The sequence below is a fragment of the Mus caroli genome, unplaced genomic scaffold (assembly GCF_978045245.1).
Source record: "Mus caroli unplaced genomic scaffold, Mus_caroli_1 scaffold_1, whole genome shotgun sequence".
Classification (NCBI taxonomy): Eukaryota; Metazoa; Chordata; class Mammalia; order Rodentia; family Muridae; genus Mus; species Mus caroli.
The window spans coordinates 69,890,241-69,961,360 of record NW_028227256.1 but is presented as its reverse complement, the minus strand read 5'-3'; the positions used below and the strand labels follow the sequence as shown (position 1 = coordinate 69,961,360).

General features: G+C 48.3%; 2 protein-coding genes across 2 annotated transcripts in view; one reads left to right on the top strand and one right to left on the bottom strand.

Moving 5' to 3' along the window:
* Positions 1-6,848, top strand: part of Igfbp5 (insulin like growth factor binding protein 5) — a 16,574-nt gene extending 9,726 nt beyond the window's left edge. The window contains exons 2-4 of the mRNA XM_021163392.2: positions 714-943; positions 1,544-1,663; positions 2,290-6,848. Coding sequence (XP_021019051.1) covers positions 714-943; positions 1,544-1,663; positions 2,290-2,421 — 482 coding nt within the window. The 3' untranslated portion in view covers positions 2,422-6,848. The remainder of the gene's footprint in view (positions 1-713; positions 944-1,543; positions 1,664-2,289) is intronic.
* A 5,815-nt stretch (positions 6,849-12,663) lies between these two features.
* Positions 12,664-40,688, bottom strand: Igfbp2 (insulin like growth factor binding protein 2). The gene is made up of 4 exons (XM_021166129.3): positions 40,194-40,688; positions 15,841-16,067; positions 15,449-15,589; positions 12,664-13,139 (listed from the first exon to the last, which is right to left on the bottom strand). The coding sequence occupies exons 1-4, from the start codon at positions 40,576-40,578 to the stop codon at positions 12,975-12,977; spliced, it is 918 nt and encodes a 305-aa protein (XP_021021788.1). The 5' UTR covers positions 40,579-40,688; the 3' UTR covers positions 12,664-12,974.
* Between the last annotated feature and the right edge of the window lie 30,432 nt (positions 40,689-71,120).

Here is a 71,120-nt window from a genome sequence, read left to right as displayed (position 1 = left end):
ATAGACTGTCACCAAGTTGCTCCTATATATAACTAGTCTGGCCCCAGCCAGCTGTCAGCCCCTCTCAGACAGAGCTGAGGAATGCCCAGCCTCCAAGGGTCCAGAGCACAGCACAAGGCCAGTTGGGAGCCAGTGTAAGAGGATGAGGCCTCTGTCTTCCATCTGCTTCCATTTGTTCCTCTCCAGGGCCCACATTTCTGCCTCTCCCATCTCCCAGCCCTCACCACAGTCCCCCTGCCCCATCTACTGCTCCTGTCCCTGGACACCCAGGTCCAAACATCTCTCACCCCTCAGCCCAGCTGTTCTGAAAGTACAAAGACCTCTTTAAGAGGACGGACACACTTGGCTGTTCTTGCCTATGTCTGGACTGTGCCCTGTTTTCTTCCCTTGGCCCAGCTCTCCAAGCCCTGACTGCTTAACCTTCTGTCTCCAGCCACTTCATCTCTCCTGAGCAAACTGTTTTAATAACCTTCACCTGCTCTGAGCCTTGTGCTGCCTCCTTCTCTAGCCTGCCCATGTGTACTAGTGAGGTGTGGTCAAGAATACACCCCCCACCATGATGTCTTTTCCCCGCCCCCTCTTGCTTTCTTAGACCTCATCATTGGATCTCTCTGAGCCTCCATGACTCCTCTGACCCCAATCCTCCCAGTTCCCATCTCTAGACACTGCCCTCTGGCCCCAGAAGCTGATTCTCAGCCTCCTTCTCCCCACAGAGAGAGACTCTCGGGAACACGAGGAACCCACCACCTCGGAGATGGCTGAAGAGACCTACTCCCCCAAGGTCTTCCGGCCCAAGCACACTCGCATTTCCGAGCTGAAGGCTGAGGCTGTGAAGAAGGACCGCAGAAAGAAGCTGACCCAGTCCAAGTTTGTGGGGGGTGCAGAGAACACTGCCCACCCCAGAGTCATCCCTGCACCTGAGATGAGACAGGAATCCGAACAAGTGAGTCTCAGGGGCTTCTCTTCCCCATACCCTGGCCACCATCCCAATCTGATTTCCCATGTGTCTTACTTTAGCATCTGTGGTCATAGAGGATGCACAGGCTAGACCTATCAACGGACCTATTGCTTACAGTGGCTCAGCTGGGAATTTGGAAGGATGCTTTTGAGACCTTGAATTTATTTATCTGGACTGAGGGCTGATCCAAGTTAGTGGAAACAGAGGTAGTTCTCCTTCAAAGAATGTCCTATTGTAACTGCAAGCGTGCACCAGGAATGTGACACCTAGAGCTATGGCCAGTTCCAGGAAGAGGCTGAACACTATCCTAGCACATTTAGAGAATGTAAGCTGTATATCTTCAGTGCTTGGAAGGGTAGGAAAGCTGAGAGCAAGTGACCCAGGGCTTGCTGCCTAGCCACGTGCCGGCTTACTATACAACCAAGGTAGCAGACAGGTGAGTGAGAAGAAAGATCCTAAGTAGCTTCAGATAAAGGTGGTAGATTTTTCTCCCGGGTCCCTTTGGATGCCACACATGAGCCATCAGAGGGCACCGCCGAGTGGTTTTCACCTGGGTCATGCCTCTCATCCCTCCTGTGTTCACAGGGCCCCTGCCGCAGACACATGGAAGCTTCCCTCCAGGAGTTCAAAGCCAGCCCACGCATGGTGCCCCGTGCTGTGTACCTGCCCAACTGTGACCGCAAAGGATTCTACAAGAGAAAGCAGGTATGTGCCCTTGTGCCAGGCTTCACCTCTGAGGTTTCCGATTGGCAGTTCTAGAGGACTCCAAGCGCTTTGCATTTCTAATTGGGATCCCTAATCTAAGTTAACAGTTACAAGCTAGGGCCCCTTGGCGTGTATCTTGACCCTGCCATTTCTAGCTGTGTAACCCTTGGCCCAGCTATTTAAAGCCCCTGGGTCTTTAGTTTCTCATGTAAAATTGGGACTAGCAATCTACTTCACTCTGATGGGGAGAAATGCGTCCTTATGTTGACAAAGCACTGCGATCGGCTCCTGCCACAATGACCCATGATAAACTTCGCCTGGCCCATGATAGAGCCACAGAATAGTGTTTCATACTTTGATGACCGTGCTCCTCTCTTGAGAATCCCTGGAGAACGTGAGATGGGTAACCCAAAGTAAATAATGAAAGGGAGATTGCAGGACCTATCCCAGGGCAGGATGCCTGAACTATTTTCTTTGGGTCCTCCCATGAGATAGAATCAGCAAAACCCCAAGAGTTAGCTAAAGGCGTAGTAATCCTTTTAACCCTCAAGTGCAGTGGGAAAGGTCAGATACGAAGAGAGCCTCGGGGTACTCGGGTATCTCACCGCCGCTTGTCTCTCTCCCAGTGTAAGCCCTCCCGTGGCCGCAAACGTGGCATCTGCTGGTGTGTGGACAAGTACGGAATGAAGCTGCCGGGCATGGAGTACGTGGACGGGGACTTTCAGTGCCACGCCTTCGACAGCAGTAACGTTGAGTGATGCGTCCCCTCCCTCCCTCCCCCTTTCCTACCCCCCCAGCCCCAACTCCAGCCAGCGCCTCCCTCCACCCCAGGACGTCACTCATTTCATCTCATTTAGGGGAAATATATATACATATATATTTGAGGAAACTGAGGACCTCGGAATCTCTAGCAAGGGCTAAGGAGACACTCCCCACCGTGACCCCGGAAATGTATTCCTTTTTGAAGCCAGTTGAACGGACAGAGAAAGGAAGGAGAGAAGAAGCAAGAGGGAGTGAGAGATGGAAAGAACGCGTTGGAATAGAGGAAAAGAGGGAAGGACAGATAGGGTTAGAGAGAGAAAAGAGAAACAGCAAGGCAGAAAGGGCTCTACAACCAAGGCTGAATCTGTCCTTTTGCTTTCAGCTCTAGCCTGGGGTCAGAAAAAGGTTGGGGCACTCAAAAGTGTGGCATTCAGTGACACCCAGTTTAGATTGGTCAAGGGGAGAAAAGAAACAAGGTGTGTCAGTGCCTCTTGGGTCTGTCGCCTCCTACAGCCAGCAGTGTGGATGGCTAGACCCCTCACCCTCCTCTCCTCTTACCCAAGGGCAGGGTGATTTCATCCCCAAATTTACAAAGACTAAAATGCATTCCATCCCTCTGAAAACAAACAAAAAGTGAGTGATTGAAGATAGGTCCCCCCGCCCCCGAGCAGATGAGTGAACTCAGAATGTGTGCAAATTTTACTCTTGTTGAAGATTTTTTTAAGAAGTCAGTACACACCCCCCAACACTGGAAAGACTTGATTCTCTAGGGTGACAAGCAATTCAGAAGCACGTGGCTTCAGCCCTTGATTTCACTAGACTCAAAGCTGGCCCAGCAGCCTCTGTGGAGGAGGATGAGAGGTGGAGAAAACCAAGGGGCTTGTACTCACCCACAAGACTCCATGTAGACTTTATAGGCATATAAATCTATTTTCTTTACCTTTTTTCCCCTTTCCCTTTCTTTCGAAGTTTTGCATTACCTCTTTAAAGTAGTTTTTTAGGGCACTGAAGATCTTCCTCATTCTGGGAAAATCCATATTTCACAAATACAACCCAGAACGCCAGCTTGGCCTGCGTCCAGGCAGCCTTTCTTGTAAGCTACAAGTGTGGCTCTTTTGTGGGGCACCGATTTGGATCTTCTCATGATTCCAAACGTGTGTTGAAGTGAATCCACCAAGCCAGGTAACTGCCAGCACCCAAGGGTGCATCAAGTGCATAGCCCAGGTCACCCCATTTTAGCCTTCCAACCGGCAAAAAGTAACTGTCTCACACCACACCACATAAACCTGCCAGATCCATCTGTAACCCACTGGCCTGCCCAGACCTTTTTTTCCCATCTGCATTTTTTTTAACTGCATTTTGAAAGCCTCCCTCAGATGCCAGGCTGACAGATCAGAGAGATACTAACATGAGAGATGACAGAGGAGGAGGAAGTGGAGGGTGGGGGCAGAAACTTCCACAGAGAGACATAGAAGATGGAGCAGAGGTCTGGTGGGGTGGGGGGACAAGAAAGAGACAGAAAGAGGAAAATACCAATAGCATTTTCCTTGGTGTCTCCCATCTAATCAACTCTCTGAGATTTGAGAGGAAAAAGGAGGCAGGGGAAGAACTTGAGGTAGAAACGAGCTCAGTTCAAGTCACAGGGCCCAGATGGTAGGTAACTGAGGCAGGATCCAGATTTGAGACGCACGGTTGGAAACAAGGCTGGTTAGCCTGACTGGGTATTGAAGGGTGAAGAGGATGCCTTGGAAAGACAGCACAACTTCAGTTCAACTTCAGGACCCCAAGGAGGGACTGAGGCCAAAGAATCCTTCGAGTGCTTCATGAGTCTCCTCTGCCCGACTCACACATCCTTCCCTGTGATGGAGGATGGTAGAAAGCCCAGGACAACTCAGGCCCAGATCTTCACGGCTATAGTCATTTGCCAGCCTGATTTTAATCCAAGAGAAGCCTCTCATTGCCCACTGGCTTCTTCAACAAAGGGGTGTTTAACAAAAGGCTCAGGACTGTCTTTGAAGACTGAAGATAGCCTTCCAGGAGTGGGGACTCGGACATTGGTACAGGAGTTCCCTTTTGGCTGGGGACACAGCTCTTTGCTCTCTCTTGATGGCATGGCATAATAGAGGCCCCCTCCAACCCGGAACATGGAGCAACACAAAGGGAGAGCAAAGAAACTGACGTGTGTCGACTCATAGGACATGGGTGGCTGCGGGCACAGAAAGGGATGCCTCCTGTTGCCTGGACAGGACAGTTGGCTGGGAAGGAAAGAGAAAATTGATCTTCATAAGACAAAGGGCCTGATGGGATGGCAATAGAAGGACTTACCAGACCTGCAGGGTCAGTATACCCATCACCCCGCATAACATCCCCAGCCCCCAACTCAAACTTCAATGTATCTTAGGCCAGTATTCTAAACCTAACTCTCTCCTTTCTGCCATTATTTCTCTGCATCTTGAGCAGTCATCTGACTGAGATTTGCCAAGTGGATACTGGGGTACCATTGCCCCCCCAAGAAAAGACTGAGCCAGGAACTGCCTACTCGCTCCCCCTCCCGAGCCTGGAGCTATCTCCTGTGAGGGGTGCTCTCTTCACCCCACCACTTACTGGACCTTGAGTGAGCCTCTGTCCCTTACGTGGGCTCTTCGTTGTGAGCCACAGATGGAGGTCATTGTATAGACAGTTAGCCTTCCCCAGGTCAGCCTACCTCCCCCAAACTTGTGAGTCTCCCCACTGCTCATATGAAGAGGCATGTCTAAGACAGCAAGTCTTCTCCTAGAGGAAGCTTGCCTTTAACAGACAGATGGAACTAAACCTTCCAAATGGGAGATCTGGCTGAACCCAGGATACAGAGACCATGGACATGGGGTCATCAAGAGAAGAGGGATGTCCTTCTCCAGGCTAGGGGGAGAGAAGGCAGGTTTGCAATGGTCCCATCATGCCCTGAGCAAGAAGCTTTTGGCCCAGGCTAGCCTTTAGCTCCATTAGAGGCCCAGGCTAGCCTTTAGCTCCATTAGAGGCCTCTCTCTGTTGGGTTTATCCACAGCAGTAGGCCTAAGTATGGCCTGTCCTCACCTCCACTATCCCGTGGAAGGTTTCTTCCCACCCCTTTTTGACAAATGCCTCACTCGAGCAGTGGAAAGATAGCTCTCTTCCCCCTCTACTGCCAGATAACAAAGAGGCCTAACCAGGACCTATTCTCCACCCCAGCCAGTCTTGACCAGCCAGAACAAAGCAGGGAACCTGGAGAATAAAAGACTCTACGTTCCTCTGACAAAGACTCTACGTTTCTCTGACAGCCAGGCCTAAACACACAAGGCTTGGGAACATCTGCCCCACAGGATACTGAGGAGGTCAGCTGTGCTCACTCCTCTTCTCCTTCCAAGACCCTCTTCCGACCATGACTTATCTCCATGGTAACATCCTCACCATCCTTCTCCCACTACCAAGGGTTGCTATGGCAACTTCCAAACCACCTGCCCATCCCAGGCAGGGCAGCTGTCCTTCTGCTCAGAACCCTAGAGGACTCTAGGTGAAATTTTACAGCTTAAGAGAGGAGTGAGCCAAGGAGAAGAGACCCTGTAGTCCTCTGGCTTTCAAGAGAAAGAAGGCTATGATTTAAAACACAGTAGAAGGGAAAGAGGTCTCGTCGGCCTCTCCCAGGGAGCTTAGGGGTTGTACTGTCTTTATTTTTAAACCACTAAAGTGCAATGTTTCCTGCACTCTTGTTACCCCGCCTCTCTTCCCTGTTAGGTTTTCATTTCCTTGAGCAGACTTTCTTGGTTTTTTAATGGAGTATAGACTTTCACCACTTCACAGACTCTGGCCTCCTCTCCAAGTCTTTCTGGATGGGGAAAAGGAAGGTAGAGGGTCAGAGGGGAAGGGGGTCCCTCGTCACCCCGCATCCATTCACCCCCACTTCTCTGGTCCCTAGTCACCGGCCTCAGCCCCCATCTCCGACACCATCACTGTCACACAGTAGCCTGTCACACGGATAGCACAGTTCAGACAAGACTCCTTCAGATTCCGAGACGCCTACCGGTTGTTTTTGGTTTTTGTTTTGTTTTCTTTTGTTTGTTTGTTTTTTACAACAGCAATAACCACATCACATATTACTGTAGCTCTCTGTAGTGTTACGTTCAGACACCGTAGCTCTGTCCTCTCTTATTTTGTTGTTTTTGACTTTTAAAAAAAATGCTTATACTTTTTACTGGTGAAACAGATTGAAAAAAAATTGAACAACAAACCAGTTTGTGAAAAAAAAAAATGGGAAAAAAATCACCCTGATGTGGAAGAGCTCGGCTCCTCTTTAGCATTTTGTACTTAAGGAAATAAAAAAGAAAAACCTGGAAGATCTCACATTTTATTACAAAGTGAAGATTGCTGTATTCTATTTATTCAACTTATAATTTATGTTACTCCTTGATCTTTGTCTTTTGTCGTGACAAAGCATTTATTTAATAAAAGTGTGCATTCAGCTAGCTTGCATCGCCTTCCTCCTGGGGCAGAGGGCTCTGTGAGCACCCAGGCTGCCAACAGGAGGGGAAGGAGAGAGGATCCAAACCGGAGTGTGTCCTCCAGGGGGGTCCCAGAACGGAGGAAGGCCACCAGCATCCCCCAACCCCACAGATCCTTCACCCATTCCAAGCCACCACCTCTTTGAGCTCTCTGTATCCCCACACTATGGGTTCAACCCTACAGAGCTGAGGGACTCTGTAGACTCCAGAGACTAAATTATTCATAAAGCACACAGAACCGAGAGCACACATGTGTTCTACCATGGCTACAATTTAATATCTGCCACTGCTGGTGAACAAAGTAGTCTAACCCACCCTTAGACAAATCATGAGTCTCTTCTTGGACGGAATGCTAAGGAAGACATTTCTAGAATGTTCCTTAGTCCTTTACAAGTTCTTTTTTTTTTTTTCTTTTTTTTTTTTTTTTTTTTGGTTTTTCGAGACAGGGTTTCTCTGTATAGCCCTGGCTGTCCTGGAACTCACTCTGTAGACCAGGCTGGCCTCGAACTCAGAAATCCGCCTGCCTCTGCCTCCCAAGTGCTGGGATTAAAGGCGTGCGCCACCACGCCCGGCCCTTTACAAGTTCTTAAGTCGTGGAAACCTCTGGCCCAGGTGATGCCTATTTCCGGCCCCTCTCTGGCACCTCCACCTCTGTTTGTGCCCAGGGAAAAGCAAAGCTGTGGCCCTGACTGCTGGGGTTCAACCACACCCTTTGCCTCAGTTTCCCTGTGGCCTTCCTTCTCAGGTTCTTCCGGCTCTCCGCCTAGCTCTCCATGGCCCAAGTTCATGCTCAATCTCTGCTCCTTAAGTCTGTCACTAACCACACACACAATACAGGCCTAGCAGGCTTCCATAGCTGGGGAGATGACGGTGATGGACCATCCATTCTGCCCCCGCCCCTGCCCCCCCCCCCCACACACACACGCACTCAATACTGAGGCTCGCAGGAGAGCTAGTGTCCGGACCTTGCAGTCATCTGGTAAGTGGGGCCTCGTTTCCCACAGTCCACTGGTCCTCTGGGAGCCATCAAACATCTTCCCTGAGGCTTCTCAGTCCTCCAGGTCACAGAGCCAGAGACCCAAACACCATGTTTTATGTCAAAATGAAGTGTGGAAGGTGCAGGCAGTGCTGCAGAGAGGGAACGGGTGCTTGTGAAAGTTGGCAGGGCAAGCGGAGGGTGCATGGGTGGCTCGCCATGTTAGGACACCTGGGAGAGTCTGCTGGCTTCTCTGTCAGAAGCTGCTTGTCCTATGGTTACTATAGCCCATGCAATGTCTGAAGGAAGTAGGAGCCAGGGTTCTCCTCCCAGCTGTTTGTCCTCGGGGCTTATCTCCCTGAAGCCACATGAACGGAACCTGCTCCATATTCCTCCCGGCTCCGCAGGCCCTTATGTGGCCCTTGAAGCCTCGCCCGGTCTGACTCCTCACAACCTGTGGCCATTCTGCCCCCTGGCTGCTCCAAACAATTCTTGATCAGGAACCATAACCCACACAGCACATTCGGATCATGCAGCCTACCCGGACACTTACAGAGTGGACCGGAGCCTCGCTCCATTCTCTCTCCCATCCTCATTGGATGGCAGGCAGCTGGTCCAAGACCACGTGGCTCTGGTACCCTATTCAGTTCTTCCTTTTGCCACACTCTGGGTCTCAGAACTCCCTGGTCTCCGATGACGTCATCACATCCACCCAACGGTCCGCGCCAGACCCCTAGGTATTAGTCCGGACTCCCCCACTTAGCTCTCCATCCAATGTGCCCAGCAGTCAGCTACTTCCTGAAAACTCTCACTATACTCCTTCTTCCTGGTTTGGATCATGTTCAGGGCTGCCTGGTGGATTCAACTCCATCTCTCCTCTCATGCCTTTTTCTCTCAGCCACAGTTGATTTCCAAACACATATCTAGCCTTAACCACCCTTGGCCTAAGTTCAAGTCCCTCAGCAACACACCACATCCCTCCCGATAGATTCCCTACAACGTTCCTCTTCAGCTGTCCCTCTGCTGCCTTCGCCCTACGAATGACACCCATCCTCGGCCGTGTGCAGGCCTCCAGGCTCAGGGTGCAGCTCAGGCTTGAAGGCCTTCCACGTGCTGCCTCCTCTTTCTGAACCCAGTCCCTTAGAAAACATACACAGATGCGTGCACACGCAAGCATGCACGCACACACCCACATGCCCTTTCTTTAATTTCTATTTCTTCATCACAACTGTCCATTACCGCTCCAAGGTGCCTTCCACAAGGCTGCTCATCATTGCACTACAGTGCTGGAGGATATGCCTCTGTCACATCGTGCCATGAGACGGTCAATCATTGACTGCGGGGGCCATTTACAACACTGAAATGTAGACACTACGGGACAGAGGCCATCATCTCTTGCAGCTCCACATGCAAACACTGCATCACCCTACTTAGGATGTAGTCATGAGTACATTTAAACAACACTTACTATGTGACAGAAATGAATTTCTACCCTCCAAGCTGTTCTTTCAAACAGACATCATCCCAGTACTTAAAGCTGAGGTTTTAAAGGGTGTATAGAAGTTAGAAATATGCGCAAAGTCATACAATTTATAATCAGGGACAAGCAAGGTCTTCCCAGTGTTGCTAGCACATCGTAGTACCAAAGATACACTTAGCAGATGCGACAGCTACAGCAGGGTGTCTGCAAGTCCAGAGGGCACAGAGGAGGGCCAGCCTTGTGGACACGTACCCATGACATCACCTGGAGCTCAGAGCTTTAGTGCACTGTCTATGGTGAACTTTCTTATCACTGCCTTGAAGTTCTTAGGAAGAACAAGAGGCCTCATAATGTCCCAGGCCCTACAAATTAGGTCACCGGTCTTCCCTAGAAATCATACAAGAGGTATACATAAAGATTCTCAGTCCCTGTTTCCAGGAAATCTATGGGAGAGCTTGTGAATCCTTACGAGAGAGCTCCTCCATTTGACTTAATATAGGCTCCTGCGCCTCCCTTTAACTAATTGAAAGGCCAAAATGAGTTTGGCTGCAGTTACACATACTGCCACACGGGGGCAGTATGGCCTCAGCGTTTAACAGTGGCCAGGCTTAAACTTCAGAGGTCTAGGTCTCCAGTGAGTGAGTGATGTGGGAACGCATTCAATTAAAACCCTACCCAACCAGCCCCCTCTTTCAACGAACAAGGGACTAGCAATGGGCAGAGCAGGTTGTGGCAACAGCACGGGACTTTCACAAAATGTTTAGAAAGAACCTAAAAGGTGGCTCTCTGAGGCCCGTAGTAGCACAGGGATGACCCTGAAGCATCCCTCTGATACAGTGCTTCCCAGCAGCCTCCGCAGCCTTGTTCGTTGAAGATTAAACCATCCCCGATAGCCCAGGGGAAAATGCTCCCAAATGGGGATGCTTGGTCCAGGGATGAGCCGCAACCTCGATACTGAGCAACGGGGGCTTCTGGAAACCTTTGCCTGCCTGTAAAATGAAACTGGTAACGGTTTTATCATGGGACTTAGTTGAATTCATGTATCTGTTCCATCCACCCTGAAGTAGCTCTTTTCCTGACAGGGGGTGTTCTCTAAGAATCTAATGTCCTGGCACCCGCCCAAAGTCCCAGGTGTCCCTCACCACCTCCGCATGTGCTAGATGATGAGTCTGAAGGGACTGAGCCAGCCCATGAGAGAGACCCCTCCACAGCCAGAGGGCTTAGGTGCAGACTGAAGTTGAGCTCAGCCTTGCACAGGGGAGGAAAATGGTTTGCCTTCCCCATGGCCCACAGCCAAAGGGTGAGGAGAGTCCCTGGACTTCACTGGGGCTTCTGGTACAGACAAAACATCGAGTTAGAGTCCTGCCACACACTGCTTCAAAAAGGGTTCCCCCACCCCCATACCCTGACTCAGTTCCCAGTCTCTTGGTCCAAGTTCTGTTATTTTCTTTTTTGAGACAGAGCCAAGGTATCACCCTGGCTGTCCTAGAACTTGCTCTGGAGGCTAGGCTGGCCTTGAACTCAGAGATCTGCCTGAAATGTGCACAAGCATGGCCCAGTCTCAGCCCATGCTCTTTATCCACAGAGACCCCTTTGAAGCTGGCTGATTTGTTGATATGGGGCCAGTCACGCAAGCCACTCCAGGAGCAGCTTCTGAAAGCCCAGGGGTGACCTTTCTGAACAAGCCCAGAAGCAAGGTCACCAGCCTTTCCTCGGGGGCTCAAGTGTAATTCCTTGTCCTGGGCTGGGGTGGTGGTTTGAATGAAATGGCTCCATGGACCCATAGGAAGTGGCACTGTTAGGCACTGTTAGTTTAGGACAAGTGGCCTTGTTGGAGTGGGTGTGACTTTGTTGGAGGAAGGGTGTCACTAGGGGTTCACTTTGAGGTCTCAGATGCTCAAGCCAGGCCTGATGTCTCACTCTCTTCCTGCTGACTCTGAATCCAGATGTAGGACACAAGTAACTCTCTAGCACCAAGTCTGCCTGCCTACATGCACACGACCATGCTTCCCACCGTAACAGACTAAACCTCTGAACTGTAAGCCAATCCCAATGAAATGTTTCCATTTAATTAAATCCCAATTAAAAGAGTTGCTGTGCTCATGTTTGAAGCAGAGACTGAAGGAAAGGCCATCCTGTGACTGTCCCACCTGGGCATCCATCCCATATACAGTTACTAAACCCGGACACTATTGTGGATGCCAACATGTGCTTGCTGACAGGAGCCTGATAGAGCTGTCTCCTGAGAGGCTCTGCCAGTGCCTGACAGAGGTGGATGCTCTCAGACATCCATTGGACTGAGTATAGGCTCTCCAGTGGAGGAGCTAGAGAGAGGACCCAAGTTGGAGCTGAAGGGGTTTGCAGCCCCACAGGAGGAACAACAATATGAACTAACCAGTACCCCCAGAGCTCCCAGGGACTAAACCACCAACCAAAGAGTACACATGGAGGGACCCATGGTTCTAGCCGCATGTGTAGCAGAGGATGGCCTTGTAGGAGGACATCAATGGGAGGAGAGGCCCTTCCTTGGACTTGTGAAGAGTCCCAATGTAGGGGAATGCCAGAACAGGGAATCGGGAGTGGGTGGCTTAGTGAGCAGTTGGGGGCAGGGGGGAGGGATGGAATAGGGGAGTTTCAGAGGGGAAATGAGGAAAGGAAATAAAATTAAGTGTAAATAAAGAAAATACCTAATAAAAAGAAAATATGTCAGAAAAAAAAAAAAGAGTTGCTTTGGTCAAGGTATCTCTTCACAGCAATGGAAACCCCCAAGATACCTGAAAACTCCTTATTTCAGGGGGTAAGAGAATCCCAATTTCAATGTTCCCCATTTCCCATCTCCCACTGCAATATCATCTGAAGCTTTCTACCGATGTTGCTTTGTATGGGTGTTTATATGCAGTGTAGCCCAGGCTAGACTAGACTCTCAGTCTTACTGCTTCAGCCTCCCAAAAGCTGGGATTGTGGACTGTGCATCCAGTGTCCGTTGGGTGTTGCACACACAGAAGAAGATCTGCACTCTTGTCCTCACCACCCATCTTCCTCAGTCAGTCCAGGGGGTTGGAAACCTTCCTTAGTGCAGCAGAGCCCTGGGTTCCACCGCAGGCCGGCATCTGGGTTTCAAAAGCCTTTCTCTTGTCCCCATGTAAGATGGAAACAGTGACTTCCCCGCCATTCCAGGTGTTAGGGACAAGGTGGGCATGAGCTCAGCAGACACCCCCCCCAAAGACTCTTTCCCGGGACACCCCAAAGACTCAAGTAAGACACACACTTTATTTTTCCTTCCTTTAATCTTAAGTAAAAGAGACACAGGGATTCAAAAATAAAAATTTCTTTCCCCATTCCCAAGCCTGTACCCAGTACCCCCCATACCACCCTTCCACTCTCTAACAGAAGCAAGGGAGGTTCAGCTTAACAGCCGCTGGGGGGGGGGTCAGGGGGGGCTTCTGAGCTCAGTGTTGGTCTCTTTCCAAATATAAATACATGTGTCGAAACTGGGAACTCCTCCACACCCGTCACCCTGACGCCCTCCATTTCTGCTGGTGTTCGGGGTGGGGAAGCCAGGCACCGACTGGCTGGGGTTTACTGCACACTTTGGGCATGGGCCCCACCAGTCTCCTGCTGCTCGTTGTAGAAGAGATGGCACTCGGGGTCTCCCCGGATAGTGGGAGCTCCCTGGATGGGTTTCCCGGTATTGGGGTTCACACACCAGCACTCCCCGCGCTGTCCATTCAGAGACATCTTGCACTGAAGGGTAAAAAGAGCAAAACATCAAGAGTCCCACCCACTAAGCCACCTCAGCTTCTCCCTCAGCTTTATCCAGCCCAGAGCTGGATGCATGCAGTTCCCAGGTGCAGGGTTCTGCCGCACAGGGGCCTGTACCAACCATAAGCGAGCACTTGGCAGCTTGTCAAAATGCAGACAGGTGGCCCTAAACTTCTGCCTGGCCTACAAGCAGTAGAAGGATGATGATAACCTAGGCCCAGAGGCTGTGCCCATTACCAATGCTGCTGGAGACAAAGATCAAGAAGAATCAGCTCCTGTGGAAGACCCCAGACTTCAGCCATGGTCTAAGATGAAAACCCTCACATCCCAAGAGACTGACTGTGTGCCAGGCGCTGTGTAAGCAAGAGATTCCAATCACTCACTGGCATCGAGAGTCACATTTATACACATAATACACACAGCCACTTTGTGTATTAAGTATCATTAATGTCCCCATTCTATAGCTGTGAAACAGAAGCAAGAACTGGCTAAGTGACTTGTAACTGGTTAAGTTCCCTGGCTGTCCTGGAACTCCATCTGTAGACCAGGCTGACCTCACACTCACAGAGGTCCGCCTGCCTCTGCCTGCCAGGATTAAAGGTCTTTGCCACAGCTTACAGGTCACGTTTCTAAGAAGCTCTCATGTGTTGATAATGGTCTATGCTCTGCATTCTTAGAATCAATTTAGCCACTGGCCAAGGAGCCAAGTTATACAGTTCAGATCTGAGGAGAAACGTGATATTTGAACTCCAGGCGTTGCCATCCAGGGTCCCTGATCTTATCATATATGCTGCAGTAGTGACTAACATAAATGGACATGGTATCTTATGAGGTTCAGTATGCCCATTGTTCACTAGACATGGGTGGAAAGACAGACAGACAGACAGACAGCTTTTACACTGGCATGGGAGGGGGGCTAGATAAAGGAGTTGAGGAAGATCCAAGAAAGAGTAGTACAGTCTTGTTTGTACCCACCCCAGCCCCCGGCTCCACACATCCATTCCTTACGTCAACCCTGACGGGCCATTAGGATCACTGGGAGAGTTCAGAAAAATACCCCATACTCAAGAGACCCAAGTCCCCTGTATTAAAACCCAGCATCTTAATTTGCTATAGAACCCCAAAGCATCCCATGTGCTCTCAGCTCTAAGGTGAGATCCTGCTTACTGACTAACAAGATGACAGGTGACAGTCCAGTCCCCACTCCCCCAACCACTCCTGCCAGCCACACCCCTGCCCCATCCCTTCTCCTCCATCTTACAGGAAATAGGAGTTCTTCTCACCCTGGTTCTTCCCCTATAAGAGGTTGTAAGGTAGAGAAGGCAGTGAGGAGTGGGACACATAAAAGGATGTATACATACAGAGAAGCAGGAGGGCAAAGGCTCCTGAGAGTTTACATTCAGTCCTTAACCCTATGGTTAGAACTATATGTTCAGCATTTAATCCCCAAACTTCTATCTCTTGTGATACCTGGACAACAGAGAGCCTACTTGACATATGGTTAAATTGTTGATTCCAAAGATTGATTCATGGATCATTAGCAATAAATACACAGTTCATGGACCATTAGCAATTTGGGAGAGGCTTAGAAATGCAAACTGTAAGCCAGATGGTGGTGATGCATGCCTTTAATCCCAGCACTTAGGAGGCAGAGGCAGGCGGAGCTCTGTAAAGTAGAGGCCAGCCTGGTCTATGGAATGAGTTCTGGGACAGCCAGGGCAGTGATACAGAGAAAGGAAAAGAAGGGAGGGGAGGGGAGGGGCAAGGGGGGAAGGGAAGAGGGAGGGGCAAGGTAGAAAGGGAAAAGAAAGGGAAGGGGAAGGGAAAAGGAAGGAAAGGGAAGGGGAAGAAGGGGAAGAAGGGGAAGGGAGAAATGCAAACTGCAGATTCCACCAAACCTCAAGTGACATCCTCCGAAGGTGGGCCTAGAGCACTACTCTCAGGTATACTGGTTTAGGTTGAAACCTACTTCTACTGTAGCTACATCCAAACCTCTGGAAGAGCTGAGCTGCAAGGGCAGTTCTTCTGCCCTTCTTCTCAGTTCTCCAGGGCATTTTCCTGACAGACACCGAGCACAGAGAGAAGAAGCCAGCTGAGAGAGTGGCGTTAGACCTGCCCCGCCTGAGGCCAAGGAGGAAAGCCTCACGGAGCTGAGGTACCACCCACCCAACCTTCAGTTTACAGACCACTGCATCCAAGTTCAGCTCTTAGCTCCCAGGGACTATACAAGCAGATGCAGCAGACTCGGGGCTGAGGAAGGGCCTCCCTAGCCCAGGCTGGCCCACACTCACCTGCTTAAGGTTGTACCGGCCATGCTTGTCACAGTTGGGGATGTGCAGAGAGTAGAGATGTTCCAGGGGGCCCCGATCATCCGGAAGGCGCATGGTGGAGATCCGCTCCAGGACCTGGTCCAACTCCTGCTGGCAAGGGGTCTGAAGACAAAAAAGGAGCGCCTAGCGTGAGGGAAAGGAGCCCACAAAACACTGGTACTAGGCAAGGCCTCACACACTGCCTGATCCGTGGGGAAGAGACTCCCTCAACACCAAGTGGCTAGTAGGGCAGCATCAGTGGCCACCAACCCCACTGTGCTCATCCCATCCCTCCAGAAAGTCACATGACTGTTGTTAGGTTTTGTTTGTCGGTAGCAGGACCTTCCTCCATCAGACCCCATCCCACCACTGACCCTGGCGGGAGGCGGGCGCAGCTTCTTGGGCTCCTCCAGACTGAGGTGTTTGGCACCTTTGCCCATCTGCCGGTGCTGTTCATTGACCTTCTCCCGGAACACAGCCAGCTCCTTCATGCCTGACTTGAGGGGCTTCCGGCCAGCACTGCTGCCACCTCCCAACATGTTCATGGTCCCATCCACGTGGTTCTCCACCAGGCCTCCCTCAGAGTGGTCGTCATCACTGTCTGCAGAGAAAGAGAGGAAGACACTCCAGATTCAGCTTCCCAGAGCCCTAACCTCCCTGAGGAGGGTGGCTGTTGTAATTAAGGAGAAGACTATTAGCTAACGCGTGACCACCAGGTGCCAGGAGCCCAGCCTCCACAACTTAGCTGGGTGTTTCCTAACTCTGTAGGTGGTAACGTGGGTTGCATGTAAAAAGCTCCCCTCACACACTTGTGTGCTTGAACTCTTGCTCCCTGGGTGCTGGCACTGTTGAGGAAGGCTGTGGAGCCCGGCTGGCCAAGGGGAGTTACTGCGGGTGGGACTTTCATTTTAAGGGTCATGGTCCATCCTGCTTCCACATCCCAGTCTGTTTTCTGATTCAGACTGAGATGTGACAAGCATCCACCACCCACTCGCACTGCCTCCCCCTTGATGGTAGGTGAAGTCTTGAAACTATCCCCCAAACTAATGCATTCCGCCCCTGAGGCTTCCGAGAGGCGTCTGAGCACAGAGATAGAGAGTCTGGTCCCAACGCTCAAATCCCCTTCTCTTTCACACACGGGGAAACTGAAGCTCACGGAAGCCGGTCGCTTGAGCGAGATCACATCCCTGTTAAGTGATGGATGGATCAGGAGTTGAACTGAGGCTGTGTGACTGCAGAGAGAAATGGGGAGATCCAAACTCAGTTCTTCCCTCACCCTCCAAGCTGCAACCTAGGAGCAGCAAAGAATGAAGACAGACACAAGGCCCTCAACAGGAAAGTAGGTCATCCCAGGATCCATCAGAAAATATCGCGCTCGCCCACCACCAATCCCAAGTTTAAGTTCTTCCTTTATAGTCCTATCATGGCAGACTAGTTGAGGTTTTAAAAACTACTACCACAAGATCCCTGGGCTGGGGCACAGCTGGCAAGGGACTGCAAGGCAGGCAGCCACCTGCCAGTGAGAATCACTCTCATAGAGCCGACTGTGTGCATGCAGACACTAAAAGCAGCCCCTAGTTCCCAGTCTCAGCCTGGCTGACGAATGTCTCTCCAGGGTAGGGTAACAGATGGGGAATTGTGTGGTCAGTCTGAGACCAGGGGGACAAGTCCCAGCATGTTCTAAAAGTCAAGGCATCTTAGCCCCACCCCAGTCATCCAGAAACACAAGCCCACAAAGTCCTAATAAAAAACTACGTGAAGCCAGGAGATGCTGGCACATGTCTTTAATCCAAGCACTTGAGAGGCAGAGGCAGGTGGATCTCTGTGAGTTAGAGACCAACCTGGTCTAAAGAGTGATTCCAGGACAGCCATGGTTACCCAGCAAAATCTGGTCCCAAAAACAAACCAAAAAAATCTGGGTGAGTGCATAGAGGGTTTTTCAACACATTTTGCATCACTCTGCCCAGCTTTTAATGTTCATTCAAAAACTTTACAGTCCCTGTCCCCAAATGGGATAATTCTTAATAGATACGATTCAAAGCACATAGTTCCCAATGGACCCCTCAGTACAGAGGAGTCCATATAGTATAGAGGGCACCACGGGTCCCCCTCCTAGGCAATACCACAAGTTGGAAAGAGCCAGCAGTGACTGCAAAAGGTAAGGTATACTGCCTTGTCTAAGCTGTTAGAAACCAGATGGTGTTCAACTAAGGGAGGAGTCAGCTCTTCCACACCAGGTACAGAACTGGGTACCAGTGTTAACAGCTGCACTTGCTGTTGCTAAGGTGTCCTAGCATCAAGCTTGAGCGAGATCACATCCCTGTTAAGTGATAGATGGATCAGGAGTTGAACTGAGGCTGTGTGACTGCAGAGAGAAATGGGGAGATCCAAACTCAGTTCTTCCCTCACCCTTATCAGTAGAAGTTTGTCCTACACCTTCCCTTCCCTTCCCTTTTCCCTTCCCTTCCCTTCTCTCTTCCCTTCCCTTCCCTTCTCCCTTCCCTGTGTCTGAGGCCTGACCTGCTCTCACTGGGCTCGGCAGCACTTGGAGAAGCTGTGCTCATTCATGCACTGGGTGCTCAAGCCGATCCCTGCTGTGTCACTTTATCAGCTGAGGGTCCCTGCACGTCACCTCTCTGAGCCTCAGCTTTCCTGCATGTAAATGGTGGGCTACCTAACAGCTCACAGAACTGAGCAGAGTTATGTGAGAGGTCAGGCAGTTAGATGATGACTGGGAACAGAGACATCACGCCACTGTCAGCTGTCACTGTAAGGAAAGAAACCATCCCCAGTTATCTGCTAACTCTCAAGCAAAAATCAAAGAGCACCAAAGAACTATCGCCATGTCCCCAAATTGAAAAGGCTTGGCATTTTTCACATCCGACCCAGGGAGAACCATCGCGCAAGACCCTTGCCAGTTCACCACACTAGTGCTCCAGGAAGCCTGGGTTCTAGACATCTGGTGCCCAGGGCACAAGGGAGATGATGTCTCAGGTGATAAAGTATTCACCATGTGAGCACAGGAACCTGAGTTCAGACCCCTGGACCCCACATGAAGCTAGACACAGTAACGTGTGGCTAAGATCCCAGCACCAGTGTGACAAGATGGGAGTCGGAGGCAGGAGAATCCTCAGAACTTATAGGTCAGCTAGTCGGGTACAGGCCTAAGCAAGTGATGACCAGAGTTCAGACCTCAAAGACTGACACACAAAGCTGGTGTATTACCTCCACAAGCACACATGTCTGTACCCCATACACAAACACACACACACACCATTCATACACATACACACACACACACACACACACACACACTTCAAAAGGAAAATGAGAAAAACAGTAATGTGAACAGTGTCAGGAGTATTAAAGGTTGGAAAGGTAAAGGACACTAAAAACAAACAAACAAACAAGTGTTCTGGGGTGTCCTGTCACATGCCTATAATCCCAAAATGGAAGACAGAAGCTTAGAAGTTCAGGGTCATCCTAGGCTATATGTGAGTTCAAGGTCAGCCTGGGATACATGCAATGCCATCTTGAGGGAAGTAGGGAGGTAGAGAATGAAGATATTAATTCTTGGGGTGGATCAGGCATGGCAAACAAGTCCACACCCACCAGCAGCCCCTAAGGACAGTTTAAGCCCCTGAGTCTTAAAGCCCAAATAACTGGGGCTGGAGAGATGGCTCAGCGGTTAAGAGCACTCACTGCCTGCTCTTCCTGAGATCCTGAGTTCAATTCCCAGCAACCACATGGTGGCTCACAACCATCTGTAATGAGATCTGATACCCTCTTCTGGTTTGTCTGAAGACAGCTACAGTGTACTCATGAGCATACAATAAATAAATCTTTAGAAAAAAAAAGAGGGGCTGGAGAGATGGCTCAGCAGTTAAGAGCACTGACTGCTCTTCTGAAGGTCCTGAGTTCAAATCCCAGCAACCACATGGTGGCTCACAGCCATCCATAACAAGATCTGGCGCCCTGTTCTGGAGTGTCTGAAGACAGCTAAAGTGTACTTGCATATAATAAATAAATAAATAAATCTTCTGGAAGGAAGGAAGGAAGGAAGGAAGGAAGGAAGGAAGGAAGGAAGGAAGAAAAGCCCAAATAACTTTACTGAGGATGATGCCCTTGGGACTTCACAAAAGGGAAGGGGTCAGGTATACAGCATTAAAGACAAAAGTATCTGCCCAAAACTATTAATGCTGAGCTACTTATAAACTGCTTGAAACCAGAAAAATTATTTCTTCTAGAAAGGCTAACTCTCTATGGCTCCTGGGTAACATGGGCTTCACCGTAACTTAAGCAAAATTAAACTCCACTCCAACAGCCCCGGTATCAGCCACGAGGAAGGCTAACGAGTTCACCTTTGCATCAACGTGAGAGAGGAGTCCTGTCCTCGGGTTCAGTCAGACCCAGGAACCAGGCCCCAAACTCCTCCTACACCCTCGTCTCCCTTTGCTGTTCTGGGGTATGACATGGGAAGAAAGGAAACCCAAGGGCTCCATCCAGACATAGATCAGGCTCCCCACAGGGTCTGCATGGGAGTATGGGAACTGAGGCACCCTATTTGCTGCAGACTTCCTCTGTAGTATCCGGTCCTTGCAGAACCATGCTCTGGGGCTGGTGGTGCAGCTGGGAACCACCATCAACCACTAACACGGCCCTTGCATGCTCAGAAGGACACAGAGGTGGAGGGCAAGAGAATTAAGAAAAGCTTAGGGAAGTCAGAAATGAGCCAAATCTCAGCAAACAAACCCGAGACCTCAAATACTGACAGCTCCTCATAACCTCAAGACAGTCTTCGAAAGATCATGACACTGTCTGGTCAGTCCTTACCCCGAGAACCAGGAGCGCCCCGCAGCCTAGTGCAGAAATGACTAAGCTCCACGCGGTGTAGAAAAGCTCTCCTACAATGGCTAGCTCCCCTCCACCTCACTTCTACCCATAGCCACACTAGTCCACAGCTCCATGGAACAGGGCACAGGGTCTTCCCAGGGCATCCAGAGTACTTGGCTTGAGGAGCTATGTCCTCCAAGCCCACTTAAACCACAGACAGTAGACGAAGAAGAATCCCTTGACTTAGTCTTCAAGGTCAGTTCAACAGTGACTGATCAGAACACCCTCTTCCAACTCTGGAGACCTATCTGCAAAGGCCTGGGCACTCTCAGATGACGTGTACGCAGGCCTGGAGTCTATAGGCAGGGCTAACCTGTCCCTTAGACACAGCAGACATAGGATATAGGGGTCTGGAAAGTGGTTTTGTTCGTATTAAGGACAGAAGAACCAAATTCAGCCTTTTAAGTCAAGAAGTCTTAACACCTAATTCTGAGAAGCCGGGCGTGGTGGCGCACGCCTTTAATCCCAGCACTCGGGAGGCAGAGGCAGGCGGATTTCTGAGTTCGAGGCCAGCCTGGTCTACAGAGTGAGTTCCAGGGCAGCCAGAGCTACACAGAGAAACACACACAGGTTCCCAGCATATAGGGGCAAAAACAGTCTAATACTGATATACTTTCATTTGTAAAACCAGATGTTCAAACTTCGCAATGCTTTTTTATGGACGGGCCCACAAACGTGGAGAAGCCTGATTCATGCAGTGTCCTGTGATCATTGATGGCTACCCGGAAGACTGAGGTCACCTGGGCAGTTCTCTCCTGGGAGACTACGTGGCTTCCTGTCTGTCCTAAAGGTTCCCAAGCTCCTGAAGGTGAAGGTCAGTCTGTCCGTCTATCCTCAGAGAGACCACCTGGATTCAAGGATAGGCTTTATTCTCTCCCTTTATTGATCTCACCACTACCAGCAAACATGCCAATAAGACGGGGAAGTCCCCAGGCGGAGCCAGCTGACTTGCAGGTTCCTTTTAAAGGCAGCAGGGCATCCATTTCTTTCTCTGGAACAGATCGCAGGACCCAAGTAAATATATCCTAAAGGGGCACCCGGGAAAGGAATGAAGTGCAGGCCAGGGGGAAGCAAAAGGATGGGTGGCTGAAAAGAAGCCTTGCACCTTACTACTCTAATCCCTGACAAAAAAGGGGGGGCTGTCAGGGGTTCGAGACCAAAGTCTGACTAAATCTCCAGTCCAGCTTTTGGATCCTACTAGAAGGGTTCCTGAGAGCTGTTCATGGTGTGTTTGGAATGAAATATGGGGGGTGAGGGTGGGATGATCTGAGCGAGCTCACAGATGCTTCTATTTCTCCATATCGGCCCCTCCTCACCTGAACAGGCATCACCCCCACCACCCCCACCCGACCCCCCCCCCCCAGCGCCATACATTTTCTTATAGCTACAGAGTTGATCCACAGGAAAACATTCCGAATAGAGAATTTCAGCTAGAGATGGAATTTTCCCTCAGAACAAAAATACCAAGCTGCATTCTTTTCTGCCTAAGAGAGCTAAGTTAGATCCAGAATAGTATCCGTTAAGCAACTACTTAGACGTGAGGCTAAGCAGGCTCTGTACAGAGGTCACTTCAGGAAACATTTCTTAATCACCTCCCAAGATTTAGGTAGAAAAGGCTTCAGGCTTGGAGGTAACCAGTAGGGACTTGCAAGGCCCCTTAAGGGACCTTAAGACTCCGCCCCACGGGTTGATAAGCATTAGCCGTTTTCCCCAGCGTAGCAGTTTAAGGAAAGGATCAACACGGAGGCACTGGATTTCACAATTATATTAATATACATAAGGTAAAGCTTTCCCAAAAGGAAGAGAGGTAGGCAGTGCAATCAGAGCCCTGAATGGAGGGTCGTCCCTTCCCTGGCCTGCTGTATTACATCATCACTTAGACATGTGGAAACGGCAGCAGAGATTAAAGGGAACGGATGGCTTGCCCTACTTTAGAACTGGCAAACCTGAGGACCATGTCCATCTGGGTCTAACGGAGCAAACACAGTCGACATCAGAGGAGCTTCACAATTGGCCACGGCCTCAGGTTGTCCTTTGACCCCACACCCTTACCAACCTGGCCAGGGAGCCCAGCTGGAGGCTGACATCAGAAAAGGGCCACGTGTCCACTTCCTGCATTCTTACATTGGCTTTGAGACTTAATTGAGACTTAATATCTTTCTCTCTCGGGCAGCCCTGTCTTGACTGTAGCATTAAGGATCTTATTCAGGGAATCAAAGTCTCTATGTTCCATAGAGCCCTGCTTTCTTCCAGGGCCACGTTCTGTCTGGGTCCTGGGGCTATGCTAAGAAGTCCATGATCTGTGGCTAAGTCTAAAGCACTATTAGAAAAACCAACCCCAAGAACCTAAAAGCAATCCCTCCAGTCTTTGTTCTGAGTACTTAGCCCTGGTCCTTACCTCCAAGTCAGCCCCATCTTCCTAGTAGACCAACAGGTCTTCCCCTGTCCTTTTATTGGTTGTAAACAATGTCTAAGTTCATTGTCTTACCGGACCCTTTCATTCTTATGACCTCTTAGGCCTAGACAGTGGGAATTCTGAGTGCTTTTTAAACATAATATTGTTTTATTACTATCCTCAATCAAACTGTCATGGGGACGGAGCAGATCCAAGCTTTATACAAAATGTATGGACGATCTGTTTCTTGAATGTGTAATGTAAGGTTGTCTGCTGTGAAGGGGAAAAGGAAGGGTAGCTAATATTTAATAACAAAATAACCAAATACATGGAAAAAACTAACTAGACCACTCTTCCTCAATATTCCCTGCTGTGATATTTCTCCATTTTGAGTTTTAAGATTTTTTTAATTTATTTTAAGTACATCGATTTTTTTTTTTTTGCCTGCATGTATATCAATACAGAATGTGCATTCGATATCTGTAGAGGCCAGAAGAGGATTTCAGATCCCCTGGAACTGGAGTTACAGACTGTTTTGAGCCACCGTGTGGGCATGTGGAATCAAACCTCGGTCCTCTGCAAGAGCAACATGTGCTCTTAACCACTGGGCCAGCTCTCCAGCCCCCTCAGTCAGATGTGTGGAGTCTGTTTTTGTTTTTTTCTCATCTTTGCATTTCTGGGACTACATACACCCAGACCTGTTTTCTTAAATTTGATTATCTATCTATCTCAACACATGCTGTATCTATCTAGCACATGCTGTAGCAGGTAAGAGACAGAAGAGAGAAAGAGGCTCCTGCTGGTTTGGTCATATAGACATATGCATATTTTTTAAAGACCCTTGAGTAGAAGCTCAAAGTAGATGATGTTTTGTTTTTCTTTTGTGCTTCTGGGTATAGAGTCCTGGACCTTGCACCCACTAACTGCATGCTCTACCATGGAACTACATGTCTAGGCTGGTTATTTAAATCCTACATGTAGCAAAAGAACAAAGCTCTCTGCTGCTTAACAGGAGTTTTTTGGGAAGATGGAACTTGCCTAAATACATTTTATGCAGCAAAAAGGGAAGGGGAGGAAGAAAGATGGGACGTGCGCACACGCGCATGCACGCACACACGCACACAGAGGTTCCCAGCATATAGGGGCAAATGCTCAAAACACATAGAAAACAAGTTGTGTTAGTGAAAATTTGAAGCCATTCCCTTTGGATGGCTGACCATAGCCACCACACTAACCTACTACACAGTAGGCAGCTAGACCCTAGCACATGCACAGGAAGTAAGGGAGTCAGAAGAGAGAAAGAGGGTCCTACTTGTTTGTTTAGTTAATATTTAACCTAAAGACCTTAGTCTTTTGAAGTAACACTGCATTCACCCCACCTTTCCCAATAGGTTCAAGGCAGCAGTAGCCTCTGGCTCTGAAATCCACAACAGTTAGTTCACAGGGGTGCCTGAGTTCTGATCACTGCAGACCGAATTCCAAATGGTGTATGGTGTGCCTGAGTCCTTAACTGAGTAGAGGAGTAATGTTATGGGATACGTTAGCCCCAGAACACAGTCCAGTTTAGTTACTGAGTGACCCCCTTTGGGTCGGCAGGTCCATCGATTCTTTGCTAACATACCCAGCAATGAGCTATACAGAATGAGCTACCCTCTCATTCTGTATCACCTTTGCTCCCAGAAAAGAACCCAGTCAAGTAACGCCTGGCATCTCTCAGACACTGCCACCATCACTGCCACATTCTAGAAGAATTTCTCCTCGTCCAGCAGACCAGCTTCTCCACAACTGACAGCCCTGCTCTCAGAATCATGCTTGAAGATGGAAATAAATGGCTTTGTCATAATCGCTGGATCCGCCAGCCTCAGGGGCCATCCCGTAGCTACTGCCTACTGCCCAGCTGAGCATTAAAGAACTCAGGAAACACAGTCAAGTGGGAAACTGGGGAGGACAGCATTGTACCAAAGCAGGGCAGCAATCGCCTGGCTGAGGAATCCCCTCCATTCTTGCAGCACAGGCCCTTGAACTCCAAGGCCTGACTCAGTTCTAGTGTGGATGGATGAGCAAGCAGTGCTGGCTTCAAAGTCAGAGGAGAACCAAGGCTCTGACCCTGAACTTGCTATCCCTGGGGCCATGAGTGAAGGCTGGGTGCCGAGCAGGATTTGGCGTGAGTGCGCTGCTCATCTGTAAGTTGTGGAGTTCGACTAGGTCACCGTTTCCAAATGAAGCTACACTCAAAGCACCATCTGAAGTCTCTAAGAATAGCCCTGGAGCCAAGCCCTGGGAGCTCCAGAGACAACAAGCCTGGGCTACCAAGGAACCTATTTTAAACAAAATTCCTCAATCACTGGCACTCCTGGGGTTCCATCTTCCTGTGGTTCTTCTGTAGGCTATCCTGAATGACTCACTTGGTAAAGAGAAAAAGAGACCTCTTCTATTGGAACAAGAAAACCTCAGATAAATACTCAGCCAAGTGCCGGCCTCAGGCTTTATACCCATTGGCTCTCAGGTTTGTAGAGAAACTTATGAATGCTTACACACATTCGTCCTTGGCCTGGCCCCAGGGGCATATCTAGAGCATGGCCTTACACTGCTGCCTCATCGAAGGCTCCCCAAGTGAGCACAGCCTCTCTGGAGCCTCCCTGCCAGTGTGTACTCAAAAAGGGCTGCTTTATAAACACCAGGTTCATTCCTGGAATCGCAAAGACCTGCCGTGGGTCAGGGCTGAGGCAGACAGTTTGAGAAAACAAAAACATACTCAGATTCAGCCCAAGTCCTCTGGGATTCTGCAAGCTCGGTTGTCCTTGAAGAGTCAGAGAAACTGATATCAAGATGGCAAACAGCACTATCAGTTTTCACTTCTTCCCATGAGTCCTACATATTTCTCCCCCAGCTCATTCACGTCATCCAAGAAGCTGGCAAAGTGACTTAGTGGCCAGAGGCCCAAGTGAGGAGTTGGGCCAGAACTACAGGGACAAAATAAAGTATCTAAGCCTCAAATTCTACACACACATACACACACACAAACACACACACACACATATATATATATATTTTTAAATCTCTTTTCAACTATCTGTAGTTGGTACTGCAATTGGCAAACGAAGACACAAAACAAATAGGGTGGTATAATAGATAACACACAGTGGCCATAAAGGCAAGCATTTGCCTGTTTGTCAACACAGATTTAAAAATTAAATATGGACAGGTGTACTGGTTAGTTGTGTGTCAACTTGACACAGCTGGAGTTATCACAGAGAAAGGAGCTTCAGTTGTAGAAATGCCTCCTTGAGATCCAACTGTAAGGCATTTTCTCAATTAGTGATCAAGGGGGAAGGGCCCCTGTGGCTGGGACCATCTCTGGGCTGGTAGTCTTGGTTCTATAGGAGAGCAGGCTGAGCAAGCCAGGGGAAGCCAGCCAGTAAAGAACATCCCTTCATGGCCTCTGCATCAGCTCCTGCTTCCTGACCTGCTTGAGTTCCAGTCCTGACTTCCTTTGGTGATGAACAGCAGCATGGAAGTGTAAGCCGAATAAACCCTTTCCTCCCCAACTTGCTTCTTGGTCATGATGTTTGTGCAGGAATAGAAACCCTGACTAAGACAAATTGGTACCAGCAGAGTGGGGTATTCCTGTGACAACCTGACCATGCTTTGGGGAGGACTGTGGAAGGACTTTGGAACTTTGGGCTTGAATATCCATTCATTGTTAAGAGCTCTGTCAGATGTTTTGTAGGAGCTTGGGAGATAATGTTGAGAACAGTGCAGAAGATGGAGGCCTGGCTTGAGAATTTCAGAGGGAAAATTAAAGACTCTTTTCAGGGCCATTGCTGTTTTGATTGTTAAAATTCTGTAGTTCTGGTTAGCTGGGGCTGAAGAGTCAGCTGTGATTAACAAGATACCAGAACTACTAAAGCAAAAACTTTGCATTACTAGGACTATTGATGCTGATTAGCTGGAGCTAAGAAATTAGCGGTGATTAAGAAGAGACCAGCATCACTGAGGTGACATCTTCTGGAAAGTGTTTTCTGAAAGCACAAAGAGGCTGTGTTCCAGAGATAGCCAAGGTTGTACTCCTGCTGCAGCGGGACTTGGTAATATGTAAGGGTCACCCAGGTGGTACTGGTTTTGAAGGCATGAAGGGGTCATGCAGAGCAGCTGAGGCTCGGCACTGTGAGAGGGCATGGAAGGCCATTGGTGAAGGTGCAGCCTCAGTTGCAATTGAAGGCCCAGGACTTGAAGGGGTCACGCAGTGTTTTGGAGATGCCAGTACCATGAGATGACCACCAAGAGCAGCAGCAGCAGTGGAGTACAGTCATCTAGAGCCTAAAGGACGACGCCTGTGCTACAAAGGGCATGGCTGGAGAAGTGACCCAAGCCCTTGGAGGAGCCCAGAAGATCGTGAGTTGGATCCCAGACATTGGACAGTTGGAGATTGATTTTTGCTTTTGATTGTGACTGTGCCCTGATATTTTCCCTCTTGAAGGAAGAAACTGTTTTTTGTTTTTTGGGTTTTTTTTTTGGTTTTTTTTTTGTTGTTGTTTTTTTTTTTTTTTGGTTTTTCGAGACAGGGTTTCTCTGTGTAGCCCTGGCTGTCCTGGAACTCACTTTGTAGACCAGGCTGGCCTCGAACTCAGAAATCCACCTGCCTCTGCCTCCCAAGTGCTGGGATTAAAGGTGTGCACCACCATGCCCGGCTGGAAGAAACTGTTTTAGTGGAGCCCACAGTTAAGAGACTTTTAATTGTAAAAAGACTTTGAATTTTAAAAGAGATGGATATTTTAAAGAGATTGAAAATTTAAGAATATGTAAAGACTGTGGGACTTTTAAAGTTATTTAGATCTTGGGGATGAATAAGAATGTAAGGGTTGAGGCTTACTAGTGATGTGTTTGTGTGTCAAGTTGACAAGGGGTCAATTATACTGGTTAGTTTTGTGTCAACTTGACACAGCTGGATTTATCACAGAGAAAGGAGCTTCAGTTGAGGAAATGCCTCCATGAGATCCAACTGTAAGGCATTTTCTCAATTAGTGATCAAGGGGGAAAGGCCCCTTGTGGGTGGGACCATCTCTGGGCTGGTAGTCTTGGGTTCTATAAGAGAGCAGGCTGAGCAAGCCAGGGAAAGCAAGCCAGTAAAGAACATCCCTTCATGGCCTCTGCATCAGCTCCTGCTTCCTGACCTGCTTGAGTTCCAGTCCTGACTTCCTTTGGTGATGAACAGCAGCATGGAAGTGTAAGCCGAATAAACCCTTTCCTCCCCAACTTGCTTCTTGGTCATGATGTTTGTGCAGGAATAGAAACCCTGACTAAGACAGACAGGGGAAACTAATTTACTATTTTTCTGTGCCTATCCCTGTCCCTATGTGTGTCTGTCTGTCTCTGTCTGTCTCTCCCGCTCCTCTCCGTATCCTATTTTGTTTTTCAAGACAAGGTTTCTCTGTGTAGCCCTGGTTGTCCTGAAACACAATGTGTAAGCCAGGCTGGTCTCAAACTCAAGAGATCCACCTGCCTCTGCCTCCCAAGTGCTGGGATTAAAGGTGTGAACCAATGGGGCAAGATTTCCCAGTTTACCTTAGAGAACTTGAACAATATTGATCATCCATCATACACACATCTGCATACATACAAAACTTTGAAACTAGCCATTCATCATGTGTGCAATTCTCTTTAGATTAAAAAAGGTACTATTTAAATACTACATGCTAGTAGACAAAATAATAAGCATCCACAGTTCTGGGTAGTAGATTGGTATTTTTGTTTCTTACTATTTCTAGACTTTTCTTTAAAAAAAAAAAGTCATTTCTCTGGGCTAGGGATGTATGTAGCTCTGTGGTAGAGGGCTCGCATAGCATATACAAGGTCCTGAATCCATCCCCAGCACTGCAAAAATAAATATATATAAAATACTTCACCTTGTGCTGCCTAGTTTTATATCGACCCAACACAAGTTAGAGTTATCTAAGAAAGTCAATTGAGAAAATGCCTCCCTAAGATGCGTAGGCCTGTAAGGCATTTTCTTAATTAGTGATTGATGTAGGAGGGCCCTGCCCACTGTGAGTGGAGATTACCTCTAGGCTAGTTAGTGATTCTGGGTTCTGTAAGAAAGCAGGCTGAGCAAACCATGAGGTCTAAGCCAGTAAGCAGCACCCCTCCATAGCCTCTGCATCAGTTCCTGCCTCCAGGTTCCTGCCCTATTTTGAGTTCCTGCCTTGGTTCCCCTCAGTGAACTGCGTGACTCATAGATCCATCTTTTTGGTATATCCCTTTGCTTCCCAAGTTGCTTTTCGGTCACGGTGTAACCCTAAGACAACCACAATCCGCCCCTCATCTATCTCGTCAAACAGAGTATAAATAAACTTGGAGAGCCCTAAAGCGTCACAGACTCACAGTGGCACGGCAGGCATCAAGACCACTTTCAGGGGCTGCAATGTTGTCAGTATGGTTTGCCCATCAACAGGTCTCTACGTGGGACCCACAACATCTCTCTGTGACCTGCAGAACTGGAGTGAGTCAGGGAAAGGCCCAGCTAACAGTGGCAGACAGTCAATGTCTCTAGAAAGAATGAATAAAAAAAATGAAGAAAAGAAGACGACTCAGCCCAGAGAACAGGAAATCAAGGTTACCACGGGGCAGCGCAGATCATCGGTGGTACCGGATTCCAGCTGATGCCGAGGTAGAAATGTCCAAGGGGTAGTAAGAAGACAGCTGTTCTGTGTCCCCAAAAACAAGCAAGGGGAGAGATCCAAGCAATTATCTAACTTGGGATTTCACAAGAACAAAAATAAATGATAAACAGCAGGTAGGAAAAAATAAAAAGTGGGGAAAAAAAATCACACATCTCTTCTAGGAGGGCTTTTGAAGTGGTGTGGCCACCAAGGGTGCAAAGCCACTTGATTCTGACATGAAAGACGTTGCTGGATAATAAAACATCCTGGAAATTCAACTGTTTCTCTGGTCTCTGGCTTTGAATGCTTCCTCCCTGGTTGGTGGTGCTTTTTAGGAGGTCTGGCTTTCTTAGAGAAAAATGTTATTGGAGGTGGAACTTTGAGAGTAAAGACTCCGATCATTCCAAGTTTCTCGGCTTCATGTTTGTAGTTCCAAATGTAATTCTCAGCTTGCAACTCAGCTGCCCTGCTTGCCTCTTCCCTGTCATGCATGAGGACTCTGGTCTGTCTGGGTCGTGTTTTACCACAGCACCAGGAAAGTAACTCATATAAGGACTCCCACAAGCTGACCTCTGACTGACCTACATATGAGATCAATGACTAATGAAAACAGAAATCCCTGAGTCTGTGACCTCAACTCCTCCGAAGAACGGAGCCCCTTAAAGACACTAACCTTGGCTTCCACAAAGAAGCAACCTTCATTAAGTGTCTTCATCAAAAGGGACCACTATGGGAGGAGATGAGCAATAGAAAGGGAACAGCAGGATACAGCTGATATGAAGGGGAGATGGGGGAAATGGGAGTCTCTGATGAGGGAAGGACAGAGATGAAAGCAGACAAAGGTGGGCAAAATAAGGGTAAGGGTGTGTGGAAAAGGCATGAGGGATCACACTATTAACTATCTACTTCAAAATACCGGTAACACACAGGAGGAGGTACATGAATATACATATACAATTTAAGTAAAACTTTACATATGGGCTGGCATGCAAGGGAGAAAAACGCACGAGGTTCCAAACCTGAACCAAAACCCACAGGCAGCCAAGGAATGCCGAGAGCAAAAGAAACAGTCTTCCCCCGGGGAAAATTCACTAATTGGGGATCCAAAACCAAACAGTCAGCCCTGAAAACATCCATACCAGGAACATTATAGTCTGAGCAGGTTATATTTATATATTTAAGAATGTACATATATCGCCGGACGTGGTGGCGCACGCCTTTAATCCCAGCACTTGGGAGGCAGAAGGCCAATTTCTGAGTTCGAGGCCATCCTGGTCTACAGAGTGAGTTCCAGGACAGCCAGAGCTACACAGAGAAACCCTATCTCGAAAAAAAAAACAAAAACAAAAACAAACAAACAAAAAAAGAATGTACATATATCTGTGTGCATATATACATATATATGATATATATGTATTTCACAATTTTTTTTTAAAAAAAGCAATGAATTTGAAAGAGCAAGCAGCAAGGGTGGTCATGGTATGTAGAAAGATTTTAATGGATGATAAGAAAGGGAGAAATGATTTATAACCTCAATAAATAAATTAAAAAGTTCGCTTTTCTGAGGTCGCATGCTTTCTTCTGCCTCCAGACTTAAGGAATATTATTTCCCACCCAACTTGACTCTCTCTGCGTGGTTTCTGCCACTGTAAAGGGAACCTAAATCTTCCTAGAGCTTTGCTCAAAGGCTGAGTCCCCTGTGTTAGACTCACAGACCTCTCCTCCGACCTTGTTACTTTGAACTGTTTGTCTTGTGCTCTGGGAGCGGTAACAGTAGTGTCTTTACAAGGCAAGGCTAACTTGTGCACGGCATGTAATCCTTTGTGGCTTGAACATTAGAAAGTAGAGAAATGCTAAGAACCCCTCATGGCTGCCCTAGTGCACCTTCCTAATTCACTGTTTTCTTGTGCACCCATCCCCTGTCCATCATCCTCCAGGCCCCACGGCAGCAAGAGTGGTTAGGGACGTGTGCTTCTACCAGGGCTTACAGCCAAGCCATTGCCCATACTTGATTCTGAGGATGTGATGCCACAGTCCCCAGCCAAGAGAACGATACCCACTGACCTTCCCAAACACTCCTCCTCCACCTCGCCCTCCTGCAGTGCTCCTCGGTCTCCAGAACACCACTCCCAGATACTCCACACTGACACACTGAACCCAGAGGAACACAAATGAACTGTAAAGCCTGCGAGAATGTCCAGGCTTGCCTGCCAGCCACACTCTCAAACCAGCACACCAGTGTCCTGAATATAAATAAGTGTCTTTAAATAGGTCACCGTGCATCCCTCTTGCTTCACTGATTTGTGACTGACCTAATGCTACAACAGATCCCATAGCCGTCCTTGACCCTGCTCTCTTGGTTTAAGAAGCAGCAAACCAAACCAGAGACAAAGGGTGCGTACGACCTTAAGCAAAAATTCTCAAGTCTAGGCCGCGGAGATGGCTCAGTGGGTCAAGGTACTTGCTGAAAACCATGGTGTCTTAAATTTGATCCCCAGAGTCCACATAAAGGTAAGAGAGAAACAACTCTACAAAGTGGTTCTCTGGACTCTACATGTGCTCCATGGCACAGACAACTTCCTAAACAGACAGCAGACACAGACACACACACACACACAAACACCAAAATAATAAGATTTTAAAGAGAATCCTCTTTTCTGGGATATTAACAGGCCATCAAGCCATCAAAAGAAACATCGTTAGGGAAGATTTCAATGGTCATGACTGCCCATAGGAAATCCTCAGACTTGAAGCTCTGGAGTTACTGAAAGCTTTGCCAAGCAAAGGGGACTATGCAATTAAGTGCACCCTTGACATATCTCCCTTTTTTCTTTGTGTGTATGGAGAGGTAGGTGTGGGGTGTGGGGTGTGGGGGTGGGGGTGGGTGGGGGAGGTGTCTCTGCTTGTGCTCGAGACCTCCTGTCTCATTTCCTGGAGACTGTCTCCTTCTTTGGACCTGAAGCTTGGTGGGTTTCAACTAGGCTCACTGACCAACAAGCCACAGTGGGTGACCCTATTGTCTCTGTCCCCTCCCTTACATTATAAGCACTAGTGGTTGCTTTAAGCTTCATTTTTATTTTTATATTTTAACACGTGGGTGCTAGTGATCCAAACTCAAGACCCCACATAGCAAGTGCTTCTTACCTACTGACCCAGCTCCCAGCTTTCCCCCTCCACCTATCAGAATCCTTAAGATGGGGCTGGAGAGATGGCTCAGCGGTTAAGAGCACCGACTGCTCTTCCAAAGGTCCTGAGTTCAAATCCCAGCAACCACATGGTGGCTCACAACCATCCGTAACAAAATCTGATGCCATCTTCTGGAGTGTCTGAAGACAGCTACAGTGTACTTACATATAATTAATAAATAAATAAATATTTTTTAAAAAAGAATCCTTAAGATGACCAATCAGACTTCATCTAAACAGACAGTGGTGGCTGCCTCCTGCTCTCTGCTGAGAGTGTGGATAACATCGTTTGGATATTTGAGTTTCTGTGCTAAGTCATTGTAGCATGACTCTATTTATTACACAGTCACAAGAGGTTGGTGATTTCTTTTTTTTTTTTTTTTTTTTTTGAGAGGAAAGGGTTTATTTAGCTTACACTTCTATACTGCTGTTCATCAGGTTGGTGATTTCTTACCCCACTATCACATTCGATAAGAGCCTTGGAGTTTGAAGGCCAGCTGCACAAAGTCACCTTACCTGAGGCAGGGCCCAAACCAAACCCAGGTTGCCGGGCTACACAGCTCTTAGCTCCTCAGAATGCCTTCTGATCATTAGATCACTTAAGGAAGGGTGACCAAGACATATCAACCCCTAGGAAGGGGGTTACCAGTTAATATGCCAGGTGGGCCCATCCAACCAGAAAACCCAGTGAACCCAGCCCACTTGATCCTTTAGCCTGCCTGGCACAGTACCCACCACTGTTGGTATAAAACCAGTCAGTGGTATCAGTTACAGGAAAGATCCCAGGACACAAGGCAACTGCTATTCTCAGTCTCTTCTTGGCCTCGGGCAATTCGGAAAGCAAGTTCAGTTAGTCATCCAGGAGACTGGGCATCTCTGTCCAGAAGAAAAGACAATAGTCCCAAAGGAAACTTCCTGGGGAGTTGCATAAAGGAACATTTTTGAGAAATTATGCCTCAATTACCGCCACACAGGGGAAAAAAAGAACTTTTCCAAGAAGCAGTATGCACCGCACTGCTTTTGTGCATGCAGGAACTCCAGTAAAATGGAGCACAAGAGCACAAGAACGAACCTGGGTTAGCCTTGGCACTTGGCCCAGGATGCAGCCTTCATTTCTCTCTGAGCTGCGAGGTAGGAAATGCCTGCAGCAAGGCACTTCCAGCTGCCACAGATGTGTTGTCTGCCCATTGAGATGGTACCTTGGCTTACAGCTACCACCTTTCTCGCACCCCGCCAGCTGGAAGCCACACACTCCCACCTCCCACTCCTTTACAACCCACCAGGATGAACACATGAAATAAGCTCCTCTTGTCTTCCAAGCTCCAACAACCTGCCAATGCCTTCAGTCCCCGGTCCCCTTCCTTCCCTCCTCGACATCCTGGCTCTGTTTAATTCCTTGAACGAACACAGGCTAACACACCTAAAGCCAGTCTACTAATTAGAAACTCCCCAGGCTTCACTCTCAGCCAGTTAGTTCCACCAGGGTCTGTGGGCTAATTCCTCTGCCCAGCACCTGGAGGTGTGCCAGGCCCTGTCCTCTTCCCCGCAATCTTCACTTCTGCCCTGCTTCCCAACAGCCAGGAAGGGATATGGGGCAGACAGCCAGAAGGGCTTCAAGGCTTCCAACTGCCTACCCTCGGCAAAAAAAAAAGGGGTGTGGGGGAGAAAAAAATTCCTGACAGTTAGTGAACTGTACTCCTCTCAGGGAAAGCCAGCTTTCTGAGCAAGGTCTCCCTCTGAGGACTGACTGACACACAAGCTGGGCCAGCCCAGATCTTCCTTGGCTTTGTTGTTAAGGAACAGAAGGGGAGGGGGCTAGGAGCTAAGGGGGGATGGGGGATGGCGCCTTCTCCCCTCAGTCTGCTCCTATAGAGGAAAGGCACCCCACCACAACCATCTTACCCCAGGGACACCTCTGGGATTCTTCACAGCCTTTCAAGCTGACAGTAGGAAGCCTAGGTCCCCTATTTGCCTGGCCAGGTGAAGGCAGGACTCAACCCTTTGCTGTTAGCTATGTGAACATAAAATAAAAGCTGTCACAAGATCCTCAGGGTCCAAGTTCAAGGGTCATCTCTGTCCCTCTAGTTTTAACCCAAAGGAAGCAGTTGTTCCAGAACAGGACGAGGATACAAGAGGGGCTGACCCATCTTCTGATGGCTGCCTGCCACCTCAGGAAGGCGCTGGCCAGAGATAACAAAGAGAAGCAGAAGGGTCTGGAACATCTGCCAGCCAGATCTCTGGCTCCCCAGTGAAGCATATGTAAATCCCTCCTCTTTGTCCATTTCAGCAAAAGGAGCACTGCTACTAGCCCCTCACGGTACCACGTCCCTTGTCCGGGGAAGTTCCATCTCTAAAACCCAGTCCCTCTCCTCTTCCCTGGCAGTCAACCACCCTTTTTCATCCCATACTGAATTCCACACCCGAGCCTCCACTCACCTTCTAGGCCTCCCTCTGGTTGGAGCTGAAGAGGACTGGGACCAGGAAATTACCCAGGCGACTTTTTCTGAACACTGTCCACCTACTTACCATATTGTCAAGTATTCCAACTGGGCCAGCAGTGGAAGAGGTGCAGGAAGAGACAAGCATATGTGTGTTGGGGAGCGGGGGGAATGTGGGCTTGAGACTTCAAGGACAGGATAAGGGCAGAGAAGAGCTAGAGAAGGCAAGCACTGGGCAAGGTGGTAGAGGTTTGCCATCAACTATAGGTTTCTGTGCTCCTTCAATCCCTTTGGCAGCCCCAGGCCTATCTTCCAGGAGTGAGTTACCCTCTTCTCCATCCCATTAGCAGTAAGAGCTTTCAGAGCTTCCTATCAACTCTAATAGCAACTGGTCTGGCATTATTTATTTTTTTTTTTTTTGGTTTTTCAAGACAGGGTTTCTCTGTATAGCCCTGGCTGTCCTGGAACTCACTCTGTAGACCAGGCTGGCCTCGAACTCAGAAATCCGCCTGCCTCTGCCTCCCGAGTGCTGGGATTAAAGGCGTGCGCCACCACGCCCGGCTGGTCTGGCATTTTACAGCAGAGAAGGACCACACTGGAAACCAACCAGAAGTTCATCTGATGGTGAGGCCTCTCAGGGTAAGCCCTTTGATGTCTGACACTGGGTGGATGGATGGATGGGTGAACTCCTGCTTCCAAGCAATCCAAAGCATTTATTATTTTAAAGATTTATTTGTGTGTCTTACGTATGAGTGTTCATTCTCCCTGATGTATGCCTGCATATCAGAAGAGGTCATCAGATCCCATTATAGATGGTTGTGAGCTGCCATGTGGTTGCTAGGAATTGAACTCTGGACCTCTGGAAGGGCAGCCAGTGCTCTTAACCACTGAGCCATCTCTCCAGTCCATTACCACTACAACAATGGTGTGTGAGTGTATGTGTGTGTGTGTGTGTGTGTGTGTGTCAGAGAGAGAGAGAGAGAGAGAGAGAGAGATGGGAGATTTGTAAGTGTGTGTGCACATGCCTCTAGAGGGAAATTTGAAAGAATTGGTTCTCCTTCCACTGTAGGTTCGGGGGATTGAGACAAGTCACCAGGCTTGCATGGTAAGTACTTTTATGTCATCATCAACCCCAAAATACTTACAGGGTCAGTTGCCCCGCCCACCCTCAGGAAATAGTTTTCCTGAACACTGTAAGACCTGGGCTACGGGGGACTGATAGAGCCATTCAAGCATCCCTCTTCCTTTGGCTCACTAGCAAACTCAATCGCTGGCTAAGAGCTGCTTCATAGAGAAGCCTCTCACAATCACAGCTGTGGGTTCCCAACTCAAAGCATCCTCAGCCCTGGTTTGTTGAAGGGTTTTCTATATTTCTAACATCTTTAGTTTTATTACCCAAGTTTTTTGGTTGGTTGGTTGGTTGGTTGGTTGGTTGGTTGATTGGTTTTTGGTTTTCTTGTGGAGGACAGAGTTTCACTGTGTAGACCTGGCTGTCCTGGAACTCACTCTGTAGACCAGGATGGCCTCAAAACTCACAGAGATCCACCTGCCTCTGCCTCTCAAGTGCTGGGATTAAAGGCATGTGAGGCTATTGCCCAGCCAAGATTTTCTTTAAAAAAAAATTATAATTGTTTGTTATTATTGTGCGTAGGAGGGTGGGCCCACAGTCGAGGGCACACAGGTGATCAGAGGACAAATTCATGAAGCAGAACCTCTCCCTCCACCTTTCCACAGGTTCGGGGAATCAAGTCCAGGTTGCCACAGCAGACACCTTCACTACCCACTGAGCCATCTCTGTCAGTCCACATGATCTGTGCTCTTTCAAGCTTCCTTCCATCTTTTAAGGAACTGGGTCATCTTTGCCAGACAAAAGAAGCTGGGCAGGAAACTTTTCTGACCCTTGTAGATGAGAAAATGCAGAGAACAGGAACAAAGACTTGACCTTGAGGCTGCTTCCAATCCTAGCCCCTGGGCTAAGGCAGACCAAGGAAGCAGCATCTGCCTTCTGGGTCCCTCCACTGCCCAAAACCTTGGCACAGAGCCACACCCTACTCAGCTTACAGGCCAACCAACTCCAGGGGTCCCCCAGATGTCCTGGAGCAGTAGCCCCTACCTAGCATATGCCTCACCCCTTCTAAGGCCCTCAGTGAAGGACAACTTAGCTGGACTGGTTCAAGTTGACTGGTTCAAGTTCTGTCGAGAATCAGGGCCAGTTGGTGGTGCTAAGAAGGTGGTGGTGCTAAGAATCCGCTGAGACAGTGGGTCCCACTCATTCCAGAGTCTATTTTATGGTTTTGAACTCGGTATGCAAATTTATGCAAGACGAGATGCAAAGCAGCGCTCTGAGCCAGAAGTCCCGTTGCTTTCTCCCCCTTAATCTTGAAGCCGAAGTGAACCACTGTAAATCAGGACCTGCCTCTTTCCCCCCACTCCCCTCTCCGGGGCCTTTAGATCCCGGCCTCCCCACTCAACACCCATCAGCAGGCCAGCCCTTGTCAGCCCTGGGACTTTGAACATTTCTATAACACCTTTATAAGTGCTAAGGGCCAGAAGGCCACTTGGGCAGCCCCGCCCCTCTGCATAATCCCCTGCATTGTATAAAACAGAGAGGGGACTGGAAGGCAGGAGACCAGGGAGATGCTGAGGAACCAGCCTGGCCTGAATTCTGAAAGGGCTTAGCCTGGCCCAAACCTACCCTCCCCTAAACTCCCTGACACCACCACCCCACCCCACCCCCGCGCCCGCCTCCAATTTTTTTAGGTACTTGTGCCCATTCCCACTCCCACATCCTTACAAAGCATGGGCTTGTGACAGTTCTCAGAGTTCCCTTCTCATTTTTTCCAGCCCTTGCCAGTCTGATTTCTGTTTCTATGAACCAAAAGGCCCAGCCCATCACCCCTTGGGATGTAGGATCACCACCAGCCACTTCTTCTACTCACTGATGTGCCCACTCCCCACCCCCTGCCTTCCTGCCATCCCCAGGAAGCCAGCAATACAGTCCCCGAGTCCCTGGGAACAAAGACAAAAGAGCTAACAGCAAAGCCGGAACTGCTGGGGTGCGCTGCGTGGAAATAAGAGGCTATGTTTAAAATTCTCAAAAGCAACCTGCTCGGAGAGAAATGCTGCTTGGGGGAGGAGGGTTCGGCTTTCAGAGAAGGCAGGAGATGGGCAAAGACGGTGGGGAGCGGCCTCCCTCATTGCTAAGGTCTGTCTGGACCATGTAATAATATCTCCTTCTCAGTACAGCCTCTAGAGTCCCTGTCCAAAGAAGCCTCTACCTTTGCCTCTCATCTGGACAACCTTGCAAAACCAGGCTCCTTCCCAAACGACCCCTTTGAGAGCCCTGCTGTGCATCTGATCACTTCTTAGCTTCCAGCTCCCGCCCCGCCCCCACCCCACCCCCTACCTTGGTTAATATCCCCTCTTCCAGACAGAAACACAAGAGAAAAATGTGGAAGGCATCTGGACCTTCAGAGAAGGCTGAGGTGGCCACTGGAGTGAGCCAGCAGAACGGAGTCCCATAACCAGACAGAAAATCCAGAGTGACATTCTTCCCATGAACTCACCCCATTGTCCCCTGGCTCCCCTGACAACCCCCCTCACCCCACCCCCACCCCCGCAGCCAGTAAGGAAAAGTGACCCAGGGAACCTGCCACATCTGTTGCCTGCAGAAGACTCCAACCTATTTAAGAGTTTTGGGAAGCAGAAAGACTGAATTTCACAGGCTTAGAATGAAAGCAACGAAGGGTGGAGAGAAAAAAAAAACAAAAAAAAAAACTCTGAGAGGAAAGTACACCAAGATTTAGTAAAACAGTCAATATCCGGAGGATTCTGCAAGGCCTGCTGAAGAAAATTCCTCTGGGGCTCCAGAGGTAATAAGGGAGGAAGGGGCCTTGAGAAGAGGACTTCTTTTCCTTTATTATTACCTAGAAACAGGAGCAAGGATTAATCCCAAGGCTGAGAGAAGAAAGAAACCCTGGGACTCCCCTCTGAGGAAACCCCACCTTGCTCTGTGGTCAAGGTCAAAAATGCCTCAAGAACTGCAAGACTTCAAACTTCAAACTTGACCTCTGACTCCATTGGGACAGGGACAATGGCTGAGCCGGGGAAAGAGAGGGGTGCACAAAGAAATCGAAGAAGCAGGGAAGATATTTGTTCCCGTTCTCTCTCTCTCTCTCTCTCTCTCTCTCTCTCTCTCTCTCTCTCTCTCTCTCTCTCTCTCTCTCTCTCTCGGCTATCACCAGTCTGAGAAACATAGTAAAAGCCTCCTTTTAAACATTAGCTAAAATTCAGCGCTGTCCCCAAGACAATTGCAGCTTTCTCCAAACCGTAAAGAAAAAAAGTGAACTCCTCGCAGTCAGCTTGTGTCCCTTAACTTTTTTTTTCTTTTGAGAAAGAAGGGCTCCTTAACAAAGAACCCCACCTTCCCCATCCCGTGGGACAGAAAAAGTTCCCTAGATTTAGGAGGAGGTACGGTGTGACACACACCCGCGTTAAGAGCTGTAGCTCCCCTGGCTTTCAAGCGGCTCCAGCATTCAGACAGGAGGCCCAGACGCACAGCCAGGGTGCCGGAACGCAGCTGGCCAACCGGCTTAAGTTACACAGATGGAGCCCGCTCCATTCTCCACGTGCATCCTTACCCTTCTCCTCACCTCCCAACGCCAGAAGGAAGGAGCTTCTCCATTCGATCTTTTCTCACCCGAGGTCTGCAGTATCACCTGTGCGCGGCAGACAGCAGTACTCCCACCGCGAAACATTCGACCGGTGGTCACCGACTCAAGTTTTGTTTCAAATGAGTTTCAAGTCCCTACAGGCTCCTCAACCCCCACCTCCACCCCCTCAGCCCCTAGATCAGACCACTTTCCTCCCCGCTAAGTCCCGTTAAGGAAGACCCGGTGACAAGGTGTCTTTCCTCTGCTCCTTTACCCCATCAAATCCCGCTTGCTCCACCCCCAGCCTCCCTCCCGGGTTTGTCTTTCGCGTTCCGGCTCTCAAGAATCTCCCTGGATCTGATCAAGGTCTAAGCTCTTTCTCCTCTACATCAGTCCCAGGGTCCCGTCGGACTCTCTTTCCCCACGTGAGGGTCACCAGCCAGGAGACCCCGCTGAACTACGAGTTTCTCCCACGCCCAAAACTAACGCTCACAGTCAGCATTACCTGCAACCTGCTGTGGGGTGGTACCCACGCGTCTCTTTTCACAGGTACCCGCGCCGGTGACAAGTGCCTTCAGGGGCAGCTCGGACCCCGGGTTGGGATAGCAGCGTAGCGTCTGGGCGCAGCGCGGGATGTAGACGCCGCATGCTTCGCCTTCCTGCCGTGCGCACACGGAGCAGCAGCCGCAGCCGGGCTCTCGCACCAGCTCGGCGCAGGGCGCGTCGGGTGGGGGTCCGCAGGCGGCCAGACGCTCGGGCGTGCAGGGTGGGCAGCGGAACAGTACCTCGGCGCGCACCCCGGGGCCGCAGCCGCCCGCGCCCAAGAGCAGCAGCAAGAGCAACGACGGCAGGACCAGCGGCAGCGCAGGGCCGCCCAATCTCGGCAGCATGTTGGCTTGTGGGCAACGGTAGAGCGGCGAGCTAACGGGCAGGTGGCACGGCCCGGGGGAACGCGGGAGACGCCTCCTTGCCTTCTTTCTCCTCCCCCGCCTCTGCCGGGTCCTAAAAAGCCTGCTTCTCCCCGCCCCCCTGCCTTCTCCCCTCCCCCTTTTGGAGACCACTCCCTCCCCCCTCCCCCCCAGGCACTCCTGCGTGAGGGCACGTGCTTGTGCACACGCCCACTCGCCCACCCTATGTTCCTAGGGCATTCAAGCGGATGCCCCTGTTCTTCCTTGGTTAGGACTTTGCTCCCTTCAGCCTGGGTTCGTCCGCTCCGGGAGAGTAAGAATAACTTGCAAGCGTGGGTAGAATCGGCGTGGAGTGGGAAAGAGCCCGTGCTTTTGTCTCCTGTCTTTTAGTTTAGTTCGATTTGGAAGGACTTAGTTTGCTCACTTCCCACGTGGCCGGCTGTGAACTGACTGCCGGGGAAACACAAAAGCAGTCTTGACCTTAAAGATTTCGGAGCTCACACCGACTCCCCACAGCCCTCGTGTTGCTAGGAACAATGACCTTGAGTGAGTCCCGCGGACGCTCAGTCCTTCTAGACCAGGCTCGTCCCAAACAGCACCTCCTAGCAACAACTTCAGTTTCCCAACCCAGAGCTCACGGCTGCAAGAGATGAAACCTGGTGTGTTTCCTGGTGCCTCACAAACCTCCGCCCCACAAGCCCTCTAATCCCCTAGAGACCCGAGTCACCATCCACAAGCACTGCCGTATTTGCCCACCTCAACACACACTCTCCCCGCCTCCCGCCCCAAGACATCTGAAGACACACCCACAGAAGGGGTCTTGAAGAGGTCAGATTAGACAACCCCCCCACTTCCCCAGGTATTAGAGAAAGCCTTAGCGCTAGGCTGATTAGAGCTCGCTCAGGTTTTCAAATGGAAAAGAGTGGCTGCCTCCTTTGTTCCAATTGAGTCGCCCAGCCTAGCTGCCCCCAACCTCCATCACTCCAGCCTGGCGGGACCTTAGTTATTGACTCATTGGCCAGGGTTGTGACCTTAACAACGAGTGAGGCGTCTCCCTTCCCCCACAAGATTCTCCAAGCCATCCTTTCTAACTTCTGGGCTCAGGGCCTATCTCAATTCAGCGGCTTTTTGTTCATATGTCTGTTTGAGTTTTATGCCTCCTAGAAGACAAAGTTCTAATCTTAAGAAACTAGGAAGCCGGGCGTGGTGGCGCACGCCTTTAGTCCCAGCACTCGGGAGGCAGAGGCAGGCGGATTTCTGAGTTCGAGGCCAGCCTGGTCTACAAAGTGAGTGCCAGGACAGCCAGGGCTACACAGAGAAACCCTGTCTCGAAAAAACCAAAAAAAAAAAAAAGAAACTAGGAGAGGAGGCGTTATGGAGGAGAGTTTGGACTTCCGTAGGAACCTCTGTGGAAGATGACTATCCGAATGAAAAAGAAGGGGGGCGGGTGTGAAACTAAAGCTTGATAATTGCATAGAGGGAAATGGAGGGTTAGCGATGGCGCATTCTCAACACACGGGCCAGCAGAAATGATGAAAAAATTGAAGAGTGATACTGAAACTAGAAAGTCACTTTGGCCAGAGATCAAAACCCCTGGGGAGATAGGGGAACTGGCAGGGAAATCAGCTAATTGTGCTGAGACTTGGCCTGATTTGGGCGTGTCAGGGACATAGCATCAGTGTTTGAGCAGAGGGATGGACCCCTGACAATAACGGGAGCTATACACAATGGCCACCTAAAAGAAGGAAACCAACAAAGACTGGGGGAGGCTCCAGTTCACATCTCCATGTGTTCTGGTGTCTTGTACCTGCCCTGGAATATGTTCCTATTGGCCTCACCGACTGAGGACTCCTTTGTAGTAGAGATACCACCCAGCATCATGGTGTGCCATAAACATCCATTGTAAACTACAAGTGAGAGCCACATTGCTAGTTATATTTCCTACTACTGGCATTAAAACACAGTAAAGAGTCTGGGATGGTGGTGAGCCTTTAATTCCAGCACTTGGACAGCAGAGTCAGGCAAATCCTGGGTTCTGTAAACCGCCTGGTCTGTGAAGCAAGATCCAAGACAGCCAAGGTTACACAGAGAAACCTGGTCTCAAAAGAAAAAGAAAAAAAGAGAGAAGAAGTAAGTGGAATCTGTTTTGAATTCTGTTTATTCGGAATAGTGTCATTTAATCAGTAATAAGTATGAAAATTATAAAGGCAAGAGTATCCATGCACATCCCGAGATGACCTTGGACTCACAATCCTCCTGCCTTGGTGTTTAGAGTGCTGAGATCACAGGCATGAGCCACTGGGAATTTCTAGAATTTCTCTTTCTGGTGAGTCGAATCAGTGCTGATTCCTTTCCACTTATCCCCAGTTAATAGCCAGCTTTACCCTGCACAACCCCAGTACCCACACCCCAAGAGTAACCTTATCTCAGTCCTTCCCTAACCAAAAAACCTCCAAGTCCTACTCAAGAAAAGCCTGTGGACACAGGCATCTGATGCAGACACCTTCTGTAAAACACACAAGGGAAATTAGTGAAGCAGAATTCACATAGGTTTTGGTTTTGGGGGTTTTGTTTTGTTTTGTTTTGTGAGTCGGTAGCCACTGTGGAAGTAGGACATGGGGTATTCTGATGCAACCTTGTGATTTCAGGACCCTTGGAAGCTGAAGCAGGAAGATCCCAAGTTCAGGGTCATCCTGCACTACCTAACAAGATCCAGTCCAAAAGAAGAAAAGGAAAGGAAAGAGGAAGGAAGGAAGGAAGGAAGGAAGGGAGGGAGGGAGGGAGGGAGGGAGGGAGGGAGGAAGGAAGGAAGGAAGGAAGGAAGGAAGGAAGGAAGGAAGGAAGGAAGGAAGGAAGGAAGGAAGGGGGAGAAAGGGAAGGAGGGGAGGGCAAAGGGGACGGGAAAGGGAAGGGAAGGGGAAGAAGGAGCCAGGGCTGAGGAAAATGATGTATTCTGCTCATCTTAACCTGCTATTTAGGAAAGTGAACTTCGGTGATGCTCCCCCTTTGTCAGCTGACTTGCGGAGGCTAAGGTAGGAAGGCAGCTCATGTGCTCTGTGTGCACTGAGTGTGCAGATTCTTGCAGCTGAAATCTTCTGCGGTCGGAGTCACCGTCATGGGCTGGTCACAGTCACACTTGGGAACGCAGCCTCTGTTCTCTCATGACTCAGACATCCATGTGAGCACACACTCTTCTGCTTCCCCTGAAGACTGATTCAGCTCTCTGAACTAGAACTGTAGTACCGCGCCTTCAAATGTTTATCACTCCTGTATTTGAGTTGAGCTCTGTTTGAATCCACTGAAATCTAGAGAAGCAGAGAGACTCGAACCAACTTAATAACTCTTCTCGGTCCTGATCATGTTGCCTGAGGCCCAGGGCCTACACCAGTGCCTAGAACACATAGACTCAATAATCGTATTTATTGAGTGAGCCTAAAGTCTAGAGACTCCTGGATGCTTGCTTTCATCATTGTTCCTGAATAGTTCTTACTTTGAATTTCTTGCAAAGCCTCTATAGACGACAAGTTCTTCAGCTTGATAGCTTCTCTTTGTTGGGCAGTGTGGACTGGCTCAGAGATAGAAACAAGCTGAGACTGGCTTTCTCCCTGCTAATCCCTGCTTTCTTTCCATCAAACAATGTTGTACAAACTCCACCCTCTCACGGTTTACCGTGACTAAGTACCATCTGTACTATTACTTACATAATTTTTAATGTAACTTAATTTGCTTTTTCTTAACTTGAGGCTATTTAAAATGGGGAAACTCTATATCATTACCATAAATGGAAACCCAATAAGGATAGCCATATACAGATGGTAACCATAAAAATAAACACAATAAAAACAATCCTGGCTGGATACTGTTACTTGTTGAAGCCTCCAATCCTGGAACATTTGCTGCTTTGGGTGAGCCAGTATGTGATGTGCTAAGGGCCAGCCAGACCCACACTGAGATTTTTATTTTCACCAAGTGATCAGGAAGGTAGGAAATACTATTTCTAGATATTTTATTGGAATATCATATGCAAGCCAAGAACACGTATCATAAACTTGATACACAGCTGTAAAGTGCTGGCTATCTAACAAGCACCATATCAAGGTAGGCAACGTTAAGAGTCATCCTTCATGTTCTCTGCAGTTCGTACCTCTGCTACCCACCAGGATAAGCATTACCTGCACTTGGATGCATTTTGGACTCTTCTGCTTTTTACTTCTCCATATGTGAAAACATTCAGTGTGTCCTATTTCTGTCTTTAGGTTTTCTTGGTCTTTGCTCAGTATTACGTGGGTAACCCATATTCTAGCATATTGTTATATGCCATTCTTTCTCATTAGTGGGTAGTGTTTCGTGGTTTTACTAACACCAAAATTTACTTATCCATTCTTCCATTGATGAGTATGTAGCTAGTTTCCACGTTGTTACTACTAAGAACCAGTGGCAGGCTGGAGACATGACTCAGCAGTTAAGAGCGCTTACAGCTTCTGCAGAGGACCAGAGTTCGGTTCCTAGCACCATGCTGTTACGTTTACAACCACCTGTGACCAACCACTTGATCTGGGGACCCTCCTCTTCATTCTTAGATCTTCCCAGATGCTACAACAGATTCTGGTGTGACTTCTAGGAGCTCCGGGTTTCGGGTGGATGTTCCTAAAAGGACCGGCTAGAAAGATGAAGAGGAAAAGAGGGAGAGGGGAATGTGAATCCTAGGTTCTGAAGCCACACTGTGTAGGTTCAAGCTTTGGCCAAAACTTCCAAAGTTAGGAGAAGGGGCTTCAGGTCTTTCATATTCAACCTTGAGCCTCTGTTTCCTTCTCTGTAATCAAGGTGATGATTCTACAATTTGTTTCCAAGGAGTACTGCAAAGAGTACATGAAACCAACGAGATAAAGCAAGCATGTAGCCTCTAGCTCAGTGATTCTCAACCTTCCCAATGCTGCGATCCTTTTATACAGTTCTTCACATTGTGGTGACCTCCCAACCATAAAATTATCTCTGTTGCTACTTCACAACTGTAGTTTTTCTACTGTTATGAATTATAATATCTAAATATCTGGTATGCGACCCCTCCAGGGGGTCAAGACCCACAGGTTGAGAAACCAGTGCTCTAGCTGACGCTAACTGTAACTCTTATCACCTTGTGCATGTGAGGAAAGACCAAAGCCCTCCCTACACAAGCAAGAGTGTAGCATGAGATTGGCAGTTCCCCAGAGTGAGATTTTTAAAAGGCTACCATCACTCCCTCTCATGAAGCTGGGAAGAGGTTTGCAAGGACAGCAGGAGTTAAAGGCACTGCCTAGTAAGAGGGTAGACGTTGTCCTCCAGTGTGTTAGGAGACAGAAATGGGATGAACAGAGGCATAGAAATTCCAGAAAATGTGTAAAAGATGACGAGAAATCAGACAGTGTATCGTGCTCCTGTGCAAGGAAGCTGGACCTGTAAAGCCTCTGTCCACCCTAAGTTGAAGACCTGCCTGACCCTGTACCCCGGAGTAGTGATGAAGTGCGGGGCTGAGAGTGGGGAGGATAAGAGTAACGATGCCACAGCTGTGCAGACACTGTTCCAAGCACATCTCCTCCTAAGAAGGCTCAGAGAGGGTCAATGTCCTGCCTGTGGTCACCCAATAAGCATAGCAGAATCTGACCTGTCCACTCCTGGTGAATGGAAGCAACAATGATTAGGGTGTGTGGTCATGGGCATCTTGTGGCACCCCAGCAGAAAGAGATCACCAGAATCCTTCTGAAGAAAGGGGAGATTGCTCTAGATGTTTCCAGGCACCAGAAAAAGGAAAGGATAATGACAGAGGCAGCTGGTGGGATGAAGGACACAGATTCTGAAGTCATACCCTACATGACCTCAAGGCTCTGCCCTGCGGATGTGATACTCTAAGGCTAAATGGTGAAGCTGCAGTAGGTATCTTCCATCAGCCTGGACTCTCAGGAACTGCATGAAAAAGAAACCCGACCTTCTTGCCATGCCTTGTACAAATAATAAGTATGAAATAAAACTGTGTTGTACTGTAAGTCACTGAAATTTAGAAATGATATTTTTTTTTTGTACTGTAGACCAGTCTGTCTTGATTGATGCAGCAAATTCTTAGCTGTGTGAACTTTGGACAAGTTGCTTAACCTCAATATGCCTCAGTTTTTTCATCTACAGAATGGAAATACACAACCTTATAGGGTTGTTATGAATTCTTAGTACTTTAGGAATTTGAAAGCTAAATACAGGGACTGGCTCTGTGGTTAAGAATACTTACTGCAGGGCTGGAGAGATGGCTCAGTGGTTAAGAGCACTGATTGCTCTTCCAAAGGTCCTGAGTTCAATTCCCAGCAACCACATGGTGGCTCACAACCTTCTGTAATGGGATCTGATGCCCTCTTCAGGTGTGTCTGAAGACAGCTACAGTGTATTCATATATAAAGTAAATAAATAAATCTTTTTTAAAAAAAAAAAGAATACTTGCTGCTCTTGCAAGTAATGAGACACTGTCTTCTGGCCTTTGTATATGTTATACAAACACGCAGACACACACACACAGACACACAAAACCCATACAAGTAAGTAAATCTTTCAAAAATAAAAACCATACCTAAACACTGAAAGTATAGGAATTACTTAGGCCTTATATCCTGAAGTATGATGCTACCAGTTGTTAGAATAAAGTAGAGGAAGGTACTAGTACCTTTAGCAGGTTGGGGGCCAAGATGTGCTGCTAAGATGTGCATGCCACACAACACATCTAATGCAAGGGGTTTGTTGGGAGAAGGGGAAAGTGAAAGGCCATCTTAGAACTTGAAGAGAGATAGGGACAGACAGAGAGACCAGGAAACAGAGAGAAGGAACAAGACAGAGAGAGTGCAGCATGTAGTGACTGGTGATGGGATGCCCCTGGAAGCTGGTGAGGTAAGCTGAGAGGCAGGATCTGTCCATGTCAATAAAACCCACACGCATCAGAGGGCTTAGTTTATAGCAGTGATTCTCAACCTGTGGGTGGCAACCACTTGGGGGGGGGGGAGGTCACGTGTTAGATATCTCACATATCAAATGCTTACATTACAACTCCTAACAGTAGTAAATGTACATTTATGAAGTTAGCAACAGAAATAATGTTATGGTTGGGAGGGACTGTGTTAACGAACTGCAGCATTAGGAAGGCTGAGAACCACTGGTTTATACATGGATCTTGCTGTTTGCTTCTTAGATAATGCTGACACAGTCTCTCTAACTCCATCGCGCCTGCACTTTTCTTATCTTTAACAAGGACACTCGTCAGTCTCACGGGGCAGCTGTGAGGATTCTTAAACACTGAGATGTACAGGGCTCAGAAAAGATCCCTTCTTGATTGACATTTTGTAGGTAGGGAGTTGGAGATGGTTTTCTCCCAAAAAAGGAGATACCAGAGCACAGAAGGGACAACCTCCAAAGGGCAGTGGGACTCACCCAGAAGTGACCAGATGACCACTGTCATTCATTCACCAGTCACAGCCACACTGCCATTGCCTGTGTTCTGGTTATGTCTCACTGGTTGATAAACTAGGCTGATGGATCAATGGATGTAACTCAAACTCATTTTCCCTCCTTGAGGCAAGATCTTACTCTGTAGCTCTGGCTGGTTTAGAACTCGGTAGGTAGACCAAAGCTAGTCTCAAACACACTCTATAGCCAAAAACAACCTTGAACTTGAACTCCTGACCCTCTTACCTCTGCCTGCTGAGTGTCGAGATCACCGCCATGCCTCCCTTTTGTGTGCTGAAGACTGAACTCAGAGCTTCCTTCATCCTAGACAAGCATTTCCCCAACAGATCTGTATCGAAGTTTACATTTTAAACAACCACTGCTCCTTTGTGACTTGGATTGATTAAGGCCAGCGAGGTAGTTGTCAGATCATTATAGTAGACAGTGCCCAGGACTAGAGTCATGGGAGATCCACTGAGCCATCCCTTAAGAGAGTGGCTCACCCTCTTGGCTGATACAGACTTCTGGCTGTGAGTTGAGCCAAGTGGTCAACAGTGGATCCCCATGTGGCTTCTCTATATAGTATGGGCTTCTCAGAGCATGGTGGCTGGGTGTTGAGCAGCACTGTGTTGAACGCCAAGTGCTACAAGGGGTCAAATGGACGTTACAAGGCATCTTGGCACCAGAGGTTGCCCTGCCTCACTCTGCATCCTACTGCTCAAATAGTCACAAGATGTCCATGTTAAGGAGGTGAAGAGGGGCTGGAGAGATGGCTCAGCGGTTAAGAGCACTGACTGCACCAAGCAGTGGTAGCGCACGCCTTTAATACCAACACTTGGGAGGCAGAGGCAGGCAGATTTTTGAGTTCAAGGCCAGCTTGGTCTACAGAGTGAGTTCCAGGGCTATACAGAGAAACCCTGTCTCGGAAACACGCCTCCCCCACCCCCCCCCAAAAAAAAATAAGAGAGAAAGTGCACTGACTGCTCTTCCAAAGGTCCTGAGTTCAATTCCCAGCAACCACATGGTGGCTCACAACCATCCGTAATGAGATCTGATGCCCTCTTCTGGGGTGTCTGAAGACAGCTATCGTGTACTCATATACATAAAATAAATAAATAAATCTTTTTTAAAAAATGTAAAAAGAGGTGAAGAAATAGTATGTGGTACCGAAGATACTGCAAGGGTGTCTTTTAAAAAAGCATCTATGGTAGGGCTTCCACACCCTTCTAACCGTCGAGAACATTTGTACACAGGCCAGGTCTTGTCCTGAAGAGCTGTCCTGACTGTTGCTCAAACTGCTGCTGTCTGTAACCTGACAAGTCAGGAGCGACAGCTGCTCTGAACCATGAGTCAGGCCCCCGTCAGGCCTACCGCTTCCTCCCTCCCAGCTCCAGGACTTACAGCCCTTAAACATCAGTGCCAAGCTTCAAGTCTAAGGGAGAGTATTACCCATGAAGCTAATTAGTTTTTCCTCCACACTTGGAAGGTTATTACCATCAAAGAGATGGGAATTTTCTGTGGCATTGGGGGCCACAGGGCCCACCCGTTTCGTTAAAGCATGTCTGAGCAAGGCATTCCTCAGCCAAAACTCTCTAGGTGAGGAGCTGGCAAACTTCTTCTGTGAAGGGCCCTGAGAAGTATCTCAAGCTTCACAGGGCTTCATGGGGTCCCTGTTGCAGCCACTCAGCTCTGCCGTTGCACTGCAGAGGCCGCCAAGTACAATACTCCAACAAATGAGGATGGCTGTGTGCCAATAAAATTCTATTGACAAGAGCAGATGGAGGCCAGAATTGGCCCATGGACTGTCATGTGCTGACCCCTGCTCTGGGGGCCGCCTCAGCTCTAGAGAGCTGACTTTGAAGGATCCTGTGTCTAGGAGAACCATGCTATGCCCGAAGTATCTTTCCCAACTGGCATCCAACCTACCCTCAGGCGATCAAGAGTGTCGTGTTTTATAAAAAGATAGGAAAGACCAGAGATATGTTTGGTGGAGGTGCGATAAGATGTGGGGGAAAGGGTGCCTCTGTGGACCCATGCTGAGGTATCCATTTCCCCTCTGAGGTACCAGCCACATGACAGTATGGTATAGAACAGAGTTTATACAGGGGAGGGGAGTTGAGAGAAAGGCAGGCGATTGGGATGGGGGAGGGGAGAGAGAGAGGGAGAGGAAGGAGGAGGAGGAGGAGGGAGTGGGGAGGGGAAAGGGGAGAGAGGGGGAAGAGAGCAAGAGAGCATGAGAGTGAGGAGGGGGCAAGCAGTCTCTTTTATAGGAAGGCACACCTGGCTGTTGCCAGGTAACTGTGGGGCAGAGCCTAGACTAAATGCCAACAAAGAATATCAATATGGTGGGAAAGGCAATTCAGTCAGTCAATAACTACTTCTTCTTGGGGAGGGTTCCCAGTCTTGGTCCTTACTCTCTCCCAGAAGCTCACAGTTAAGGTATTCTGAGTCCCCATTATCACAACAGCATAATCTTAACCAAACCAGAGAACTGGCCAGGCTCTGGAGGATCCTGTGTGTTCATCTACTACAGGATGGAAGCTCAAGGGAAAACACTTGTAACATCTGGCAGAGAAAGAAGGCAAGGTAAATGCCAAGATCAGAGCCAGTGAGAACCAGCTTCCAGGACAGTTCTGTAGGTAAAGACAGCAGGGTAGCTGCCTGTGGGAACAGGGTCTGCTGCTCCCCATCATCCAATCATGGAGCCTTTCTTTAAAGAAACAAGTCTACATCTCTCTGTTTGAGGACACGCTATCTGCAGCCACTACAGAAACCTTTCAGACCATACAAACAAAAGCCAATCTTATTCCAGAGGGGGATCTCCTGTAACCATGGATTTCTTAATCCAAAATCTGTCTGCTCCTGGAATCCCTGGCCCTTAACCCAGAGATAGCATCGCTTGAGGTCTCAAGCTGTTCACTCCCAAAGACCCTTGGTTTCAGTATTCACATGTGCTTTGAGCATTGTGTTTGTTTTCTTTCTCTGTCCCTTTCTTCTCAGTGGGGTGAGGGGGAGTTTCTGGGGCCTCTCCTTCCTGCCTTCCTTGCTCAAAGAGTTCAGCCACACAATACTGTCTGAGCAAACTTGTTCAGGCCCCTACAATTATCTCATCTCCCTGTTATCCCTTATAATACCCCATCCCCCCACCCCCATCCCAACCTCACCCCCCAACCCCCCACCACATTCTGAGGCCACTAGAAGGCAAAGCTAAACAAATAAAGAACGGGAAGCGGCCCAGGCATCTCCAAGGCCCTGGCAATGGGAAATTGCAAGCTTGCAGCTCAGCCAGCCTTGTGCTCCCCACAGACACTGGCCTCCCCCATTCTCTCTCCCTCTCTCTCTCTCTCTCTCTCTCTCTCTCTCTCTCTCTCTCTCTCTCTCTCTCTCTCTCACACACACACACACACACACACACACACAGCCGAGCTACAAGGCAGCCACAGCATCTGTGTATCCAGCTGCATGAGCACACTGCTCCTCTTTCCTCAACAGGGCAGATACTTTTGGCCCTGAGGCTCCTTCCAGGGCCAATCACTTGTCTCAGCAGAGAGCCACCGGGAGGAAGGCGTGGGGGCTGGGGGAGGGCAGCAAAAAGCTGCTAATGGCACATTTGATCTGACATCATTTCTACTTGGTAATGGTTACAAATGAGCCTGAGTTCACCCTTCCACAGCCCTGCCTAGAAGGATACAGGATGTGAATATGTGTTACAATTTTACCTTGTGATCACTGGGTAATTAACCTAGAGACTGTCTCCTCCAGTCAAGAGTCGTCAGCCAGCGAGACTGCCATTGCTCCTTCCACCAGGACTGAGGGAAAAGGGGAGGAGACTGAGTGACCAAAGGAACTAGTCTAGTGAGTATAGATAGAATAGTCTAGTGTGTAATTAACCTGTAGAGGTTGTGGGTAGGTAGGGGTACTGAGGTGCATATTTTACATATCAAAGCGGATCTGACCTCCAGGTTCTCCCTAAATCCCCCAGTCTCTACTTGGCACTCCCTGCCTCCAACCCTGAACTTTCCAGTCCACTGGCTGATTGCCAGGTCCCCTAGAGGCCTCCCTTGTACAGTCCAAACATTCTCTCTCTTTCTGTGTGTGTGTGTGTGTGTGTGTGTGTGTGTGTGCGCGCGCGCGCGCGCACGTGTGTGTAAGGGCAATCCCATCATCCTCTTTCTGCCCCCTACCCCATGGCGACTCCCTTGGCCTCAATCCTTGGGGCCAGTGAACTTGCCCAAGTCCAGCTCCCCAGTAAACCTGCCTTGTATCTAATCTGGCTTGAATTGCCTCGTTTCACCGTTTCACCAGCAGAGAAATAACCTATCAGGTGGGAGTGAGGGTAACAAGGAATTGTCCCCTAGAAGAAAAGAAATATCCTCAATTTGGAGATTTCTAGGCCACTTTGAGGATCAAGGATGCTCTCCGAGGGACATTTGTGTCCTTGGATTCAGGCCTTAGCAGACTATACTCTCAAACAGGAGATGAACCTGTTCTCAACCCACTGGGCTTCACCAGGACAAGAGCCCCTCTTGGAGCTGTTCTAAAGCCTGTGTTTTCATTTTCGCATTTCCGGTCCCTCTCTGCCTCCACCCACCCACCTCTCAGTAATGCTGGAAGTTCACTGAGAGCAGGCGCTAGGCATTTCTGACTTTACTCTGCCCCGTCCTCTCAGCTTCTACCCCACTAGCCTTCAGCCCAGTCCTGCTCCTATAGAGGAAAGGCTCCTCTCTCTTTCCTTTGTAAAGGAACAACCTTCTCTTTAGTTGGGAGGGAAGTTCTAGACTCCTCTCTCCCACATGTCAACTCCATTTTCTCCTGAGTTTCTACTGGGTAGAAACCATGTACAACAAATCCCACTGAAAACCATTTCTCTGAAGCTCCTGGTGGCTGTTGACAAGGGAGCAAGGTTATGGGGAAGCAGCTGAGCTGAGTCTCTGGGGAGTCAACCAGCAGTATCTCTTGCCCAGGCCTCTAACCCCTTTTCTTCCTTTTTTTAATGATTTATTTCATATATATATGAGTACACTGTCACTGTCTTCAGACACACCAGAAGAGGGCATCAGATCCCATATGGATAGTCGTGAGCCACCATGTGGTTGCTGGGAATTGAACTCAGGACCTCTGGAAGAGCAGTCAGTGCTCTTAACCACTGAGCCATCTCTCCAGCCTCTCTTCCTCTTCTTCTTCTCTTCCTCCTCCTCCTTCTTTTTAAATAGAACATCTTTTATTTATTCTTTGCCAATATCATACACTTAAATAAGACGTTTGGATCACATGCACTCTGATTCCTCCTTCCCCCTCCCCCAAGAACCTCAGCTTTCTCCTCCCACTCCTCCTAGGCACCCCAATAACTCCCTCCTACTTTCTCAGGCACCCTCCTACCTCCCTTCCACTCCCCCAGTCACTCCCAAGTATTCTACTCCCCCTTCGCGTCCACTGCTCTCTTCAGTTAATACACTGAGTTCCATTAGTGCTGTCTATTAGGGTGTGGATAAATGGAGCTGATTTGGTCTTCTGCAGGTAATTATAGCTACAATGGGTTCATGGTTACCATCACTAGGTCACATCCCAACAGCAACGTTTCATGGCACTCCTTCCTATCCTCTGGCTCTTCTTGTCTCTATCCCCCTCTCTGTAAAGTTCCTGGGGCCTTGGTAGAATGGATGTTACTTTAAGATGTCCTATTTAGGGCTGAGCCCTCAATAGACACCTATGCTCAGCACCATTGTCATTCATGAGTTTGTAATCACTGCTGACTAAGGCAGAGATCAAGGATAGAATCTAACTATAAATATTTAGAAGGCAGTGTAACAATATGTCAGTGAGTAGAACAGCAGGAGTAGGCTTCTTCTCCCAAGGCCCTGTGACCTTGCGAGTCATGAGCTTGACCAGGGTTACATTACCAGGCACAGAACTTCTTCCCGTGGTACAAGCTTCCAATTTAATACAGAAGCAGTTGGTTACACCCAAGCCTTTATGCCACTATTGCACTGGAGGGCACATCTTGCCTAGCGGGTTGGCACTGTAGCATTTAGAGTTGGTGACAAGGATAACATTGAAATCCCCACCCCCAGTATCCTACATAGCACCTCAGGAACTGTGGAAGCTGGCCAGCAGAGAGAAAATGTTCAACTTAATTCCAGTTTGATTTTTCCCCCCTATGTCCTAAGAAAGACCAAGATGTGGCAGCCTGCCTTCTTTCACCCATAGTCTCTGGGTATACGACATCTTCACCCTTGAGTTCCCTCTGATGTCACCTCCATAGAACCTTCTTTTCCTCTATGTAAACTGTTCTCTCTACACCAGCTCACAGCCCAGACTATTAATATTTATCTTATTTTGTTTGGTATTTTGGGGACAGGGTTTTTCAGTATTGTCCAGGTGGGCTTTAAACTCACAGCAATCCTCAAGCCTTGGTCTCCTGAGTCCTGAGATCACAGTGTGGGCCACCAGGCCCAGCTTACTCTGTCGATCTTTGGAGCACTGCGCTCACTTAAGGAGGTTGTCTTAGTTCCTCTCCCATTTTGTCTTTCCACAATCATTGATGACTCATTTTCCTCCCCACCCCTCCGCCAACTACCTCCCGGCTTCCCTTCCCTGCTCACGACTAAAGGCTTTCTGTGCTCTAGCTCTTGATATCAGTAAAGGAGAAGCTTAACTCTGCTGTATTGTCATGATCTCCATTGGCTGAGAGACTCCTGGGAAGCTGGCACTGTGGGCAGAAGGGAAATCTACATTACCCCCTCATACCCCCGCCCCAAGCACATGGCTAGGGTACCGGGCACCTTGCCAACACTTTCCAAAACATGCTTCCTGACCAAGATCCAGAATGGAGAATCAATAATTATTTCCATCTATACCTTTCACAAAATAATAACCAGCCCAAGGCTCAGCCAAGTCAGTGACCTCAGCCTTTGTCCAGAATTCTACTCTTTGAACTTCCAGTGTGTAATGGGCCATTTGAGTTGTAACACAAAAGAGCTCCGACCTTGCAAGGACTTGAAAAAGCCTACTTTCAGAGGTAGTTGTTGCAGGGTCCCAACCCCAGCTGTCTTAGGTAACTCACAGTATGATTTTTTTTTTTTTTGCAAGCCACCAGATTGCTTAGAGCTCCGGTTTCCTTGTCTACAAAATACCTGACTGACTCTGAACACTTTTGTCGGATGTTTTGAAGTGTCTAGTCCAAAAAGGGATCACTTCAGTGCATGGTAGACCTGATGATGGGCCCTTGATGCAGGACACCGGCCTCTTAGAGCAATAGACCTGATTGTAAAAACTACAGTCCAGAATATAAGCTGTCTGGCATCCTCTAAGACCACTTCCTGGCACCTTGATCCTGTTCTGACTTACAAATCCTAGGGAGTACACCAAGCTAAAACAGCACCCATGGGCAGAGGGCTTAAATCCCAGGTGTATGTTCCATCGCTACCTGCCATCCAGCTCCGTCCCAGCAGCCTGGAACAGAAACTTCTCTCAGAGGAAAATATTGTTGTTTTTCTCACTCCTCTTTTGATCCACTGGAGTCAATATTTGCAGAGATAAGCACAGTGTGACGAAGTCACACACTGGGGTTTGCTCATGACTCTGACCCCATCCATTGCCACCTGGTCCCTGTCAGGCCAAAGAGTGAGGTGAGTGGGTGTGTTTTAACAGAAGGTCCGCTACTCATTCAACTTGCTGTGTGCGGAGCACGGTGTGTGGTAAGGGACTGGGCCAGCCAGTTCCTGACTTGTGGGGCTATGTTCTCAGTGCCACTCTAAATGCCAGTCAGAAAGTTACCATGGCCTTCCAATGGAACTGGCAGCCTGGACTCCTGTCCCCACTCCCAAGCCTTCCCAGTGACTCTTCTCTGTAGATAGAATCGCTCAGCAAGGTCTTCATAGGAATAACATCAATGACGACAACAACAGTAATAATAATAAACTTCCTGTTTCACTTCTCATAAAAATACATAGGTTTTCCCACCCAATTGGGAGGGCTTATTTCAAACGATCTGACTTAAAATATAAGGTATAACTGTACAAAGCTCCCTTCGAAGTGACTTAGAGGATAAGGCACTTCTCAATGATGAGTACCCATAGAATCCAACAGAAGGCAAGAGTGACATCTAATTAGGAGAGGCACACTGGACATGCTGAGCTGTGGAGGACAGAGAAATGAAGGGCCAAAGACACAAGTCCAAAGCTGAGACTAAGTTGCTTCCTACATGGACAGCTCCATATTTTTTACCAGGGACTTGTGTTCTCAGTCTTCTATCGCTACAACAAATTTCTGATAAAATTCACTTATGAGGTAAAACTACTTGTTTGGGCTCACAGTTCTGCACAGTCTAGTCCTTGATCCACTGGCCCCATTGTTTTGGATCTGTGGGGAGACCATCAGCTGGACACCAGTGGCATAGGAAAACCACTCCCCTTGTGTTCAGAAACCAAAAAGAGGTACTGTTTAGAACATTTACCCTAGTGGCCTAAAAGGCCACCTACTATGTCCACTCCTTTAATTAATTAATTAATTAATTAATTGTATTGTGAGTGTGCTTTGTGTGTGTGGGTACATGTGCCACAACATGAGTGTGGAGTTAAGAGGACAACTTTGTAGAATCTAATGTTGTGGATTGGTTCTAATGATATTTGTGTTAATTTTCCTTTCGAAATCACATGAGAACCAACGCATCTTCACTGAGGGTCCTTGCCCCCAGTTGTCTCTGATTGGAAAATAAAGTTGTCAGTGTCCCATGGCTGGGTAAGGAGGACCAGGCAGGGCTTTTAGGATTCCCAGGCAAGAAATGCAGGAGAGAAGGAAGAGGGATTCCATCATAACAACTATCTATCTATCTATCTATTTATTTTGGTGAACCTCGTTGACCCAGGTTTGGAGGGTTTTGCATCTTTTTTTTTTTTTTTTTTGAGTCAGGGTTTCTCTGTATAGCCCTGGCTGTCCTGGAACTCACTTTGTAGACCAGGCTGGCCTCAAACTCAGAAATCCGCCTGCCTTTGCCTCCCGAGTGCTGGGATTAAAGGCACGTGCCACCTCTGCCTGATGTATAAAATTATTTTATTGCTATTTCATAACTGTATAGAGCTGTTTGCTATTGTTAGGAATTATAATGTAAATATCTGATATGTATGATATCTGATATGCTACCCTCGAAGAGGCCACAGCTCACAAGTTCAAAACTACTGTTCTAGGCCATCCAGTCTACTTCCATGTTTGTTATTTCATTTTTCTTATGTATACAATTATAGAAACTGAATTGAGAGCGCTAAGTAAATATTGTAAGATATTTGTCCCTACCTCTAAGTTACTTCATAAGATCAAAGCAAGTAAGATGTCCTTATGCTCAGCTAGTCCATGCCATTTTGATGGACTGACTGCTGCCAACCTTTGAGTTTTGGAGGAAACAATTCACTTGAAGGTTCAGTTTGATTCCTTGGAAGCTAGCAAAAAGCGAGTCTCCTCTAGTTTGGATGTGTCCTCTAACTCAGGACAATGGCCTCCCATCATCAATTCTGTCTAACTCAGTATACTCCACTTGTACCCAAGGGAGGGAATTTGAAGACCGGTTGTTGTGCTAGCAATCATAGACTATGAAGAGAAGCTATGACTTCAAATATCCATCTGGATGAAGTGAGGATCAGCAAGGTCTTCCAAGAGTCAGTGGTCAGTGACCTTAGAGGTCAAGACTAAAAGTTAGACTAACCTCTTTCTTTTAGAGGTTAGACTAAAGTCAACTTGAATCAAGAAGTATCCATGATTGGTAATTGCTGCCCTACATGGTCCATGCCCAGCGCAAGGACATGGCAGCCCCCAGGGTTTAACAATACCATTACGTAGGAGCCACAACTATGCCCCCCCCCCCACACACACACAGACAGGGTTTCTTGGCTGTCAGGAAACTCTGTAGCCCAGGCTGGCCTCAAACTCAAAATCTGCCTCCTGAGTGCTGGGCTTAAAGGCATCCATCAGCTACCTGGCTTAATGACATTTTAAAGAGGACATTTCTCTTTTCAGATATGGGTTCTAAACCACTGCCTTTTAAAATGCCTTCTGGGGGCTGGTGAGATGGCTCAGTGGGTAAGAGCACCCGACTGCTCTTCCGAAGGTCCAGAGTTCAAATCCCAGCAACCACATGGTGGCTCACAACCATCCGTAACGAGATCTGGCGCCCTCTTCTGGAGTGTCTGAAGACAGCTACAGTGTACTTACATATAATAAATAAAAATAAAATAAAATAAAATAAAATGCCTTCTGGCAAAGGGCCAACTTGCTTCTAACTCATCACGGGCCTGAGCTTTTGTAAAATAGAGTCCTAAAACAAATGACTAGAACACCCGGTTTTGGGGGATACAGGAGTGTCAAACTGGCATAAAAGCTTTGGGTCCTCTTCTGCACTTACTGGTGGAGCCCTAATGTACAAGACCAGCTTCAGGTTCTATGGACAGAATGGAATTGTGAGTCTCCTCTCTTTAAAAGAGCTCTTCGGTCTGGATTTCAGCAGCCCAACTGTACTGCTCACCTCTGGAGCGACCTTAAGGATTCAGGACAGCCACTGTTACTGAGAGATAGATCTGGTTTAGAATGAGAGATGATCCTGTGCCCCAGCACGGTATCAGGACAAAGCGAAATGTTAGTTTGCTCCTGCACCACCCCTGCCCCCCACCCCAACAAGCTAAGCTCCCGCCTTGTCTTAAGTCTTAGCGGTGGCCCAGCTCAGCAGGAATGTTTGCAGGGCCAGCTGTTTTATAGTTCATACATTCATTAATAAAAGTACTGAATGCCGGGCGGGCATGAGCCATTCCTTTCTTTCTTTTGTCTTGTCTGAAAGAGGGCAGGGAGGGGGCAGGAGAGCCCCAGCAGACATAGGGGACGTGCCAGACGTGCTGTAGGAAGGGCTTTGCAAGAGGAGGAGCTGTGAGGACTGAAAGCAGGTGGGTGGACGGGAGGGGCGGCGTGAGGGGAGGGGACCTATGACCAGAGGGGCAGACTGCCATGTGGAACCAATCCTGAGGCAAAGGTGGGGGTGGGGGCTACACCTGAGAATAAAAGAGACACCTGGCTTGCTTTCTGGAACAGGGTGGATTAAGGGCTGACGACAGGGCTGGGGCCCAGTGAATTGGAAGCCAGCCCTGGGGCTTTGATTTCTGGTCTCTTGGTAACTGAGGAGGATTTTTTCCCCATTGTCTATATCAGTCCTCATTCCAAGGTCCAGCCAGGGAAGTCACTGTAGGTCTGTTTTGGTCAGGAAGGGGCTAGGGATGGATCCCAGGGCCATGCCTGTAATAAGCAAGCCCTTTCTCACTGAGCTGAACCCCTGGCCACAGATCTCTTATTCAGAATAAGATGGAAGGAATTTGGTCATAGAGGTTTTACCAGTGTCCTCTGCTGGAAGGAACCACAGAAAAGGCATCCTCTTTACCACAGCTACAGAGCTGGGACTCTACAGGGAGGCTGCTGCCTAGTGTACAGTGAGCTAGCACTGTAGGAATCACAAATGCATAGTGCTCTCTAAAGCACGGGGCTAACAATCCAGCTCAGTGGGAAACTGCTCATTTATCATGCAAAGGCCCAGCACCACAGAGTTAAAAAAACAAAAAAAGACAGAATGTATTAAATGCCATAAATTTCTCTTTTTTTTAACGTAATTAGTAGGTAAGATTGACATTAAGTTTATGTTGTCTTACCATGATCAAATTTTAATATATATTTTAAAAAATGTGCTAGTTTATCTGCAGTTCCAATTTAACTCGTGCCCTGTCCTTGAGTTATTAAATCTGCCCACCATCCATCCAGCAGGAAGGCTGAAGCTACTGGGAATGAGCTGAAGCCACAGAGGAGTCACATCTGCTGTCACAGACGGTAGGAAGTGGACGGAATCGGGGAGGAGCCACCTGGCTCTTTCTTTCTGCTGAAGCTTTCCAATAGTCAGTCTATCCAGACAGCATTACCTGGAAGCCAGAGAGCCGAGGAATCCCAGAAATGTAGGATCAGGAAAAGGGAAAGGGGCTCTGACCCACCCCCAATCCCAGCTGCAGCCCTGGTTAATAATCCAGGCAGTCTTCTGCAGTCTGCTCTCTGTTCCAGTCTGTGGCGGGGAGTTAACTACCTGCTGCAAAGGAAGTCAACAGAGAAACATGTTTGAGGACAGAGTCTATGCACAAAGCTTCCAGAGGTAGGAAGCCAGGAGGAGTGTGTGCTGGGGCAAGTTAGGCTATCGCCCCCACGTCTGGTCATTCACTCATTCAGTGTCTATTTATTAGATGAGCCTGGCTCATGGCAATGGAGTATATCATAAAACATACAATAGACACCCTATATTCTCCACATTCCATCCACATGCCTGTGGTCCTAATTGGTTGGGAAGATATCAAATCTCACTAGTATTACCCCAAATGCAAGAAACAAATGGTGCTGGCGGTGGTGGCGCATGCCTTTAGCCTTTAGTCCCAGAACTTGGGAGGCAGAGGCAGGTGGATTTCAGAGTTCGAGGCCAGCCTGGTCTACACAGTGAGTTCCAGGACAGCCAGGGCTATACAGAGAAACTCTGTCTCAAAAACCAAAAAAAAGGAAAAGAAAAAAAAAAAAGAAAGGAAGGAAGGAAGGAAGGAAGGAAGGAAGGAAGGAAGGAAGAAGAAAGAAAGAAAGAAAGAAAGAAAGAAAGAAAGAAAGAAAGAAAGAAAGAAAGAAAGAAAGAAAGAAAGGAAGAAAGAAAGAAGTGGCAAATACAAGAAAAGAATGAGCAGAGAAATGCCCAAAGCAGAGAGATGGCAATGAAAAAGAAAGAGTGCATATGATGCCTACAATTTGTACCAAGTACCCACCGGTACCAAAGGCTAGTGGACAGGAGCTGGGCACCTGTTCCCTTCTCTTACCAGGAGCTCATGATACAGCTCAAATGAATTTCCAGAAAGCAATAGCAAATATTTGTCCAGCCAACTTAGCTCTTCGAAATTCCATAAAGACCCTTAGAGGAGAGAATAGACTCAGCTGCCCAGAGCGTTTGGGTTCCTGCCAAGCTTGGCCTCTTGCCCTGTGAGTGTGGGGGGGGCTTCGGTGCCCTGTCAGAAAGTGCAGGGCAGCCTCTGGTAACTTCCACCTGCCTCTGAGATCCCTCAGGGCCTGGCAGAGCCACAATGCTCTGGTCCATGGTTTCTCCTTCGTCACTTCTGTCAGCCATTCAAGAAGGGATGGGAGCTTCATCTGGTCGCCTGCATCTCGGGTGTAGTAAATTCAAGGTTCTGAATGCATGACTGAATGGAAAAGTGTGGGTGACCTTGGGGAGAAGCATCCAAATACTAGACCATGATGGCCAGTGTGATGTCCCAGCTCAGCTGCTCACCAGCTTCAGCAGAAGCGTATAAAGTCTAAGAGCTTCCTCTGCATCCTCTGAAAAATGCAAATAGTAACAGTCTCTCATAGATGTGTGAGTCCCAAACCGCAAATGTAAGAGTGCTTAACGCTGTGCTGGGCCCTAGCATTATTTATTATTTATCATTCATCCTCCTTAGGTTTAGAAAATAATAATCATCAATCCAATCCCAATCACCGACACTCGAGTGTGGCTTTCCAGCAGTCTGAGTGATAGCCCACAAGAGGGCTGTGGAATCACTCTGCCAAGCATAATAGTATACATATTCAGTAGCAGTTATAATCTGCACCAAAGCGGCAAGCAAGGCGGGGCAGGGGGCTATAGCAGAAAGCATAGCATTGCACAAGCCGGAGAGTACGTATGTATAAAGAATGTAACACATGAAGAAGAAGCCTTCCTGTTCTTTTTTGTTTGGTTGGTTTTTGTTTTGGTTTTGGTTTTTTTGAGACAGGGTTTCTCTGTATAGCCCTGGCTGTCCTGGAACTCACGCTGTAGACCAAGCTGGCCTTAAACTCAGAAATCTGCCTGCCTCTGCCTCCCAAGTGCTAGGATTAAAAGCCTGTGCCACCACTGCCCAGCTTATTATCTTGTTCTTATCCCAGGGAAAAAACCCTCATCAGATGTGAGGTGACATTAAGTTGTCCCCAACGAGGAACTACTGATTTGTACTTTGCAGAAAGAAATAGCTCCTTGCCGGGCAGTGGTGGCGCATGCCTTTAATCCCAGCACTTGGGAGGCAGAAGTAGGCACATTTCTGAGTTCAAGGCCAGCCTGGTCTACACAGTGAGTTCCAGGACAGCCAGAGTTATACAGAGAAACCCTGTCTTGAAAAATCGAAAGAAAGAAAGAAAGAAAGAAAGAAAGAAAGAAAGAAAGAAAGAAAGAAAGAAAGAAAGAAAGAAAGAAAGAAAGAAAGAAAGGGAGAGAGAGGGGGGAGGAAGGAAGGAAGGAAAGAAGGAAGGAAGGAAGGAAGGAAGGAAGGAAGGAAGGAAGGAAGGAAGGACGGAAGGAAGAGCTCCTTAAACCATGAAGGGAAGATTTCTATAAAGTTCTGTCCTTGAGCTAGGAAGATGGTTCCGTGGGTTGCACAAACATGAGTTTGAGTCTCCGGAACTCACATAATGGTTGGATGTTGAGCATGAGTGCCTATAATCCCAGCAGGGAAATAAAAGCAGAGGCAGGAGAACCCCAAGAAGCCCACTGGGTGAGCTCACGTTGACTGCACAGAAAGACTATAAAGAAGACTGTCTCAGTGCAGGGTGGAAGGCAGTGCTGACATAGAAGGTTGTCTTCTGACCACCGTACATACACTGTAGCATGCACTCACTCACACACACACACACTCACACACAGACACACACACACACACACACATTCTCTCTCTCATTCACACACACACACATGCACAATGCTGTCCTCATGACTACTAGAACGTTTCCAGACCCTGGATCACTCTAGCAGTGTGGTAAAAGGGCAGATTCCTCTTCTGGTTTGTGGCAGACTGCTACCTCTGCCCCTGCTGTTACCCATGCCCCCCACCTCTTCATGTCGTGAGAAAATGTCTCCTCAAAACTTTGAGTGAGCCGGGCAGTGGTGGCGCACGCCTTTAATCCCAGCACTTGGGAGGCAGAGGCTGGTGGATATCTGAGTTCGAGGTCAGCCTGGTCTACAAAGTGAGTTCCAGGACAGCCAGGGCTATACAGAGAAACCCTGTTTCAAAAACAAACAAAAACAAAAACAAAACAAAACAAAAAAAACACACAATAAACAAAACTTTGCGTGAGCTCCTTCTCTCCACAGCCCAGTTTTAATTTCTATTACTTCTGAGATAAAAGTTCCCACTCGACCTGTAGTGTGTGTGTGTGTGCATGTGCGAGTGTGTATGTGCGTGTCCATCTGTCCAGGTGGGGTGCAATCCACTGATCTGTAATGTGAAATGCATTTCTTACCGGGATCCAAAATCTTAGATGACCTTGTTTCACATTCAGTCTCCCTGCCTGTGACATATTCTCCATGTGGCCAGACTGTAGTCTGATTCCTGAGCCCTCTCCTAAGCCCATCTGTGTCACATCCCATGTAGCAAAGAGACTTACTTGCCAACTCTTTTCACCAGGAATCCCTGGCTCTCAACAGCTCATATCCTCCACGCTCTTTCAATGGGGCCTCATCCCCCTAGCTTGTCTTTGATAAGATTCCTGTTGGGTCTGCTTAGCCAGAATCCTTCCCAGCCCCTGATGGTTCTTAGTAGCTTCCCATCCCCTGACCCCAACACTGCTACCTGGATACCTTGTCCATACTCAAAGTATTCAGCTTTGAGCCCAATCTCTCTCCCAAGTAAAGGTCCCCCTTTGGTCATCCCCATCACTCTCATAGTAGTTCTAAATAAAGTCTTCCTTGCTGTGCAGTGGGAAATCTTCTTCTTCTTCTTCTTCTTCTTCTTCTTCTTCTTCTTCTTCTTCTTCTTCTTCTTCTTCTTCTTCTTCTTCTTCTTCTTCTTCTTCTTCTTTTTGTTTTTTGTTTGTTTGTTTGTTTGTTTGTTTGTTTGAGACAGGGTTTCTCTGTTTAGCCCTACCTGTCCTGGAACTCACTCTGTAGACCAGGCTGTCCTCGAACTCAGAAATCGGCCTGCCTCTGCCTCCCAAATCCTGGGATTAAAAGCATGTGCCACCACGCCCGGCTGTAAATCTTAGCTGATTGGTTAGATGTAACTATGAGGGGATCCTAGGGGCTTCTGCCCTACACCATGGTTTCACTCACGGATGAACATAAAATTTGAATAGTCTACCAGGAGGTAAGAGAACTATGGAAGGCAGAACTTGGTTCAAGAAATTAGTTTCCTGGAGTCATGCTTTCAAAAGGTAAACCTGGACCTTAGTCTCCTCCTGTGGCTTTTCTCTGTGCCCTGGCTGTCATGAGAAGAACAGGCCCTGCCACATGGTTCCCATGATTATCTGTCTTCCCTTGAACAGAGTCCAGCTAAGCAGGAACTGAGCCCTCTGAAACTCTGAGCCAGAATAAACCCTTCCTCCTCCTAGCTGTTTCTCTCAGGGGTCTCCTTACAGCAGTGGGGAGTCCAGAACACTGCTTAGACAAAGTGTCTTAAAATAACTGTTTTTCTTTAATATCTGCAATTCTGCTCTTTACATTAAATAAAATAATCTTTTTTGTTTGTTTGTTTTTTGTTTTTCGAGACAGGGTGTCTCTGTGTAGCCCTGGCTGTCCTGGAACTCACTTTGTAAACCAGGCTGGCCTCGAACTCAGAAATCCGCCTGCCTCTGCCTCCCAAGTGCTAGAATTAAAGGTGTGTGCCACCACCGCCAGGCTTAAAATAATTTTAAATTATTTTTTGTTTAAGGATGTTTTGCCTGCATAGATGTCTGTGTGCCATGTGCATGCCTGGGACCCAAGGAGGTCAGAAGAGGGCATCAGATCCCCTGGTGATACAGGTGATTGTGAGCTACGGGTCCAGGTCCTCTGCAAGAACAGCAAGTGCTCTTAGCTACAGAGCCAACTCTCCAGTTCTACCCCTTATACTTTCTAACGCTCTGGGTCTGTCTGACCTCAGGCAAACTTCATTCCCTGTCCTCTCCCTACCATGTACCCCTATCTGTAATTATCCCTTCTTCCTTCCTTCCCTACTTCCTCTACATTGCAGAGTTCGCTCTTCCTCTCCTTCCCTGATACCCATGCGTCCAGTCCTCTCTAGTCCCATCCCCAACTACAGAATACCATGCAGGTGCTTTGGCATTGTCTCCAAGTGCTGGTGTTCACTCCAGTGCTATAAAGAAGGAGGCACAAGGGAAGGCTTGACATTTTAGCAAGAGAGCCCGGAGAGGGACCGTGAAGGGAGCAAGCTTCCAGGGAAGTGAGAGAGTAAAGGTGGCCACCTGTGGTCGATTCTGAAGGAAAGACTTTTGTGAGCAACGTGCAGAGGGATTAAACTGTCAGGAGGATGAAGGAGAGAGAAGGCACTGGAAGATATAGATGCAGAAAAGTGGCTGGAAGAACAGGTAGATAGAAAACAGGAGAGTTGGGAATATGTGGGTGGCAGGGGGTTGTCAGTTGACAAAGAGGCTCTCCTGAAGACTTCTGGAGACCTGCCTCTCACCTTGAAGAGTCCTCCACCACCTCCTGTTCCTCTTCCCTCTCTCCTTCCAATCAACCATCCATCCATCCATCCATCCATCCATCCATCCATCCATCCTCCCTCTTCTCTGTCTTCCCACTCCCTTCTCTTCCTCCTCTTCCCTGGGCCCTAGGAAGCACCCTACACTAGACAGCTGGGGTGGCTCAAATGTTAGCACCCTTAGCAGTGACCGTGAGTCACCAGTAGTTGTATTCTTGCAATCTTCTCCAGGTATGTGTGAAGCCCAACCTCAGGGCCCATTGTACAGCCCTTTGATAACCAACAGGTCCACCTCCTCTAGCTTGCCAGCCTTCTCCCCGTGCTAAAATTCCAAGGACAAAGGAATGTAGTCTCAAGTTATCCTGGACAGCATCTCAGGGGCTTATTCCTAGAGTCCTGTACAGAGATGGCAATGTGAGGGCAGCAAGAAGCTCTAACTTTATGAGTCCATCTCTCTACCTCAACTCCCCCAAGAGTAGATCTTGGGGTCACATCACCTTGGATTCTCTGAGGACTGGGATCTGTTGGACAAGCAAACCACCATCTTTCTAGGGATGCTACACCCTCATCTGGGCCAGGAAGGGCTCCTCTTGGATGATTGATTGCTAGCAGCCGTTGTTGAACAACTGTACTATAACAGTCAATGCTAGGTCAAGCTGGGTAAGGGAGAGAGTGAAGCATGCCAACTATAACACAACAGGAAGCAACTGGGTAGGGCAACTGGAGATTCCTCTCTGTGTCTCCGAGATCAGTTCCTATTCCACTCCGGTTAGCAAGCTCCTAGAAAGCTAACTCTCCCAAACTGTAAATGTTGTTGCCTGATGTCAGATTTCTAACTAACACACAGGCAGAGCTATGACCCGGGCTGTGGGTACCAAGCTTCTGACTCATCCAGGTGGTTTTGGAAATGAGAGTCGTTTTCAGAATGACTTTACTAAAAAAGCTTGCAGCCTTGGGGTATAGCTCAGGGCTAGAGCACTTGCCTAGCATCCACATGTAAGAGCCTGGCTTCAATCCCCAGCATTAAAAACAAAAATAAAACATTCTCTTAGGGTTCCTATTGCTGGGAAGAGACACCATGACCATGGCAACTCTTCTAAAGGAAAACATTTAATTGGGGCTGGCTTACAGTTCAGAGGTTCAGTCCATTATTGTCTTGGCAGAAAGCATGGTGGCATGCGGGCAGACATGGTGCAGGAGAGGGAGCTGAGAGTTTTATATCTGACTTGGCACAGATCAGGAAGAGTGAGCCTCTGGGCCTGGCTTGAGCATTTGAAATCTCAAAGCCCACCCCTAAAGAGACCCTACTCTGGCAAGGCCACACCCACTCTGACAAGGTCACACTTCCTAATGTCACTCCCTGTGAGTCTAAGGGGTCCATTTTGTTTTTTCTTTTTTTCCCGATTTGTTTTGTTTTGTTTTGTCTTGTTTTGTTTTTTGACAGGGTTTCTCTGTGTAGCCCTGGCTATCCTGGAACTCACTCTGTAGACCAGGCTGGCCTCGAACTCAGAAATCCACCTGCCTCTGCCTCCCAAGTGCTGGGATTAAAGGCGTGTGACACCACTGCCAGGCTAAGGGAGTCATTTTCTTTTCTTTTTGTTTTTTTTTTGTTTGTTTGTTTGTTTTTTTGTTTTTCGAGACAGGGTTTCTCTGTGTAGCCTTGGCTGTCCTGGAACTCACTTTGTAGACCAGGCTGGCCTCGAACTCAGAAATGCGCCTGCCTCTGCCTCCCGAGTGCTGGGATTAAAGGCGTGCGCCACCACGCCCGGCTAAGGGAGTCATTTTCATTCAAACCACCACAAACTTAAGAGTTGGGTGTGGTAGTACATGCCTATAACCCAAAAACCAGGCCAGCTTGAGCTACCCGAGAAATTCTTTCAAAACAAACAAACAAACTAACTAACTAACAGTAACAACAAATGCCCATGAGTCAAAGAGCACAGATTGCTGGCCTGTTTCTGATGCTTCAGGCACAGGACAGCAATTCCTCAACCTGTGGGTGGGTCTTGACCCCTTTGGGAGTCCCATATCAGATAACCTGTATACCTGTATATCAAATATTTATAATACCATTCATAAGAGTAGGAACAGCCTTAGGCAGGTTGAGACCTGCTGCTATAGAGCCTCTCAACTCCCAGCTGCTGCCCTTGCTGCTGGTCTAGAAGAAACTAATGTTGAGAACCCTGCTCTGCACTCCAGGAAGCCATCCCAACCCGTTTGTATCCCCTGAAAAGTCAGAGCAGCTTCTCATAAGGCATTATCAAAATTCCAAGCCCCTAATTTAACCATTAGAATGATAATGATAATGATAATGTCAGTTGGGGTCCAGAGCCTTTACAAAGGCTCCAGGAGGGAGCCAGGGTGAATAGCCCCTGGTCTCAGAAGAAAATAGTTCCTAGGTGATGTAATCTAAACCAGGCAGACAGCACAGAACTCGGCTCCCACCGGGGACTCCTTCTCATAATCTCCACCTGTCCTAGTCCATCAAACTGCTACAGTGAAACCACCCAGACAATCACACATCAAGATTGACATGTCCGGGAATCATGTGGTATAAGATCAAGTCACTGGCAGACCCAGAGATCTTGGTCTTCTCCTGAGATGGCTGTGACCATAAGCCCCAGAGAGTAGGAACCAGCCCCAGGGGAGGACCAGAAGGAATGAACTCATCCCTCAAGGCTGTTGTGGAGCACTAGCAATGGATCCCATATCACCCAGTCACCTGCTAAAGACTCCATCTCTTTTCCTCTTCCTCCCAGTTCTCTGCTGTCTCTGCCTCCTTTCTCATCTTTGACAAAAGGGTTTTATTTACTATGTAACCCAGGCTGGCCTCTAGCAAGCAACTTCCTGTTTCCCACATACTAGGATTACAGACATACCCAGATCCCTTTTATTTGGGGCCCCACCTCTTGCTACTATTGCTTTGGATGATGTTATGGGTCTCAGTTGGCCAAGCTATTTTGGAAAGTGTGGAACTTTGGGAGGTGAGGCCTATCGAGAGGAGGTAGATCACTGGGAAGCAAGCTTTCCCAGAGTCCACAGGTCCCCAGGCTCCTTTCCTTTCTCCGCTTCCTTTCCACTCTGAGTTGAACATTCTCCCACAAACGTGCCTATCACCATGACATTCTGTATCATCACAGGCCCAGAAACATGGAGTCAAGTGATAGTGGACGGGAGTCTCCGATGCTGTGAACCAACATAAACAATTCTTCTCTGAAACGGCTCATGCAGAGCACTCTATCAGGATGCTGAATGAATTTTGGAAGGGACACTATCTTCCTGTCACTCTCACACATTCAGACCCTCTATGTCACACACTCTCTGGCTACCCAGTCTCGATACCGAGATTCATCAAAGTTCATCGTGAGACAGCCAATCTTCACTGAATGAAGGTTGTGCTCAAGCAGCAACTGTAGATTGTGCTGCAAAGAGGAACAGAGAGAATCGGGGGGAGGGGTGAGGAGTGACAGAGGGAGGACTCAGAAGTGGACATTTCTGCTTGTGTCATGTCATGTAGACTCACATGACATTTTGCTGAGGCAAGACCCGTGGGAGGACATGTGCTGTTTGGAGAGGGTATAAATAGGACTCAATGGACAGTGGTGGGATGCTTGCATAGCTAGCCTTGCAATGCTTCATTGGTCTCTCCTCTTCACTGATCCTCACTTCATTGAGAGAGGTACAGCAGAGAACTTCTCCTGGCATCCCGGCCACATGAAGTTCCTATGACCTGCACTACAAGAGGATGGACATCAGAGAATCCTTTTGCTGCCAGTTCTCACAAGATCAACTGGGCGAATTGAGAAGCTCCTGTTGTCATGTTTAGGCCAAGCATGCTGTGTGTCCTGAGTAGCCAGGGCAAGTCTTTTTGAGATGACTTTTTTTTTAACCAAAACCAAATGAAATGAAGGCATAAAGAAATGAAGACAATACACAGTAATGGAAAGAGTGTAATATGTCCTCACGTCCTCTCAAACTCACTGACAAAGAGTTGGAGGGAATGAGGTTGGAGACCCAGGTGGATATCTTTAAAGACCATGCCAAAACACATTAAGAATCCAAGGAAGGCTCTAAGCAGAGGCGTGACAAGCCCTGGTTGGGACTGGGTCAGCTTCCCTGTGCTTGCCCAGTGACAAGCTGACTTCAGGGAGAACAAAGTACATGAAATGGAGCTGGTGTCTAAATGACAGAGAGGTTTGATATGGGCGCTGCCATTTCTGTCTAAGCCCTGGAGAGTAGGAGGGGAGAATGGTTAAAGAACAAGAGAAGCCGGGCAGTGGTGGCACATGCCTTCAATCCCAGCACTTGGGAGGCAGAGGCAGGCAGATTTCGAGGTCAGCCTGGTCTACAGAGTGAGTTCCAGGACAATGAGGACTACACAGAGAAACCCTGTCTCAGAAAAAAAAGAACAAGAGAACAGGAAAAGACATGGGGAAAGAAGTGAAGGCCAGAGAAGTCAGGGACTGGGAAGTTCTGCTTTGTTGATGGAGCCCAGGGAAATGTTGGAAAAGAAGTTGTCTTTTGACAGCACACAGTGGTTCAGAACAGCCAGAATCCAGCTGTCTTGCCTGGGCCTGACTTTGCTCAGGAGTGGAAGGTGACCATAAGAGGTGTGGATCAAATCTTGGGGAATATGGTTCTATCTGGGACTTCACACCTGTTATACCATCTAAGTTAAAATGCTTACAGGTTCCCATTCATGGTCATGTTGGCTAATTTAATGCCAACTTGACACAAGCTTAAGTCATCTGAGAAGAGAGAACATCAATTGAGAAACTGCTTTCATAAGATCAGGCTGTAGGCAAGCCTTCAGAGCATTTCCCTAATTAGTGATTGATGTGGGAGGGCCTAACCCATTGTGGGTGGTGCCATCCCTGGGCTGGTGGTCCTGGGTTCTATAAGAAAGCTGTCTGAGCAAGCCATGATGAGCAAGCCAATAAGTAGCATCCCTCCATGGCCTCTACATCAACTCCTGCTTCCAGGTTTCTGCCCCATTTAGTTCCTGTCCTGACTTCTTTCAACTATGAATAGTGATATTGACACATAAACCAGGTAAACATTTTCTTCCCCAGGTTGCTTTGGCCATGGTGTTTTATCACAGCAATAGTAACCTGAATTAAGACTGTGGTCATGGGCGGCTGGCGAGATGGCTCAGTGGTTAAGAGCGCCGACTGCTCTTCCAAAGGTTGAGAGTTCAAATCCCAGCAACCACATGGTGGCTCACAACCATCCATAACGAAATCTGATGCCCTATTCTGGAGTGTCTGAAGACAGCTACAGTGTACTTACATATAATAAATAAATAAATACATTTTTATAAAAAAAAAAAAAGACTGTGGTCATGGGCTGGGCGGTGGTGGTGCACTCCTTTAATCCCAGCACTTGGGAGGCAGGGGCAGGTGGATTTCTGAGTTCGAGGCCAGCCTGGTCTACAGAGTGAGTTCCAGGACAGCCAGGGCTACAAACAAACAAAAGACAGTGGTCATGGAAGTATGAAAACTAGAGAGTGGTGATCATTGCCCAGATGTATAAATGGACCAAAAGACATTGAACTGTACACTGCCTAAGGCTGTATATTTT

Coding starts and splice junctions, on each gene's coding strand:
- Igfbp2 (XM_021166129.3), bottom strand. CDS start 40,578: ATGCTGCCGAGATTGGGCGGCCCTGCGCTGCCGCTGGTCCTGCCGTCG. Junction 16,068..40,193: donor CACCCCACAGCAGGTTGCAG/GTAATGCTGACT, acceptor CTTTCTCTGCAG/ACAGTGATGACGACCACTCT. Junction 13,140..15,448: donor GCCGGTACAACCTTAAGCAG/GTGAGTGTGGGC, acceptor TTTACCCTTCAG/TGCAAGATGTCTCTGAATGG.